Consider the following 60,948-nt stretch of genomic DNA (forward strand, 5'->3'; position numbering starts at 1 on the left):
GGCTGCCCGGGGAGAGGCTGAGCAGCGGACGCATCCTTGCTGCTTGTGCCTTCCCGTGGGGACTCTGGACAAGCCTCGGGGTCCCAAAGTTAACTGCCAGGCCACTGCTGACCCACCCCCAACACGCACACGCATGCATGTACACACATGTGCACAGATGCTCACGGGCACACGGACACATGTGTCTGTCACTGCTGCTACTCACCCACCTAAGGCCTTGGCTGCCACAAGAGGTCCTGCCCTGCCCAGTGCTGTGGCCCTCCCAACCCGATGGCCATCCGGCCGGCTACAGAGCTGCCCTCAGCAGGGGTCCCTGCCTGTGCTGAGCCCATCTCCAGCCTCCCCGCCAAGCGTCTTCCAACCCCTGCGCCCCCTCTTCCCTCTGCGCCCATCACTTCTCCCCACTTCTCCCTGGCCCTCACGGACTTAGAGCTCCCACCCTCACTCCTCCTGCTGCCCCGCCCCCACACGGCATCCCTGGAGACCTCCCATGGCACCCTCCCCAGCAGCCTGGGCTCTGTCCACACTGGCAAGGTGGAGATGCCTGGGAACTGTATTTCAGGAAGCCGCTGGGCCAGACACTGCCACCTGCTGTCCCCTAGCAGCTCATGCCACAAGCCCTGTCACTCTGCTCCACAACAGACTGCCCTCGGCACCCTCCCCTGTGTCTCCCCGCCCCCAACTCAGGCCTGCACCATGGGCAGCTCCTCCAGGGGACACCCTCTTCACCCTTGAATCTGACCTCAGGCCTGGCTGTCCCCTGTCCCTACATGACCACTTCCCTACCCCGTGGCTGCCCCATCCCCTGGATGGATGCCTCTGTGCCCCACCACCCCACTCCAGGCTCCCGTCCCCAGCCAGGCAGGGCGTCTCCCTAACAGCTCTGGATCAAATCATTTGGGAAGATGGCAGGAGCTGTTACTTCTTCCTTCCTTCCTCCCTCCCTCCCTCCCTCCCCGCCCCCACCAATGTTTAAAATAATTAATTAATTTTCGTTTATTTGAAAGGCACACACACACAGAGTGGTCTTCCACACACTGGCTCACGCCCCAAGTGCCTGCAACAGCCAGAGCTGGGCCAGGCGGAAGCCAGGAGCTCAGAGCTCAATCTGGGTGTCCCATATGGGTGGCATGGGTGGCAGGGACCCAGCCACTTGAGCCATCACTGCAGTCTCTCAGGGTGCGCGTTAGCAGAGCCCGGTTCCCGTCGAGGCACTCTGATACGGGACGTGGGCACCTCTGCTGCTGTGCCAGGGACCCGCCCCGAGTGCTGCTGTTTCCTCAAAGGGCTGAAGGCAGTCCCCACAGGGCTGTCCAAGTTGGCCGCACCGAGTGCCTGCCCTGGGCTCAGCACATGGTGCAGCAGCCCCTGCTCACACGAGCCCATGAGGTTGTGCCAGCAGTGCCCCTCTCCTCACAGGGCAGACACTGGAGGCCAGGAGGGTGCGGCCCCTCGCCTGGCCGCCCGGCCTGGCGGCCCCACTCCCTGCAGGCTGCGGGATGTCTCGGTCGCCTCTGATCCCCTTCCTGACCTGCCCCAGGCTCCCAAGCTCTGGGCTCTGCTCACCTGGGAAGGACCAGCCTTGTCAGCTTCAGATGAAAGCGCTCCCCCAGAACCGCAGTGACCCCCTGCAGCCTGCGTGCCCACGTCTCCTGCAGGACGGGAGGGGGCAGATGGACGCCCATTCTAGGAAGGGCACAGGCCCAGGGAGCTGCAGGCAAAGGAGAGGCTCTGTGGCCTTGGGGGAAGGCCTTGGGTTTTCTTGCTCTGCGTTGACAGGAGCCCGAGAACAGAACTGCTCTCCAAGAGGGGATGAAGGTGGCAACCGAGAGCTCACTCTGGTGCCCATCTATCCTTCCATCACCAGGACACCACCATGCCACGACCATGTCACACCATGCCAGCACCATGTCACTATCACATCACCACCATGCCACTATCACGTCACCACCATGCCACCATGTCCCCACACTGTCATGCCATCACCATGGGACCACTGTATCACCCTCATATCACCATGTCACCACATTTTACCACCGTGCCATAATGTCACCACACTGTCATGCATTACTACGGGACCGCTGCATCACCTTGTCACTATCTTATCATCACCACATCATTATCATGTCACCCTCATATCACCATGTCACCACATGTTACCACCATGCCACCACCAGGCCATCACGTCACCATCACCAGGACAACATGCCACCTGATCACTATGCCATCACCATGTCACATCACATCACCCTGCCATTGTCATGTCACCATATCACCAGCATGTCCTCATCATGCTCTAATTCTGTCACCATCATGTCCTCACCATGCCTGCACCATGTTACTGTCATGCCATCATCAGGCCACCCCTATAACATGTGGTCACCAAGTCATCTGGGCAGGATGACCCCCCACATTCCTGCCCACACCAGGGTTCACAGGGTGGGGTAGGCAGGGTTGAGGGTGATGGTGGGGCCAGCCCCTTAGGTGGCTCTGAGAGGAAGGGCAGCCATTTCTCTCCTGCCCTGCCTACCCCACCCTGCTCTCTGCTCCTGGGGCCTCAAGTCCTGGTCCAGGCAGAGCCTGAAGCAGGGGCCAGCAGAGCTCAGTGTGTCTGGTACATGGATGCAGGGGTGTCTCACCTCTCTGGGCTTTGCTTTCTCCATCTGCACCCCAGGTGATGTGGTGCCTGCCATGGCTCTTGGGACGGTTATCTCTGCCCTGGTGTTCCTGCCTGCCCAGGGCCCTTGTCCCCCAGGTCTCTGCAGGACTGATGTGAGGACAGTGTGCTGAGGACCAGGGTGGGGCGGGGAGCAGGGGTGCACTGGGGGCCGTGGCAGCCGGCAGGGAGCAGAGGAGTTGGCTGGGTGGTCCGGGGTCTCAGCTGGAGTCCTGTCAGCAGCCAGGTCCTCTGACTGATGCCACGCAGGGGACAGGGTCTCTTCTCTCCAGGAAGGTCCTAATGGTGGGAGAGCAGGAGCAGCAGCTGGTGTTCGGGCTGGGGCTGGGGGTCCGAGGTGCTGGCAGTCTCCTGGCCCGGAGCTCTCAGATTTCAGCCCAGAGCAGGGAAGGGACCGGAGTGGGAGGAACTTATGCCAGCAACACGTGACTCCTTTCAACTTCAGGGCCTGGAATGATCCAGAGGCCGGAGCTGGAAGTGGGGGAAAGGTTGCAGCGTCGCGCCAGCCGTGGGGCTGTGTGCCAGGGCCAGCAGGAACAAGGCTGCTGGCCAGCTGGGCCAGACATCCACAGGCTAGCCACCGCCTGGCCGCCAGCCCCTGGGAGGCGGCACATACCTGCGGCCAGGCCTGGCCAGCCATCTGGTCCCCGCAGGGGGGTGGGATGGCCTGGGGAGGGCCGTGGGAAGCAGGCCTGCTGCGGCGCCTCCCTCCTCCTGCCTGGATGGGGCTTCCCCAGGCCTGGCCCATGGCTCTCCTAACAGGGGAGCTTTCTGGCGCCACTGCTGGGCCACAGAGAGCCGGAAGGGAGGAGTAGGCTGGACAGAGGACCTGTTGGATGTGAGGCCTCTCCAAGGGCAGCAGTAAACTGCCCGGCCCTCCTCGCCTGGAAGCAGAGGACAGCAATGGAGGGAGAACAAGAGATGAAGCCGTGCCTGGGCCCCTCGGCAAGGCCTGTCCAGGTCAGGCTGCAGCCAGGGTGTCGGAGTGTCTGCAGAGAAAGGGGTCACTCATGAGACCGACACTGTGACTGCTTATGGCCACCTGCCCACCCCGGCTTCTGGCCACATCACACGCCCATGGCCAATGCTGCCAGGCCGTGCGGGGGCAGCTCCACAGTAACAGATCTCAGCGGGGAATGTTCAGTTGTTTCTAGGTTCCGGCTGTCTGCTGGAACCAGCAAGTAGTGGGCCAGGCCTCCCAGAGCCGCTCTGCACTGGCTGCCTGGATCCGGCCATCAGGTTTGGGGATTGGGGCCGGGGAGGCCCCTCAATGCCCACCTGGCCCCAGGGGAGCTGGAGCAGAAGCAGCGACCAGCCTGGCTGCCAGGCAGCAGCGAGGGCACACAGAGCGGTGGCCCCGCTGGCTTCTGCTGAGCCGATCCTGCTCTGTGGACACTGGACAGGGTCCCCCACAGCGTCCTCCACAGTGGACGCCAGGCAGGCTTCGGGGATGGTGAGGGGAGGGCAGCTCTGTCTGTGGCTGTGCGACAAATCTTCGAGCCCCCAGGTCCCAGGCTGCCTCTCTGTGAAGTGATTACTTCTGTCTCAGTCCCTGCCCCAGGGCTGTCCTGGAGAGGGGCTGGCTACTGGCCCTGGGTTCCACTGCCTCAGCGATGCCTGCCCCTCGGAGCACGAGCAGACGGGGTGGAGGGCTCCGGGCAGGCACCTGGTCGCAGGCCATCTGGGTGAGCTGCCAGGCTCGCCTTGCGCTCCATCTGCAGCCCAGGGCAGGTGTCGACTGCCGGCTCAGTCCCAACGGCGTTTGGACACGGAACAGGGGAGCAGGGGAGAGACTGCTGGGAGAGGCAGGACTGAGCCAGGCAGGGCCCTGGGCCCCGGGGGGCCGGATGCCCACCTGATCACCTTCCTACATGGCTGACAGCTGAGCCCAAGTCTGGGCAAACCAACCGCTCCCTGCGCCCATGCTGGGGACAGTCACCCTGGATACTACCCAGGGACAGAACGCTGGGAAGAGGACCCTGTTTTTTAAAGATTTATTTACTTATTTGAAAGTCAGAGTTACACAGAGAGAGGAGAGGCAGAGAGACAGCGAGAGCGAGAGAGAGAGAGAGAGAGAGGTCTGCCATCTGCTGGTTCACTCCCCCATTGGCTGCAACAGCCAGAGCTGTGCTGATCCAAAGCCAGGAGCCTGGAGCTTCTTCCAGGTCTCCCACACGGGTGCAGGGGCCCAAGGACTTGGCCATCTTCTACTGCTTTCCCAGGCCATAGGCAGAGAGCTGGACAGGAAGTGAAGCAGCCAAGCCTAGAACTGGCACTCATATGGGATGCCGGCGCTTCAGGCCAGGGCATTAACCCGCTGCGCCACAGCGCCGGCCCCAGAACACCCTTGACCTTGGCTATGTATCAGTCAAGGTTCTCCACAGAAACATAATAACAGCTGACAGATACACAGAGATGATAGACGAGCATAGACAGGACGATAACAGATGACAGACGTTAGAGACAGAAAATGACAGGACTCGGCTTGCACAACTGTGGAGGCAGAGGCCCATGGTCTCCCATCTGCATACCAGGAGAGCGAATTCAGCCTGAGCCTGAAGGCCTGGGGGCATCAGGGGGGACAGAGGACTGAATGGTGCGAGTCCTTGTCTGGGTCGAAGGTCGGAGGACCAGAAGCACTGGCGTCCACAGGCGGGAGAAGTGGATTTTCCAGTTCAAGAAGACACGGCGAACTGCCCATCCTCACTTCGCCATCTTCAGCTCCTGAAGGTCAGCGGCGCTCCAGCCCGCCTGGGTGGGGGGCTCTTCTTTCCCCAGTCTGCTCACTCGGGCGCTGTATCTTCCAGACACAGCCTCCCAGAAACACCCAGAAGCAATGCTTTATCAGCTCCCTGGACGCCCTGAGCCCTTGTCCACCCCTTCTCATCCACACCTATCTCCTAAAACCACACTGGACCTCCACACACAGACGGCAACAAGGGCATAATTCCACCCAGCAGAGCAGCCCTGTCCACATACGACCACTAACACACGAATGCCTTCCCCTGGAGAGGCCCTGAGTGGTGCTCCCTCCCCCTGATATCCTGTAACTTAAATACCAGGATGTAAAACTAACAGTACTTAATGCTGATGTGTCAATACCCCGTATGTCACATGGCAGGAATAAGAGCAAAGAGAACGAAGACATTTGCTCAATATACTAGATACACTTGTGCAGGCAATGCATGCGTAACAAAATGAGGGGAGATGCTCACGACAGCCGCGGCCCTTACCTCTGTAACTGGTCGCTAGGTCACCTACAAGTACCCTCTGTTACCATCTACACTGTGTTCTCTGCTTTCAGCGAGTACCCGAGCACATTGACCCAAACCTTCCTTCCCGAGGGTCTGGCTGTTGGTAATCCTGCCTGGACTAGGGCAAGGTAATGGCAAAGGGACAACCAAGGGATCCCTGCACCCCAGGGGTAGCCCCCCCCCCGCCGTAGAGTGGCCGGTGCCCCTCGGTCCAGTCCCGCACTCAGCTAGCACAGTAACTCTGCTTTCCCTGTTGATTGAGCTGCGTGAGACGCCCCAAGTGGCCAGGCGGCGTCAATGCGATCATGGTTGCCTCGTGGTGGAAACGTTTCTCCCTTGGGAACTAAGACCTCTAGGCCAGGGAGTCACAGGAACACACAGCAGAATTTTCCAGTGGGTCACTAGGGCACTGCTGAGTAGCCACACCCCCCGGTTCCATGAATGCTGATACTGGAGAAACAGCACCATTTCTCGGCCGCTGCAGAGCCTTCTGGAAAACCCTGTACTGCAAGTATTGCCACCCCAAAGGCACTCTCACCAAGCCTTCACAAACCTCAGCCCACCACGTGTCAAGCCAGCTGCTTTAAGCTCCTTTGTGTTACTATAGCTACATACTTGTGGCAAGACATGTTAGAGAGAAGACAGGTTTCTTTTGGTCCAAGTTCTGGAGGTCAAGGTGAAGGGGGCACATCTGGCCCTGGCTTTTTGCTGGCAGAGTCCTGAGGTGGTGCAAAGCATCACTTGGCAAGAGACTGGAGGTGTGCATATCCATCGTGCGGTTTCTCTCGCTCTCCTTGTACGGCCACCAGGACTCAGTCATGGGTCTCCACCCCAACCAATCACTTTCCAAACGCCTCACTTCTTTTTTTTTTTTTAAATTTTATTTTTATTTTTATTTTTTTGACAGGCAGAGTGGACAGTGAGAGAGAGAGACAGAGAGAAAGGTCTTCCTTTGCCGTTGGTTCACCCTCCAATGGCCGCCGTGGCCGGCGCACCGCGCTGATCCGAAGGCAGGAACCAGGTACTTCTCCTGGTCTCCCATGGGGTGCAGGGCCCAAGCACTTGGGCCATCCTCCACTGCACTCCCGGGCCACAGCAGAGAGCTGGCCTGGAAGAGGGGCAACCGGGACAGAATCCAGCGCCCCGACCCGGACTAGAACCCAGGATGCCAGCACCGCAGGCAGAGGATTAGCCTAGTGAGCCACGGCGCCGGCCCTAAATGCCTCACTTCTAAACACCACGGAGGGATTAAGTCCCCACACTCCTAACACCATTAACATAAGACTTTGGAGATAAAACCACTACATGAGTTGGGGCATCAGGGGACAAATCATATTCAAACCATAGCAGTGACGGATACGGCAAGACCAAGGAATCCCGCGAGCATGGGCCACTGTCAAACTTTGGCTGCGCACTGAGTTCCTTGATGGGGGAGATGCTGTGTGGAATACCATGGAGGCGGCTAAGGAACTGTTGCTAAGTCCAGGCTGCCAGTTTGGGCAGAAGAACTGCATGCAAGAGTGGCAAACATACACCCAGGGCAAGTGTCTACCCCAGCAAGAAGAAACCCTGCCCCTCGCATGATGGAAACCGTCGACACAATCAACTTTCGGGTAGCTGGCTGATCGCCCGGGAATGGTGCCATGACAGGAGCTCTGGTTGGTCTTTGTTGCTGACAGACTGGGTGGCCAGCCACGGCCATGGCCAGGTTGGCCTTGGTGAGTGGACGTCCATGTCGCAGAGCTCATGCACAGACCCCGTCCTTGCACGAGTGTCGTTTTATTCAAGAATAAAACCACCGCAGGTGGGAGGGTAATGCCGCGGGGTGGGGACAGCTCCTCCACGGGGGCTCCGTGTCCCCAGCTTTAGCAGGGTCTCCCGCACGTCCTCTTTCCACCTTCCAGGATCTCCTTTCTTTGCCAATCGATGCCCTCGAAGCCCTGAAGGTTGCGAATTCAACTCGCGTGGAGATTCAGCTACTTGCAGAGGGAGCTTCCGCGTCTGATCTGCAGCACCTCCAGCCTCGTGGCCACGGGCGAAAGGCTCTTCTTGAGGCACCTAGAGGCTCTCGGGTCACCCCTGCAGCGCTTGGGCTGGGCATGTCTACCCCCGGCTCATCTCTCTCCTTCACCGCACTGTCCAGCGACACGAGGACCAGCTGGGCAACAACAAGTCCTGGCTGTTGCAGGCTCTGGGGAGAGACGCAGGAAACTGAAGTCTCTCTCTTGACCTCTGCCTTAGGGGGCCCAGTGGAGGTGTTTAGAGTTGGTAATGGGAGCCGAGGTCAGCCCAGCTTCTCTTTCTGCTTCCTGGTTTAGCACCCTCCCTCTGCCGGCCTAACCTCTCCAGATGCCTACACTGCTGGGGCCGCCCAGTCTTGAACGGCGACCCTCCAACTTCCAAGCTGAAGTAGGGCTTCCTCCTTCCCCAGAAGCCCCCTCCGGCATTGTAGCTCGAACACTGAATGCTGACTCACACAGGCACACTCGAACTAGGATCCTCCGAGGAGGGGTTCCTTATGCAGGGGTGGCGCTGTCACTCCAGCAGGAAGCTGCCAACCCCTGAAGGGGCAGGAGTGGCCTCCCATCGCAGGGGGCAGGGGATTGTGTAGACCACCTGAGGCACACGGTGAGCTTCCGGAAGAGCTCCTGGAGCCCAGAATCCACCTCCCCCAGCCCCTACAGTTGGTGCAGCCCAGGCAGGTGAGCCTTGGGGGAAGGGAAGTGGAGCATGGGTGTGGGGTGGCCAACAGAAGATCTCTACAGGGGCCAGGTGTTTCCTGGAGGGCATCTGGGACTCCTCAGTGAACAAGTCAGACAAAACGCCTTGTTTCGGAGGATGGAATGTTCTGGAAAGCGAGGCGAGTGGTGGGCAGTGAGTATAACAATTATGTGAAATATACAGCACGTTAGAAGTGCGCACTGCCATGAACAACCCAGAGCAGGTTGAGGAGGTCAGTGGTATGGGGCGGGGGTGTGCAGTGGGGATGGGGGAGGGGCCAGCAGCACTTGCCCTTCACCCGGAAGGGATCTGTTTCCCGCCCCAGGTCTCGGCCCTCAGACATTTTCCCTGAATTTTTGTGGTTTTTTTTTCTGACCCTCTGGCCCCAGAGGTCATGTTCCCATGGGGTGGGCTGACGTGATGTCCCCTTACCCAGGGCAGGGGGCAGGCCAGCACAGCACAGGTGTGTGCTTGGCCTTGCGGGTGAGAGCCGACTGCAGCATGGCCCTTGGGTCACCGGCATGGAGGGAGAAGCGTTCGCCGGGAAGAGCAGGGTGACTGCCTGATTCATCTTGTTGCCAATGCCACGGACACCCGCCAGGCCGGACAAATGCCGGGACTGTGGCTACAATCAGGCGATCACCTCCAGCGTGACTGTTGGCAGAGGTGAAGCTTGGCGGCCAGGGAGGTCGGGTGACCGCACACCTGGTTAGGCAGCGTCCTCGGCTGCCGGTGTGATGAAACAGTTTCCGCCACGCTCCAAGAACACAAGAAGCCAGAATGGCCGGAGGAGGGTCAGAGGGTAGAGGGCACAGGTCCTGGGAGCAGCAGGCCCTCCTTATCTGCTACTGTACTTCCCACCCTACTTTTTTTTTTTTTTTTTTTTTTTTTTTTTTTTGACAGGCAGGGTGGACAGTGAGAGAGAGAGACAGAGAGAAAGGTCTTCCTTTTGCTGTTGGTTCACCCTCCAATGGCTGCCACGGCCAGCATGCTGTGGCTGGTGCATCGCGCTGATCCGAAGCCAGGAGCCAGGTGCTTCTCCTGGTCTCCCATGGGGTGCAGGGCCCAAGCACTTGGGCCATCCTCCACTGCACTCCCTGGCCACAGCAGAGAGCTGGCCTGGAAGAGGGGCAACCGAGACAGAATCCGGCTCCCTGACCGGGACTAGAACCCGGTGTGCCGGCGCCGCAGGGCAGAAGATTAGCCTATTGAGCCACGGCGCCAGCCTCCCACCCTACTTTTAGTTATTCTCTGTCGATTGGGGTCTGAGAATAGTACATAGAAAATTCTAGACTTAAACACTTCCCAAGGTGTACATTGTGAACCATTCTGATAGCTTGATGAAACCTCACAGCAGCCCACCCTGTCCTGCGCGGATGCCACTCACCCCCAGGTTCAGCGTGGTCATTCTACGTGTGCTCTCTGCCCACCCACGGCTCACTGGGCAGCGTCTCGGCTGTCCCATCAGGCTCTGGGTACCGTGGTGCTAATGTCCACATAACCCTTGTCTTACAGCCGTGACGCTGGCCCTGGGATGGGCGGAGGAGAAGCCGGGATGTGTTTCTAGAACATAGAGATCACACCACGTAACTTGTCCTACAGTGCAATGTTGTCTTGTTCTATTGTTACTCACTGTTACCAGTCTCTACCTGATTTCTGGTGAGGTTTGGTCATGGCCAGGTGTGTATGGGCACAGGCAGTTTCGTGAGGGTTCCTGCTGCCTGCAGCTCCAGGCATCCACCGGGGTCTCCGGATGAGAGCTGCTCCCATCGGATGGACTCTGCCTGTTCCTCTGGGCCGCACAGGAGTCAGGCAGGGTTTGGAGCAGGGTCCTGAGCCACGTTTTAGCAGGACCATGTGGCTGCGAGATCGGGGATAAAACGTGGGGCTGCACACGAGGAGTCCAGTTAGGTCACTGCAAGGGTCTAGGCCAAGATGAGGGTGGTGAGAAGCGGCTGAATTTTGGGCATTCTCTGAAGATGGGGACAACAGGATTTCCTGAGTGACGATGTGGACGGGGAAGGGAAAGCTGGTGACACTGGTTCCCGGGCGAGTGCGGGTGTGGAAGTGACAGCACTTTGCTGGTGCCCTCGGCGCCACGCAGCACGCTGGGTACGGGACTCTAGAGGTGGGTAAGGGGCACAGGCCAACGCTGGATCCCAGGGCCAGCCTGGAAGCCATTTAACCTGGGGAACATAGGAGCAGGAGGCGGGAGGAAGAGTCTCGTGTAGAGGGAGGTCCAGGGCCCGCAGGCTGCCCGGGGAGAGAATGTCCAGCTGGCGGCTGGTCTGGAGCCGAAGGGAAGCTCTGGGTGGAGAGCCAGGAGCTGTCAGTGTTGGAGCGGCTGGAATCAAGGAGCAGACTGCGGTCTGGCCCCTGGGGACAGGACAGCAACGCCCAGAGGCAGGAGATCCAGAAGCGCGTGTCCCCGTCGCGGCCATCACTCCCCTCCTCTGCCCCACCCCTGCAAAGCCCTGATCTGTGGGGGAAGCGGCCTGGCCGAGGGGAGGGGCCTCACCAGGGGTCACCGGGCCTTCCACCGGGATCCTGCTCTGCACGTGCCTTCTTCCCTTCCTTCTGGACTTGAACCAGGAGGCATGGCCTTTGGAGCTGTTGGCAATTCCTTCCAGGCTGCGTGGGGAGTGAGGCTGTGGCTGGACGCCCCAGGGGAGGAGGACAGGTTCCAGGATTTGGTGAGCCCAGGTGCAGGGAGGGCAGCCCTGCCTCCGTCCAGCGCGCTCGCCAGGCCCTGCCTGCATGGTTTACCGGCGTGACCACTCTGACTTCTGCAGTCTTCCAGTGATGCACCCGCCACACAAGCCAAAGGGACTCAGAAGTTGTCGAGGAGCTAAGCCAATGGCAAGCAGCTCGGCAGGCACGCGGGAGCATTTTCAGGCCGGACGGGAGGCTGTCCCGCCCTGGCCCTCTGCTCCTCAGGAGCTCCCTGAGCCTCAGCTGCGCGGTGGGCGACCCCACCACCCCATGTGACCCCTGTGAGGAGAGACAGGACTGTCACGGGCCCACTACAGAGCTCAGTAACCAGCAGGCCAGGGCAAGAAGCCGGGGGCCATGCAGAAGAAACAAAGTCCACCAACACACAGACGAGGAGTCCACGGGTGGAAACGCACAGGCCACAGAAAGCGGAGTCCCATGGCCCTGGGCATGCAGGGATGCGCGGCGTCGCTCAAATCGAGGCCAAATCAACAGTGAGATGCCGGGAACGCAGTCTCTCCCTCACACCGGCAGGAACAGAAACCACTTTGGTTTAGACGGCACCCTGGCAGCACCTACAAAATCTGAGCTGGCTATGTGCTCCGGCTGAGCGCTCGTCCCCTGAGAGTTCATCTCGCTGTCACACGTGTGCAAGGGCAGGCATCCCAGCATGCTCTGCAGCACTGTCTGTCATGGCACGGACTTGGCCCCGTCACGTGATGAGACCTAAGGCAGCGGCCATGTCCGAGGGCTGTCCGTACACGAAACCGCATGCAAGAAGGATTCCTGCACAGCCCCAGGAGGGCCTTCCCTCCTCAGGGGCTCTAACACCCAGTCTAAAGGCCTGTGGTTACGTTCATGACAGCGTGAGAGACAAAATCTGGCTCAAAGATTTGCAAGGGTGATGGTTGTGGGGGTTCAGGACCAGGCATATCGAAGACAGAAGAGAGGCCATGCGGGGGGCGGGGGTGCATCAGGAGGAGGCAGGGGCTCCCCGCCAGGCTGCGCAATGGACCGCAGATACAAATACGGGGCGTGCTGGATGGGGACAGGGACAGACGGCTGCCTTTAAGGGCACCCGGAGCACAGGGAAGGAGGGACGCGGGCACCCAGGCTCCAGGCGCACCGCGGGGCGGCCCCATGTGCCTCTTCCACACGCAGGACTCTGGGCGCCTCCCCAGCCAGGCCTGTGGTGTCCTTGAAGCTGCCTCCTCGGAGCCCCTCTCCGTCTCCGAGGGGCTTCTAAGGGACCACTGCACAGGACCATCCCGGCCGGCTCCTGAGTCTGTCGTTTCTGAAAAATCGCCCTGCTGCTCTGCAAGTGACTGGGATGGCAAGGCACCGCAGCCACTGCACCCTTAGGCACAAGCTACCCGCTCCTAGGGGCTGAGGACCTGTGCGCCGCAGCGAGCGCCGGGGCACAGGGAGGGGAGAGAGAGCTGTCAGGGCAAAGCCGCCTTAGGGGCAGAGGCCAGAGCTACGTTTCGACCGGCCAGACCCGGACCTTGCAGCCATCTGGGGAGTGAACCAGCATGTGAAGATATCTCTCTGTCTTTCAAAAGAATCGAAAACTTCCTTCAGGCCTCTCTCATGCTACCATGGCGTGGATCGCATCAGGAAAACCAAACACAAAGGAGGTACCCAGCAGGCGCCGTCAGAAACAACAGAGTGCTAGCTGGGAGAGGGTTCTGGGCCCTAGTATATATTTTTTGCCCTAATATTTTAAAATCTCAAATTTTGTTTGATCGAGTATTGGAAGGATAAAATAAAAGTGAGTAACAAAAAATAACATGTTACGAAATGGACATATAAAATTTAATCCCTTTAGCTTAAAGTACACATTCAATGATACAATCAAAAATGACAAGACAAAATCAATTTCACAAAACAATATAAAATATTGTTATATGACCCGTGTCCCACGAAATCTCATCTTAGAAAGCCAGCGATCCAGCTCCCATACTTCATTAGAGTATCTTAACCTAAGAACCCAACTACCAGGCTCCTCACACCAGCGACCTAAGCTAGCCCCCGGGACCCAGCGCTACCTGTGACTTGGTATAAAATCACGTTTTTCGCTATTCTGTATATTTAGACATGTGTACAGAATGTTCCCGCCACAGGACACCTTCTGGTGAACCCGAGGCGGCTTCCCAGATGCAGCGGCCCCGTGGGCGCCCGGCAGGTGCACAGCCCACGGCCTCTGTCCTCTGGGCTCCCCGCGGGGTGGGCGCGAGGGACCCCACCTCGGCCTCAGTGCGCAGGCGCCACGTTTATATATTATCTATTCATATAGACACGTATGTACACATTTACACGGACCTGCACACACATATTGCACTTATATACAAGGTGGCTTTCCCCGAACCGACTTCCTAGCGCGGCCCGCCCACGTTCTTCCGAGGGGCGGTCAGGTCCACCAAGTCGCCGGCCGGGCCTCGGGAGTGCGCCGCCCGCGGGCACGCGGCCACGTCAGGGCGGGCACGTGGACACCTCAGGGCGGGCACGTGGTCACCTCAGGGCGGGCACGCGGCCACGTCAGGGCGGGCACGTCAGGGTGGGAACGCGGCCATGTCAGGGCGGGCACGCGGTTACCTCAGGGAGGGCACGCAGACACGTCAGGGCGGGCACGCGGCCACATCAGCGCGGGCACGTGGACACCTCAGGGCGGGCACGCGGACACGTCAGGGCGGGCACGTGGACACCTCAGGGAGGGCACGTGGACACATCAGCGCGGGCACGCGGTCACCTCGGGGCGGGCACGAGGCCACGTCAGAGGGCACGCGGCCACGTCAGGGTGGGAATGCGGCCACCTCAGGGCGGGCACGCGGTCACCTCAGGAGCGAGCTCGCCCCGCCCCCGCCAGGCCCCGCCCCCGCCCCGACGCTGGAGCGACATGGTGGACGTCCCGGCATTTTGATAAGCAGTGTAGCAGATATGCTCAAGGTTCCCAGAGTGTCTGTGGAATCTTGGAAAAAGTTTTCATACTTTCAATCCTAGGTAAATGAGAAAATTCAAACGTAACGGCACGTGGATTCGTCACGTGGAAGACGCCGACGCCGTCTCCACGCACGCGCAGCTCCGCCTGCGGCTCGGCGGGTCCCTTCCCCGAGGCCGCCACGCGCCAGAGGGGGATCCGCGGCCCGGCCCTCAGATCTCCGTCAGGGTCAGCTTGTAGGAGCCCGCGGCTTCCTCGATCTGCAGCTGGAAGGTGTCCTCGTTGGAGTAGTGCTTCACGATGTTGTCGTCCATGTTCACCAGGATCCTGGGGGCAGAGGGGCGCGGTCAGCCCCGGCGGACCCCCGACCCGACTGAGGACGACGACGCAGGCCTCGAGGGCCGCGTGCTGCCGCCCGGCCCCTGCGTGAGCGGCACCTGCTCTGTCCGGAAGCTCAATGATCAAATGGATCCGGGGGCCTGCGGCCCGGCTTCCGGAGACCCGGCTTCCCCGAGGGCCCCTGAAGTTTAAACCGGGGATGGGAGACGTCGGGCCATGGGCCGCACACGCCAGTGCTATCAGCCGTCTGGCCCTGCCCGGGCAGCTGCAGGCAGAACTGAGATGCCATGGATCTGCAGCAGGCTAATTTTTAAGTTGACGATTTTGGATGGCTCTGGGCAGAAGAAAGGTTCCTCACGCCTGGTCTACACGAAAGACTACTCAGCTCCACCCTTGCACTGCACCCATCTAGAAAATCCCATTCCAGGTTCAGAATTCAGCCCCTGGGCCCGGCGCTGTGGCGCAGTGGGTTAAAGCTCTGGCCTGAAGTGCCGGCATCCCATGTGGGCACCGGTTCTAGTCCCGGCTGCTCCTCTTCGATCCAGCTCTCTGCTGTGGCCTGGGAAAGCAGTGGAGGATGGCCCAAGTCCTTGGGCCCTGCACCCGCATGGGAGACCTGGAGGAGGCTCCTGGTTCCGGATCAGCGCAGATCCGGCCATTGTGGCCATCTGGGGAGTGAACCAGCAGATGGAAGACCTCTCTGTCTCTACCTCTCTCTCTGTAACTCTTTCAAATAAATAAAATAAATCTTAAAAAAAAAAAAAAAGAATTCAGCCCCAAACTCTCAGGCCATGCCCCCTCTACCCAAATAGCCACACAGCACAGGCACTATGTAAAACTGCTCTAAAATATTATCTCCAGACAAAGCAGCAACGCTTTGTCACCTGAGAACACGACCTACAGGGGACAGGGCAGTAAAGGAGAAAAACGCAGGCTTCGGAGCCGCTTGGGGCCGATTCCGCACCAGGGTCCACCCGTCCACCACCAGGAAACTCCAGGGGGCTGGTGCTGCGGCGCAGCGGGTAACGCCACTGCTTGTGGTGCTGGCATCCCATATGGGTGCTGGTTTTGAGTCCTGGCTGCTCCACTTCCGATCCAGCTCCCTGTTGATGTGCCTGGGAAAGCAGGCACTGCACCCTCCTGGGAGACCTTGAAGAAACTCTTGGCTCCTGGCTTCAGCCTGGCCCAGCCCCGGCCGTTGTGGCCATTTGGGGAGTGAACCAGCGGATGGAAGCTCTCTCTCTGTCTCTCCTACTCTTTCTGTAATTCTAAAGAAGGGAAGGAGGGGAGGGGAGGGGGGGAGATGAAGCGAGGGAGGGAGGGAGGGAGGGAGGAGGGAAGAAACTTGGGGACCCTGGTCAAGTCTCAGCGTCCTGAGCCTGGCTGCCCCACCCACAGACAGCATGTGGTGATTCCCATCTGAGACCACATGGGGCCCGTGTCATGCCTGGCCCCAGGTCTGGCCATGCACCCTGGAATCTGGAGCCACAGTCCCCGTCACGCATGGGAAGGCAAACACGTGTTCACTTGAGGGAAAACCCCACCCGCATCTTCCGACCGTAATTCACTGAGACACAGCCCACTGTGGCGCTGCTGTTCCTGGGCGGGTACTGAAGAGCGCTCTGCACCTGCGCCACACACGGCACCGTCCCCACCACAGGCACCGAGGGGCCGGTCACTGCTCACCCCTTCTTGCACTTCTTGAATATTTTCCCGATCTTGTCATGAGGAACATCGTATTTGTCCGAGATCTGAAAGAACAAAGAGAAATAATTACAAAAAGCTGTTTTCACAGCCTAAATCGCAAGCAGCAGGTGGGCGCCCAGTGCTGTGCTCCTGCGGAATCGCACCCAGAGAGAAGCAGAGACCCAGCCTGTGCCGAGCAGGAGGCGAGGGGAGCACGCGTCCAGCTGCGAATACCCAACGACGGGAAAAAACCCCGGGCTGGGACATGGTGAGTCTATGTCAGGGCCACTGCTTTCTTTAAAAAAATGAGCAGACTTTTACAGAGCAGCTTTCGTTTGCAGAATCAGTGAGCAGAAAGCGCAGAGCTCCGTGCACCTCCCCATTATCCACGCCAGCGCCAGTGCTGGGCAGGTCACCCCTGGCGAGCGGACGCTGCGCAGTGCCATCAGCTCAAGTCCACAGTCACAGCACCCAGGGGTCACACGCCTCATGACGTATGTGAGCCGCGGGTGTGATACATGTGTGACAACGCGTTCATGGGGCCTCGGGCATTCTGATCAAATGGATACAACCCTCGCTTGGGAGGGAAACCCGTGCAATGGAGTCCATCTGCTGGAGCCCTTTCCGGCCCTGAGTCTTCCCTCACCTCATCTGTCACAGAACTGTCATGAGATCCATGTGTCTGCCACAGGCCAGCGCTAGCACTTTAGACACAGAATCACAGGAAGATACATTTAATACCCTGGCCCAGCAGTTCAGACGACAGCCGGGACACCTGCGGCACACACCAGAGGACCTGCGTCTGATTCCCGGCTATGCTTACGACTCCAGCATGCCGTTGACCCAAGCGTAGGAGGCAGCAGTAATGGCTCAGGGACTGGGTCCCTGCTGCTCACATGGCAGACCCAGACTGAGATCTGAGCTTCTAACTCCGGCCTGAATGAGCCCCTGGTCATAGCAGGCATCTGGGGAGAGCAAGTCAGTGGGTGGGAACTTCTCTGTTTCATTTAATTAATTTATTTTTAAAAGATTTATTTATTTATTTGAAAGGCAGAGTTACAGAGAGGCAGAGGCATAGAGAGAGATCTTCCACCCTCTGGTTCACTCCCCAGATGGCCACAACAGCCGGAGCTGAGCCAATCCAAAGCCAGCAGCTAGGAGCTTCTTCCAGGTCTCCCACGTGGGCACAGGAGCCCAAGGTCTTGGGCTGTCTTTTAGTGCTGGATCAGAAGTGGAGCAGCTGGGACTCGAACCAGCACCCATATGGGATGCTGGTACTGCAGGCAGCAACTTTACTTGCTATGCTACAGGGCTGGATCCTCTCTGTTTCATTTCATTTGAAATACAGAGCAAGACTGAGTGGGTGAGGAGAGAGAGAGGGCGAGCTCTTCTACCAATTGCTAGTTGGAATGCTACTAACAACCACATGCTCGTAACAACCAGAGCTGGGCTGCAGCGGAAGCCAGGAGCTGGAAACCCCTGGGCTCTCGGTCTCCCAAGCAACTTGGGCTTCCTGCCTCCCAGGGGCACATTAGCAGGAAGCCAGGGTAGGAAGTGGAGCCAGGACTTGAACCTAGGCACTCCAATATGGGATGCAGGAATCCCAAGCAGTGTCTTAACCACTGTGCCAAATGTCTACTCTCCAAATAAATACAATTAAAAAATTCTTTTAAATTAAAAATACATATCTTGTAGCCCGGAAGACACAGCAAAGTCCCGAATCACAGACTGAGAACTCTGACCCTGCTGGCTCTACCCAGAGCCTCTCCAGAAAACAGGGAAGAATCCGGCACAATCGCGAAGGCTCGGCACAGCTGCCGCCGCGGTGCTCAGCAGCCCCCAGCCCCCTCTGCAACGCGCGATGGGGGCCTGCCCGCCAGCGTTATCACTGCCACGTGCACTTCAGATGTCTTCCTTCCGGGGCACAGAGGTGCCTTCTACAAGGAAAGATGAACTGCTCCGAGGACACGCGGCGAATGCGGCCCTCATCACATGCGTGGTCTGGGACTGCTGTCCAGATCCCTCTCAACTGGGGTGCGCCCGGCCAAGGCACGTGGAGGAACAGGCCTCGCAGCCCGGCCTTCCGCTTGCTGTCAGCCTAACAGGAAACAGCTGTGCCTCGTTGTCCTCTGGGGACTGGTTCCGGGACCCCCAGGGATGTCGAAACCCGAGGATGCTCACGTCCCCCACATAAAATGGGGTGCTGCTTGCACGTAACTTGCACACTCAAACCACCTCCAGGTTACTCACAACCCCAGCACAACATAAGTGCGTGTGCACGGCTGCAAACTGCTGCTTTCAAATATTGTGGACAAGCAGCTGGCTGAGCCCCCTCGTGTGGAGGCTGCACACCGGGTGCCTTTCAGGGCAAACCCAAGCTCAGTGCTCTCCCCAGTCACGCGAGTCCACTTCTTTCCTGTACCACTGCGTGGTGACACCAGATTTGTTCATACGACCCCAGCTCAGAGGTGTGAGCACCCTCGGGCATTCCGTGTGAGCTGCGAATGGTTCTCGGTCCAGAGGTTTCCCGTCTTTCCCACGCTCTCCTCTCCCTATCAAGGGCTTCCACGGTTCTCACGAAATAATGAGGGGGCAGGGGCCGGCGCTGTGGCATAGCAGGTAAGGCCGCCGCCTGCAGTGCTGGCATCCCATATGGGCGCCAGTTTGAGTCCCAGCTTGTCCACTTCCGACCCTGTTGTGGCCTGGGACAGCAGTAGAAGATGGCCCAAGTCCTTGGTCCCCTGCACCTGCATGGGAGACCCAGAGGAAGCTCCTGGCTCCTGGCTTCAGATCAGCCCAGCTCTGGCTGTTGCAGCCATCTGGGGAGTGAACCAGTGGATGGAAGACCTCTTTCTCTCTCTGCCTCTGCCTCTCTGTAACTCTGCCTTTCAAATAAATACATCTTTAAATAAATAAATCTTTAAAAAATAAATAAAAATAAATAAATAAATAAATAAATAAATAATGAGCACAGAGAAACCAAGGAGGAACTGCAGGCAGCAGGAAGTGCCAGTGCGGAAGGTGGTGCTGGCGGAGGTGGAGGCGAGAGGGACACCCGAGTGAGGCCGTGGACTCCAGGAGACGGCACCGCTGCTCCCCAAACCCTGCCCCTAACCTGCTTTATCCTGCCTCACTGCTCGCACGCGCCCTGGGTGCGGCCATTCCGCTTCAGACCCAGCTCCTGCTAATGTGCCTGGAAGGCATCGGATGATGGCCCAAACGCTTGGGCCCCTACCCCCCCGCGGGAGACCTCTAGAGCTCTGGGATCTTGACTTTGGCTTGGCCCAGCCCCAGGCATGGCGGGCATTTGGGGAGTGAACCAATGGATGAACACATCCCTCTCTGTCTCTCCCTGTTACTCTGCCTTTCAAATAAGTAAGTAAATAAATCCTAAAAATAAGCTTTCATTAGCTCCTAAACACTTTGCTACATGGTAATCTCCCTTCTTCAAGACAACAGAACATTCCTGCCTGGGTGACTCCCACCTACCGACCCAAGCGCCAGGAGCGGCGGGGTAGGTTCTCTGGCGGAGAAGACAGACACACACACAAATCTGTGGCTGGGCTGCAGGCAGAGCAGCCCGGAGCCTGGGGTGTCCCGCTCGGCTCTCCCGAGGCACTTGGATCGTCTCAGTTTGTCTCAGTGGGCTTCTCAGCTGGCATCCGTGTTTTTAAAAAGGAGTCACTTATTGCCAAGGCAGTGACAGACAGAGTGGGAGACCTAGGTCTTCCACCTTCTGGTTCACTCCCCAGTGGCTCCAACAGCCAGGGAGGGGCCAGGCCAAAGTCAGGAGCCAGGAACTCCATTCTGGTCTCCCATGTGGGTGGCAGGGGCCCGAGCAATTTCCCAGGTGCGTGAGCAGGGAGCTGGACTGGAAGTGGAGCAGCCCAGGACTCGAGCCACTGCTCAGGTGGGATGCGGCGCCGCAGCGCTGGCCCCGGCACCCATCTTTCAGAAGCGATGACGGCGCGCGTCCACTCACAGCCTCCATCAGGCCCTTCAGAGATGGGGTCTTGAGCATGAGGGCGTCGAAGACTTCTTCAGACTCCTTTCGGACGTAGAGCAGCACTGGAGCCAGCCGGCAGCGAGGCGGCGGAGGAAGGAAGAAGGAGAGAAAGGCTGCCGTTAGTTCACACAGCCTACAGTGGACACACATCACGGGTGCGGGCCACAATCAAAGCACGCCTTCCCACCAAGGCACGGGTGCGAGCCGTCTAGCGGGAGCGGACACACGCACTTGGGCAGCGCTGCTGTGCAAACCCCGGGTGCGCTTCTCACTTCGAATGCCCACCACGCCACGGCCGCCAGCTCACCTCTCTTGGGTTCTTCCACCCGCACCAGTTTGCCAGGAGGCGGGACGACGAAGTCATCTTCCACGCCAAACGGCCCCCTCTTCAGGGCGGAGCTGCGGGCGACCCAAACACACCAAGGGCGATATTAGCCTAAGCCGACTGCTGAGCAAAGCCAGCTGTAGGGGCAGTCACGGAGTTCCACATTTTGTTTAGATTTTAATAATACATTTATTAAATTAGTGAAATCACTATATGTAAATCATTATCAAATGACAGAGACAGACTGGATAAAAACACATAATACACAATTATACTCCGTCTTCAAGCAAGCTAGGCCGCGTTAGGTTGCATTTTGTATTTTACATAGTGTTCACTTCTTATCCGGCCCACCAGCAGCCCTCAGAGAGACACCGCCTGCAGTGGGGGCCGTGGAGGCTCTGGGCAGGCCCGGGGCCGCGCTTGGGTGCCTGCACCCACACAGAGGGTGTGGTCCAGGCCGGGGGTGGGGTGGGGGGTGGGATCCTTTGCCTGCAGGACGAGCAGGGAGGGGACCCTGGCAGCTTCGGAGGGCTTCGCAGTCCACGCTGTCAGTGGCAACGCCCGGGGAGAATGCAGAGAATCTGGGCAAAGGAGCCACAGGAGGGCATGGCGCAGCCAAAGGCAGGCAAGGCGGGGCCCTGGGCAGAGGGGCGGCGCCGTGAGCCAGACAGTGGTTAAAGAACGGAAGGATGAGAGCAGAAGGCTCGCTTCTGGAGCAGCGACCAGGCCTCCCACCATCTCAGTTCCCCGCAGGGCACCAGTGCCATGAAGGCTCTCACGGGACCGGCATCTGACAACATGAAGGACAGGCAAGGGCACAGCCAGCACTGCACGCCGGCGCTGGTCTGGGGAGTGGATCAGCGAGGCTGCGAGAGGACTCGGGGCAGGGTCACCACCTGTCACCGAGGCTCCTCCTTCCTCTTCCTGAAAAGCTGAGGGGGAGGGGCCCCGTGGCACAGCTCCACTTCCGATGCAGCGGACGTCCTGGGAGCCGCAGCGAGCGCTCACTCGAGCCCCGGCCACCCACACAGGAGAGCAGAACGGAGCTCCAGGCTCCTGGCTTTGGCCTGGCCTGGCCCCAGCTGCTGTGGGGATTTGAGAAGCAGACCAGTGGGTGGATTTACTGCCTTTCAAGTAAATTAAAATGAATAAACTTCTAAAGCCCTTGGGAAGGCCAAACCACACTGGGGTTTGAATAGGCTGGGGGAGGGGGCTGTTCCGGGGACTCACAGAGGGGGTTCCCCGCACAGGGGCACAGCAGCAGCACCCAACAGCCGGGCCTGCCCAGGGCCCCAGGCCCCAGTCCTAAAGGCGATTCTGCACCAAGGGCAGCGGGGGCTTCTCGGAGAAGCTGCTGCCGGGGCTGCAGGAGGGCAAACCCTGGGGCCTGAGCACCGGCAGCGCCCGAGCACGGGGACAGGTGAGCGGAGCCAGAGCCGGCCAGCGCGCGCCCACTGGCCGAGGCCGCCGGGACAATCAGTGTCAACATCAATGGCAGGAATGGACTGCAGCTCACGGAGTCAACCAGGAAACTGAGTCCACACCTGCACACAGACGTTAACAAGTGGAGGGGCCTGCGCCGTGGCTCAGTTGGTTAATCCTCCGCCTGCGGCGCCAGCATCCCATGTGGGCGCCAGGTTCTAGTCCCGGCTGCTCCTCTTCCAGTCCAGCTCTCTGCTGTGGCCTGGGAAGGCAGTGGAGGATGGCCCAAGCGCTTGGGCCCCTGCACCCGCATGGGAGACCAGGAGGGAGCACCTGGTTCCTGGCTTTGGATCGGCGCAGCGCCGGCCGTAGCAGCCATTTGGGGAGTGAATCAATGGAAGGAAGACCTTTTGCTCTGTCTTTCTCATGGTCTATAGCTCTACCTTTCAAATAAATTAAAAAAAAGAAAAATGACAAGTGGAGAGCTTGATGAGGCAGGACATTTTACGAAGCAGAAGTTCCTCCCCCAAACACTAAACCGAAAGAGGAGAAAGAAAAACAGCTGAGAAGCCCGGCAGAGACCACCTTAACCAAGAAAGCAAGCAAACCCCACAGTCAGGGCTGGCGTGAACTGGGCTTCCGTCGGCACGTGTGAGCAGGGGGAAACGTCATCAGATGCAGCAGCCGAACGCAAGCTAAGGGATACTCTGCGAAACAGCTGGTGCCAGGAGAGCCAGGGGAGCTGGAGAATGTTCCAGAATGAAGGTGGTTCAAGAGGACAGTGTGGCACTAACGCACGGGGGAGTACCCGTGGTGACGTGGCGAGCGGCCTCGTCTGCAGGGCACCTGGGACGACGGGTCACCATCGGCAGAAGCGAGTGCTGTGCGCCGTGCTGCAATTCTTGGAGTCGGAATCATCCCAAACAGACTGACTTGAACAAAGCAAAACGAAACACAAATCTTACCCTTCGCCCTCCAGCTCCTCCGAGGTCATGGGTAGGACCTAAGACCAAAAGACAGGGTGCGTTTCAAACATGCGCTCAGAACGTCTCAGACCACAAAGCCCCACTCGGCACAACGCGGGAGCAGCTTCCGACGTGGCAGACCGGGGACGAGACCCCTGGCCGCCTTGCTAAGCCAGCTCTGACAGGCACCGTGGACTGCTCTCACACAGAGGCTGGCGGGCACAGCCCGGGCCCAGCTCCGGGCCAGGCCGCGCCCGTCCCTCACTTCCCTCACCGGGAAGTTTCTCGGCAGAAACCGACCACTGCCCACGGCCTGCAGCCCCCGGCAGGAGGCCTTTGCCAGCGAGCAGGCTGCCGCGACCGTCAGGACTTGGCATGGGCCGCGTGACAGGGCTGTGCCAGGGACGGGCCAGGAGCTCGGACTAGGAGCCGGCCTTCCCCTGTCCTTTGTGCTGCCACGGCCGCCTTAAGTTGCTGACATTGGAGACGCACACTGCGAATGACATCACTACTCTAGAATCTTCTCAGTGAGCGACGCAGGAGTGAGTGGACGGCGAATACAGGACTGAGCCCACAGGCCTGTACTGCACCTCCACGTCCACGTCTTACACAGAGCTCAGTGAATGAACCGAGTATTCCAGCTGGTCAGAGGTCACGGGCGCTGGGCCTCCGTGAACGGTGAACCAGGCCAGAGTTCCTCTGGGCAGGGGCCGTGCCGGGGCCGGGTACCCACGTGAGCGCCCCGCTGCAGGCTGGCGAAGTGCACGTCGGGGATGAAGAGCACGGGCTGCGTGTCGAGGTCCAGGAAGGGCTTGAACACCGTGCTGTCGGTCCGCTTGTGGGAGGGCAGCAGCGGCGCCTTCACGTCCGAGACTGCAAACGACCGACAGACGCCCGGTCAGACACACAGAACAGAGGGACGGGCGCCGGCGCAGTGTGGGCTCCTGCCCGCGACGCTTACAGCACAGGGCCCCCAAGCTACAGGCCGGGGCACTAAGGAAGGGAATCACAGGGCCTGCGAGGGAACATGCTGTGTGCACACGCACGGGGCCCCGGGAGGGAAAGGCGTCAGGCGTCCCTGAACACACGGGAGGCAAAGCCTTTGGCTTTTTTCATCGGAACAGCTGCACGTATGAGCACAACTTGGAAGTAATCCCTCCCCCCCCGCCCCCCCCGGTGTCTCCATTCTAACAGCAATGTACCTTTGACTTTAGAATTGATCAAGAAACTCAACATTCAGCTAGAGTTCGTGAACACCATTGTCTAAAACTTAATTTTGTCGAATTTTTACTTATTTTTATTTTTGAAAAGTGGAGAGATGGAGACACAGAGAGAGATCTTCCATCTGCTGACCCACTGCCCCCCACCCCCACCCCCACCCCAAATGCCTGCAACAGCTGGGGCTGGGCAGGCCGAAGCCAGGAGCCTGGAGCTCCAGCCAGGTCTCCCACGTGGGTGGCAGGGACCCGAGGACTTGACCGTCGCCTGCTGCCTCCCGGGGTACGCACTGCACAAGCTGCACTGGGAGCAGAGGAGCCGGGGCTCACACTGAGCCCCTGGTGTGTGCGCCCCGAGTCCGAGTGGCCTGACTCCCACACCAGACGCCGCCCGTCCAGTTCTCCAGCTGTTGGATAGAAGCACAGCCTGTCCGCCGTCAGCCTGGCCCTGAGGGACACGGGCCGACTCCTGACCAACGCCGCGGGACTGCAGGAGAACACGCCCCAGGCCCCGCCCCCACACCGCAGACGGGCCTCTGTCCTGGTGACCTTCTCACACGGGACTTGTGGACAGGATGGGGAGCACCTCAGAAAACGCAGGAAGCCTCCCCGGGGACCCGTCCGAGCGCCCTAGAGCCTGCCAGCTGGGACAGTCAAGAACGAGGACACCCTACATTCCCCAGGGCACCCCTCTAGCCCGTAAACCCACACAAGTCTCATTTCCACAGCTCCTCTGGGACCGACGCCCGCCACAAGGAGCCCGGAGCAGCCCCCGCACTGCCGGGGCTGCTGGCGGCAGAGCCGGGACCCAGCCCCCCCCCCCCCCCGTCTGCGGTTGCCTGGCTGAGGGAAGCCTCCCCCCCCCCGCCGTAGCCAGGCCCGCACCGCGCCCGGCCGCCACCCTCGAGGACGGAACGGTCCACTCACAGGCGCTGCCCTGGCCGGGGCCGGGACACTTGCCTTTCCTCTTGCTCTGCTTCCGCTCTTCGTCCCTGATTTTCCGCTCGGCTCCCTGCGGGGCGAGAAGAGGAGGGCACTCAGCGGAGCCAGCCTCCGAGAGATGGACTCGCACCCCACCCCGACGGCCGTGGGGAACGGACCCTGCACCTGCTACCTCGCGGGCCTCCCCGGAGCCCTCGGGGACGCGGAACGGACTGGATCGCAGGGAACGACCACGTGTACGGACAAACCCACAGAGCGGAGGCCCTCCGGTGCCGGACGAAAGCCGGGCACACCTGCCCGTGCAGCTCGCGGCCTGCAAGGACGCGCGTGCCTCGCTTGGTCCAGCAGGAAAAGACAATGAGGCAGGATCACCAGGGGACCCACCCCCACGCGCACTCGCTCCCCCGGGCCACCTCGTCTCCGAGAGCGGGGTTCTGCCCAAGGAGCTGGCATCAGCGGAGTGACAGACACCACCAACTGCAGCTCACCGAAGCCAAGAAGCGACAAGGCACCTGCAGTGTCACTGAGCAGAGAACACGCGTGCTCCGAGTCCCACGACACGGGAGCCCGCATGGGGGACTTGCTGCAGTGCCACGCGACGGAGCCCACCCCACCTGCCAGAGATGGCGCGCGGCGACAGTCACACACTGCATCAGCTCGTCCGCCCACTGCAGTAAGTGCACGGCACGCGTGTCCTCACCAAGGTGTCCAGTCGCACAGCGGTCACTTCTCTTACAGATTCCCCGACAGCAGAGATGTGCAATGAAAATTCACCCCACTCGTCTTGGCTAGTGAGTCAACAAGGGCTACATTTTACAGCCGGAGTAGAGAGGCAGAGGGTTAAGCTGCCACTCGGGACACCAGCCCTGGCTGCTCCCCTGCTGACCCACCTGGAAAGGCCGTGGAGGAGGACCCAGGCGCTCGGGCCCCTGGCACACATGTGGGAGACCCAGATGGGTCCTGGCTTCAGCCGGGCCCAGACCTGGTTGTTGTGGCCATTTAGGGAGTGAAACAGTGAATCTCTCTATTGCTCTGCCTTTCATCTGAGTAGATAAATCATTAAACAGCAACAGCAAAAAATAATAATAATAATAATAATAATATAGAGACGGGCACCTGGTGCGGTGTTAAAATGCTGTTTAGAACCCCGCGCCCCGCCTGGGGATGCCTGCCTGGGGCAGAGTTCTGGCTCCACCTCCAATTCCAGCTTCCAGCTCCTGCGCACTGAGGGAGGCAGCGGGAGACGACTCAAGTGCCTGGGCCCCGGCCTCGCATGCGGGAGACCTGGACGGAGTTCTGGGCCCCAGGCTTCGGCCTGGCCCAGCCCTGGCTGTTAGGGCATCTGGGAAGTTGGTTAGAAGGGCTCTGTCTCTGCCTTTCAAATAAAATGAAAATACACGAAAAGTCATTTTACAAAGTTATTGCAACTACATTCAAAAAGCTACGCTGGTGGGAAGGACCGGGCGAGAGAGATCACGGTGAGCCTCCGGGGATGGAGCCACAGCTGTGCGGCAAACACGGGTGGCGGCTACGGAGACACCGTGCGCATCAGCACCCGACCGCAGCGACGGAGGGGAGGGTTCCGCGGGGCGGGCGCGACCCCACGCACCTCACATAGGCGCTCCTGGGGTCTCCCAGAGGGGAGGGGGAGATACTGGTGCAGACACCGCAGCTGGCCAAGCTCCAGACAGCATGGAAACCAGGAGCCTGCAGGTGCTCGGTGGGTCCAGCTCCAGGAACTCCACGCACAACACGATGAGGAGGCCCGGCGTGACCACCCTGGTCAAACCAGCCGCACGGAGCACGTGGCCCAGGCCGGGCTGTGCGGAGGGGCAGGGCTGAGGGTGGCCGCAGGCAGCCCATCCCAGACAGCGCCAGCCGGCACGGTGGCGGCACCCCAGACAGGCAGGGAGCGAGATGTTCAGGCCCTCGCGAGCCCACGAGAAACGTTGCACACCCGGGGCTCCGACACTGGCTGTCCCGCCAGGCGTCCTCTATGCAGAGGTGCCAAGGACAGGCCCTGGCCACCAGGGGGCGCAATTTCCACCGGCGTTTTCTCTGACAGAGCATTGGGCTGCCTCCCGTGCAGGATCAAGTCCATGCAGCTCTTAAGATGCCGAGACGCGTTCTTGGGAGGACGTGGGAAGATGTGCTATTTCCAGTTCCCCACTGCCAGTGTAGACCAGATGCACAGCACAGGAGCGTAGTAAACGCAGCAGAGGAAGAGGCGAATCTGAGAATCCAGGGGTGGGTGGGTTTTCCAGGGAAGGGGGGTGCAGGGCAAACCTAGGCTGGCAGCAGCACCGGCAGCTCTCAGGGGTGACGGGAAAGCCACAGCCAGACCCGGGCGTGGGCGCGAGGTCGCGCAGGGCTTCCCGTGCTTGCAAGGCCAAGGGCTTTGAAAATTAATGACACACGCATCTCCTCACAGAGGATCTGCACCGCCCCGTAATGGCCCGAGATTAGAAGCTGGGGCTGGGAACCAGCGTGTGATTGCCCTAAGTACCCTGCTATTAGCACACGTCACCCCTCCGAGTGCCGCGAGGGCAGAAGGCGGGTCCAGGGCTGTTTCATCTCGCGCGTCTCCAGATCACAGGCTCCAGCGGGCCGGGGACGTCATCATGGTCTCCAGATCACAGGCTCCAGCGGGCCGGGGACGTCATCGTGAGTGTGTGGCAGGGCTTCACCACGCTCGCCGGGAACATCTGGTGCCCGGCTCCCCAGAGCGCCGCTGCGTGCTGCCCTATTCCCACCGCCCGTCTCCGCCGAGCAAGGCAGAGCCGGCAACGACACGGGCCTGCACTGGGCACGCTCCACACACCCGGGCGACGCGCGTGAGCCAACGCACAGAGGCGCGGGCAGCACGGAGCTCGGGAGCGCACGCCTTCCACACCACATTCTCTGCACACAACACCAACGGGCAGGCTTTCGCTCTCCCGCCGCAGAGACCGGGGGTCGGGCCTGCACTTCGGACAAGGCACACGACCTCTCGGGCGCCCCGGTTCACAGGAGGAGCCCTCGCAAGGCCGCACCTCTAACTCTGAACGTGTCTCGGGCTCCTTCTCAACCTGCATTTATGATTCTCGCCCCGAGGTGTGGAGAAGCCCAGCTCCCGCCTGCTCCCACGCACGCCCTGGGAGACGCCACCACCTGGAGGATGGCGCGTGATCGGGGGCCGGGATCCAGCCACAGCTGCGGGGCCCAGGAAAGACCTCGGAAACCCAGGAAGGGTTTATTTCTGCTGACGCAAATAACACAAAGTGATTCAAAATAAGAACAGAACCCCCGGCCTGTGGCTCGTGTGGCTGCTGGCTGCGCCATGCCCTGTCCTAGCAGTGCCCTGGAGGAAGTGGCTCCGCCCCACAGGAAACCACGGGCAGCTCCGGGCTCACGGGGCCCCCTCCAGGCACTTGTGGACAGGGCCACCGGGACAAACCACTGCCTGGCGCCGACAACTGAACGCTCCGCTCGCAAACCGCCCCTGCGGCCCGTGAACGTCAGACACGAAAGTGGTGCTCTCAGCTGAACCGGCGCAGCTGTGGCCCCTCGGCTTTATCCCCTGCCCGCCGCGGTGACGGCGCGTGCCACGTCAGCACGAGGGAGCACCTGCACCCGCAGAGGGTGGGGCTCCATGGGGGGCGGGGCAGGTGCTGACCGGAGCCTGAGGTGGCCGCAGGTCCCCAGAGCAGGTCAGGGAGGATGCGAGGACACGGGGTCTGAGCCCTGACGGCCACGTGGACTGAAGATGGCAGACGGAGCCAGGCCAAGCAGGTGGGGCCTCTCGAGGGGACGAGGAGAGGACACGGACCGTCCCTGTCCCACCCAGGGAGGCCGGCATCAGGCTGCCGACCTGCGGCCGGGAGGACCGAGAATCGGGGCTGCCCTGAGCGGCTGAGTTTGCGGCACGCTACCAGCGGCCTGGGACGTGCTCAGCACACACGCAGCTGGCATCTCAGCCGCCCTCCCCGGTCACCACCGCGCTCCTGTACCCCAAAGCCCGGACAGTAAAGACGCTCCCGTCACCCAGCCCCTTCCAGTGGCCTCCCCAGGATGAAGAGGGGCAGTGCCCACGTCGGTCTTCCTCACTGTGGGTCCACTCCCCGTCCTCAAGGACACCGCGTGTCCTCTCATCCCGGCCGCTTCCCCGCCCCGGGGAAGAGAAGGTGCGGAGCCCACGCGGCCCTCGCAGCCGCCTCCCAGTGGCACCGCCGCGGCTTCACCACGCGGCCCCGCGTTCTCAGTGAAGATGCGTTTCCCTCCCCTGCAGCACCGAGACCGGACCCCTGCAGACTCTCTGCGCCGCGGGGGGGCCAGCATCGGCACACAGCCCCGCCCCGAGAGCCCGCGCCCCGCTGACCTTGTCACAGAAGACCTTTATCTGGCAGCAGGCGCGGTGCACCGGCTTGTTGCTGCGGCTGCTGTAGCTGTAGGTGTCGATCTGGATGTTGAGCGGCAGCCCCTTCACGCCCTTCTGGGAGGAGAAGTCGGTGCTCAGGCAGTTCACGGAGATGAAGACCTGCCGGGAGACGGGGCGCCGTCAGGACAGCCGCCGCAGCCCGCCCCGCACAGCCCCGGGGCCGGCGGCACGCCAAGCGCCCCAAGAGGATTTACATGAAAGCTCAGAAGTCACACAGGCATTGCTTTAAACCCATGTCTGGTCCCAGGATGGCAGATTTCAAGATTTATTTAGTTATTTGAAAAGGCACAGTTGGAGAGGGAGGGGGAGGGGGAGGGGAAAGGGGAGGGGGAGAGGGAGATCTTCCATCCACTGCTTCACTCCCCAGATGGCCAAAGCCAAAGCCTGGAACTCTATCCAGGTCTCCCATGTGGGTGCAGGGACCCACACACTTGGACATTCTTCTGCAGCTTTCCCAGGTGTGTTAGCAGGGAGCTGGATCAGAAGTGGAGCAACTGGGACTCGAACCCACACTCCCATGGGAGGCAGGTCACCGGCCGCGCCACAACGCCAGCCCCAGGACGCGGACACTCAGAGGGCAGGTGGACGGCAGTGCCCCGCGGTCCCTGCTGCGGTCACTCCAGTGTCACCAGAGCGTGGCTCGTGCAGCTGCTTAGGGCTTAGGCCGCTCTCTCTGGGGTCTGCCTCTACCTGCTGGCCCAGTCCCGACACCACGTGCGAGGCTCTGGAACTTACAAGCCCCAAGCTCCCTGAGACGCCAGCACCGCCCGTCAAGGCCCGCGCTGCTTCCCGTTTGCTCTTGCTGGACCCCTGGTCAGGAGTCCCTGGGGGCCGAGGGCTCAGGGCAGCGCTCACCCTTCCCAGTGCCCCCCACACCTCCTCTCGGGGCAGTGTCCCCGCCCAAGGCTCAGGCGCGCCAGATAAATGTAATCTGGACTCCTATCTGCTGAGCCTTCAGGTTCGCCAAACACTGCCGCAGTCCTTGTTCGAGGAAGCTCCACGGAGGCGGCCCAGGCGCCGGCTGCTGGACACTGCGGTCCGCGAGCTGGGGCGTAGGCTCCCCACTGCCCCACAGATGGCCGTGGGGGAACGGTGGCGCCGAGCCAGCCTTCGTGTCTCACGGCTCAGCTTCCCAAGCGCTCACGCTGCAGCCGGCGAGGGGCGGTGGGCCAGCGCCCTTCCCTGTCAAAGAGGAAGTGGGGGCACCGCGCCCACCAGGCCACCGCGCCCACCAGGCCACCATCTCCCGCGAGTTGCCTCACGAGTCACGGTGAAGCCAGACACGCACCGAGGTGCTGCTAAATGGCGTCACCTCTTTTTTGAAGATTTCACTTACTTGAAAGGGAGAGAGAGAGAGAGAGAGAGAGAGAGAGAGAGAGAGATCTTCCATCTGCTGGCTCACTCCCCAAATGGCCACAATAGCCAGGACTGGGCCAGGCAAAGCCAGGAGCCAGGTGCACTAGCAGGAAGCTGGATTGGAAGTGGGGGCAGCAGGGGTGTGTAGGATGCCAGCGTCCCACATGGCACTGCTTCGGTTCCTGGCTGCTCCATGTCTGGTCCAGCTCCCTGATAATGTGCCTGGGAAAGCGACAGAAGATGGCCAAGTACTCGAGCCCCTGTCCCCCACGTGGGAGACCTGGATGGAGTTCCAGGCTCCTGGCTTTGGCCATTTGGGGAATGAATCAGTGGATGGAAGATCTCTCTCTCCCTCTCTCTCTGCAAGTCTGCCTCTCAAACAAACACACAAATAAATAAATGTTGAAAGAAAGAAAACAAACAGGTACGGCCCCTCCACCACTTCTGCGATCCGGTTACACTGCTCAGGGCTCCCTGTCTTCCGGCTTTAGAACTCACTTCCGGTGCGTGAGCACCACTTAGTGGACAGTATTGGGTCTGCAGCCTGTAGGGTGAACCTGGGCGCATTTCAGACCGGCAGATCCTAGGGCCGGAGACGATGCCTCGCAGTCCACCAACGGCCCTAAGCAGCAACAAGTCAGCTGGCAGCATGGAGTCCCTGGTCACACTAAGACACAGAGAGGGACGGGGAAGGCTGTGAGGACACGAAGCTGACAGAAGAAAGGGGTGTGGGGGGAGCCGTGCAGGACCAGCACGACTCTGCTCCAGACACAGGATGTGGAGCCGGGACTTCACCCTCGTCCTAGCCTGCAGACTGGTGCTGAGAACATGTCCAAGTTCAAAGCCGTCTTTCATCCTGTGCCCTCACAGCCTGCCCCCAGGCTGGTGTTACCGTCCCTGGAACCTCTCCGAACTCTTGTCCTGCCTCACCTCCGGTCCCACTGCTCCTGGCTGCCCCTGCCTCGTCCGGCCTGAGGTCCAGCGTCCCCACCCCATCCAGACTCCTGCCCGGGCACTGCTCAGGACGTGCCAGGCCCCGTGCTGGGCCTCCAACACTTGACACTCATCTTGCGAGGACAGTGGCAAATGACCAGGGGCTCCCAGGAGGCCGTCCCTCCAGCCCGGTCACTTCTCACCGCAAGCCTCACCGCGAGCCCCACCACTGTTTGGCTAGCCCGGGCTGTCTGCTCCCTGGGACAACTCCTCTCGGGACTGCATGGCGCTTTACTTCCCTGGCTCCTCCCCACGCTCAGGGGGAGGAGCTGTGGCCAGACCCCACCCTTTCCCCAGGGCAGCCCATCCTGCCTGGGACACTGCCTGTGCCTTCCCACTGAATTCCTCTCCAATAAATAACTTTTAAAGTACCTAGACGTTGACACACAGGCAAAAAGCGGCAAATCGGAAGTCCAACCACACCACAGAGAACCTGTGTTGGGGTGTCTTTTCTTACATATTTTTAAAAAAGATTTATGTATTTATTGAAATGTAGAATTAGAAGGGGAGAGAGAGAGAATCTTCCATCCGTTGGTTCCCTCCCCAGATGGCCGCAACACCTGGGCTGTGTGGGCCAGGCTGAAGCCAGGAGCCAGGAGCTTCCTCCAGGTCTCCCATGTGGGTGCAGGGGCCCACATGCTTGAGCCATCCTCTACTGCTTTCCCAGGCCATTTGCAGGGAGTTAGGTCAGAAATGGAGCAGCCGGGACTTGAACTGGCGCCCATACAGGATGCCGGTGCTGCAGGCTGGGCTTTAACCCGCTGTGCTACCGTGGCATAGCTCCGGCCCCATCTTAGGTATTTTTATGAAAGGATCCAGGACAATCCACGACCCCCCCACACACACACACACGGCGAGCGGACGGTCTGCAGCACACAGCGGGCATGGGAAGCAGGTGGCAGGCAGCTCGGCGAGCGATCGGACTCCTGCCAGTTATTCCAGGCCGTGGGGCTCCATCCCCAGCCCCCAGCAAGTCGCACTCCACGCTTCGTCCCAGCAACGTGCCCTTCACAAGAGGACTTCATGCTAATCCAACCCTGACCCGGAACCCCCTCCCTCCCCAGGTTCAGGATCCCACGCAGGGCAGAGAAGCAGGAGCCAAGCCCCAGGCCCGGACCGCGTGGCGTCTCTCAGAACCGCTCACTTCAGTGCACTTTTCTCCTGTTCTTAAAAAATCCAGTCTTTGGCGGCTGACGCTGTGGCACAGCACATTGGGCTTCCGTCTGTGGCTCTGGCGTCCCATATGGGCGCCAGTTCTAGTCCTGGCTGCTCCTCTTCCGATCCAGCTCTCTGCTATGGCCTGGGAAAGCAGCAGCAGATGGCCCAAGTGCTTGGGCCCCTGCACCCACGTGGGAGACCTGGAGCTCCAGCCGTTGCAGCCATTTGGGGAATAAACCAGCGGATGGAAGACCTCTCTCTCTGTCTCTCCCTTTCTGTAACTCTGCCTCTCAAATAATACATAATATTTCATTTCAATTAAAAAAAACCCAATCTTCCCAAAGTGTACAGTTTTCTAAATCCATCACGGGCATCTCCTGGAGCCAGAAGGGCCCCAGACGACCCGAGTGGAGCCGTCAGACGCAGACGGCAGCCTCTCTGTCGTCATGCTGCCTGGCTGCTTACCGCAAGGACGGGGCACTGCTGTTCACACAGTCAGACCGCGTGAATGAACCGCAGAAGATGGCACCAATGCTCCCACTGAGGTGACCAGGAAAGAAACAGACCCAGCCACAGGGAGAGTGCCGGCTGCCCGGGTCCACGACAGCACCTCGGTCTCCAGGAACCCGAGGGGAAGGCAGCAGAGCCATGGGCCTTGGCTGTGGGCCGTTCACCCCCAGCGCCCGCCGGCACAGGAGCAGAAACCGCACGTCCTGAGCTTCCCAGGGAGCGGCACGGGGGCCGCACCGCACCAGCCACGCGGTCAGCAAGGGGAAGAGACACAGGGGACGATGCTCATGGCAGAGCCCCCACCCAGGGAGCCCTCCCTGCGGCCGACGTGGGAGTGACCCCCGTGGCCCCACGACCCGGGGCGCAGGTCTGGCAGAACCCGCCGAAGGGGGCCGTCAGACGCAGATTCAACAAGCAGATTTCATCTGGGGAGGCACAGAAACATCTCCTCCCGCCGTCTAACCCACAGGAGTGACAGTTCACCCCGAACCCTGGAAGAAATTAAACAAACAGCGTAGTCCCAGAGGTCAGAGAGCCCACGGCCCCGGTGCTTCCACCAACCACACAGGAGGCTGCTCCTGGGCGCCGGGTGTGTGATGCCGCGGGGTCAGTCCCCACTGCTGCCCCACTTGCAATCCCGCTTCCCGCTCACGCAGCTGGGAAGCCACAGATCAGGATCCGGGTGCTTGGCCCCTGCCACCTACGTGGGCAAGGCGGATGCGTTCCTGGCTCCTGACTTCCGCCTGGCCAGCACTGGCTGTCGCAGCCATCTGGGAAGTGAACCAGCGCACAGGTCTCTCACTCCTCACCCCCCAACTCTGCCCTCCCCCGTCACTCTCCCTTTCAAACATCTTTATTTGGGGGGGGGGGGTGGAAGAATGGGAGAAAGAGAGAGATGAGAGAGATCCTGCATCTGCTTCCTCTCGACAGCAGGGGCTCAAGCACTTGGCCGTCACCTGCTGCTTTCCCAGGTGCACTGCGGGGAGCTGGATTACAAGTGGAGCAGCCGGGACTCGAACCGGTGCTCATACGGGCTGCCGGCATCACAAGCAGCCGCTTAACCACGCCGCTGGCCCAGGCTCTTTTTTAAATACAGTTTTCTTTTAAAGGGATCTGAGTTTGAAATGGAAACTGAGTGACAAGGCGTTCTGCCCGTAAGAGGCAGCGTGAGGTCGTGGGGGCTTGGCCATCTGGCCTGTGTGGCACCATCGCAATGCCTGGGCCAACCACAGAGGAAAACAAGAGCTACTGGCGGCCCACGTGGCCTTGCCAGCTGAAGGAAGAGCCCTGTCCGTCCTGGGTGGACGCCCTTCCTGCCTGGGCACACGGCCCACGGCCTCTCCCGCCACCGTCAACCCCGCAAGGCCAGACGCGAGGGTCAACAGCCACTTCCCCGTACTCTCAGGACGGAGGTCGAGGGCGACTCCTGGGTCGAGGACAGGGACGAGGGAGCAGCTGATGCGTGGCCACCTCTGCTGTCACTGTCACAGCACAGTGAGCACCCTGAGTCTTTGGGGGCAGGGACTACGCTGTTTGTTTAATTTCTTCCAGGGTTCGGGGTGAACTGTCACTCCTGCGGGAACTGCGTTATGTGCTGGCCACAAGACAGAAAAACCACGGGTATGCAAAGCCTACGTGCTACATCCAAGTCGTGTCTTCCTACGTCTCAAATCCTCAGAAAACTCTGAGCAGTAAACAAAAGCAGGGGCTAGCGCTGGGTCACGGCGATGGGGCCGCGGCCTGGGTGCTGGATTCAGGCCCGGCGGGTCCTGGCTCCCGGCTCCCACCTGGCCCGGTCCCAGGTGTAGCAGCCACCTGGGCAGTGCACCAGCGTTAGGAGGAGCGCTCCACCTTCCACTCACTCTGCCTTCCAAATAAATCTTAGAAAAACAACTCTTGATTTAAAAAAGCAAACACACAGCTGAAAGAGTCACACAAGTTGACCCCTCCTCTTCCCAGGCTCCAGCAGAGGACCCTCAACAACCGAACAGCTCGGATCAGGCGGCGAACTGGAGCGAGCGCACTAGCAGGCCACGGACAAAGGCCGACGTCATACAGAATCTAAGTGCTTCGCGCTCACTGGGGAACTGTCAACAGCTGAGCTGTCTGTGCCTGGGACGAGGAGGGAACCTCCCAGCTTCCAAGACGCTGCCCGGGGACTCCAATCTCCCTTTCTGGCTGCATTCCTACCACGAGAGCAGCCACACGTCTCACGCAGCCCCTGACCCTTGGCGGAGTCGTCCTGAGACCCTGGGGAGTACCGAAGGCTCCAGAGGGTCCCTGCTTGCACACCTGGGGTAAAGTTTCCGCATCAGGCACAGCAAGACGTCAACAGGCAGTAAGCACGTGGACCGACGACACGCTGTGACAGAAGCCACCTCTGCATGGGGCTGACTGAGGGTGGCCAGGGCTGCCCCTAACCATGTGTCCAGACCTCAGCCTGAGAAACATCTCTGCCCCACGTGCCCTGGCCTGCCCCGACCTGACACCTGACCACAAACACTGGCGCCGAAGCCGCCTGGGACTCCGCAGCACCCAGGTGCCTCTGATTTCAAAGTCTGATCACCGACTGAAAACACGACACCAAAAGTCCGCAAAGGGCCCCTAACCCCACAGACGCCCGGGGGGGCACGGAGGGTCCTTCCTGTTCAGCCGCTCAGCTCTGTGTGCACACAGGCCCGCCCTGGGGCACCTGACTGGTTCCTCCACCCGCAGGTCCCCCGACCCTCTGTGCCGGGGCTGCCTTGCCCAGGGGCCTATGTGTACTGCTGTGGGGAGCAGCGTGGTGACGCCCGCCCCACCGAGAACTGTGTCACCTCTCACCTTTGTGTCCCCAGACCGCGTGGCTGTGCCCCTCACTGAGTGCTGACCCCAGACTCCCACACCCAGTCCGACAAAGCTGGATATCACTGTGACACGGGAGCCACACGCATCCCCTCTTACAACAGACCCAACTCCCGTTTATTAAAGACTGATTTATTTACTTGAAAGGCAGAGTTACAGAGGGAGAGCGAGGGAGAGACAGAGAAGTTGACCGTCCACTGGTTCACTCACCAAATGCCCACAACGGCCAAGGCTGGGCCAGGCTGAAGTCAGGAGCCAGGAGCTTCTTCCAGGTCTCCCAGGAGGCTGGCAGGGGCCCAGAACTTTTGAGCCACCTTCTGCTGCCTTCCCAGACACATTAGCAGGAAGCTGGACAGGAAGTGGAGCAGCCGGGACTTGAACTGGTGCCCATGTGGAATGCTGGAGTCTCAAGTGGTGACTTTACCCGCTGTACCACAGCGCTGGCCCCGAACCTAACCTTTAACTCTCAAGAACAATCTACAAAATTGGTACTGGGGCCGGCACTGTGGCGCAGTCGGTAAAGCCACCACTTGAGCCTCCCACATGGGTACCTGTTTGTGTCTCAGCTGCTCCACCTCCAGTCCAGCTCCCTGCCAATGGCCTGGGAAAAGCAGCAGAAGACGGCTCAAGTGCTTGGGCCCTGCACCCACGTGGGAGACCTGGAAGAAGCTCCTGGCTTGCACCGGCCCAGTGCTGGCCACTGTTGCCATCTGCAGAGTGAACCAGTGGACAGAAGATCTCCCTGAGTGACCTTCAAATAAATAAATAAATGAAAGACAAGAAAAAAAGTGGGGCTGGCGCTGTGGCATAGTAGGCGAAGCCTCTACCTATGGAGCTGGCATCTCATTTGGCTGCTGGTTCGAGTCCTGGCTGCTCCACTTCCCATCCAGCTCCCTGTGGAAGATGGCCCAAGTGCTTCGGCCCTGCACCCACGTGGGAGATCCAGAATAGGTTTCTGGCTCCTGGCTTTGGCCTAGCCCAGCTCTGGCCATTGCAGCCATCTGGGGAGTGAACCAGCAGATGGAGTCGGGAAGAATGACGAAGAGGCACTGTGCCGCCCACGGCTCGGCGGTCAGGCGACCTATTGCCCAGATTCACGTTACCGTGTTCCTGTCTCCTCCAAGCCGGCCTAACCTCCTGCAGCGCCCAGCGGCCAAGCAGGTTTTTACATCCTGGACGTTCAAGCTCCGCTGAGTGGACAGCTAACCTGCCTCTGTGGGGCAGACAGGGGCGCCCGGAGGCTCCCCGAAACCCACCGGGATACGCGGGGCCACCACATGTTTCCTGTGTGTTCACTTCCACGCGCCACCAACAGAGACCTCCTTTCTGTTACGAAACTCGGGTACCTAAGAAGCCTTCCTCGACTCCGTAACTAAATGCGCAGGCAGCTTCGGCTGCCTCTGCAGACGCGGGGACAGCGGCGCCGAGAGCGGTGGCACCGGCTCAGGTCCCGGCCTTCCACGCGGGCTGCTCCCACCGCCTCAGGTCCACTGGAACTCGCCACGGCTCCTGTGCATGTGTGGAGGGGCGAGGGGAGCGTAGGGAAAGGTCCAGAACAGTCTGCCGAAGCTGCCGCCGGCACAGCACTGCCTTCCGGAACGCCTCGGCCGGGAGTGCTTTCCCTGGAAATCCCTCACCTGGCCGTGGGCTCTAAGAGGGACCTGAGTGAGCGGACGGACGGTCAGGGAACCGGACTCTCCGGAACAGGACTCCCTGAGCCAGTTCGTCCACGGAGTAGTCGCAGCATGCTAATTACCCTCCCAGAATTTCCTAGAAGGACGTTAGAAATGAGTCAAGTTGGGCCATGAAGAGAGAAGGAAAAGGCCAAGTGTCAGAGCCGACAGCGCCTGCTCGCCTGGGCCGGGTTACACTCTGTCACCTGCACCCTGACCCACAGCTAGGAAGCTCAGGCGAGGTCTAACTGCCTGGGGACACAGATCTGTCAGCGGGCAGAAAAGAACGAGGGAGTGGGGGTGAGTTAGCTACAGAAGCTGCTTCAGAAAGTCAGAGCAGCAAAGCCCGACGTCCGAGGACGCACTCGTCCCGGCCACGTGGCTCTCGCAGTCCTCAGCCCTGGCTGTCTGTGTCTTTTCATTCAAGGCGGCTGGCATCAGGCGGTGGCTGGGCTCAGACTTCAAGACACAGGCAGCACACGGCACAGTGCCTGGGGCAGGGCCCCGGCCCCGCCTCCGCCCTGAAGCTCCTTTGTAGAAACCACACCGGCACATGGAAGACCTGCTGGGTCACTTAGCGGGAAAGTGGCCCTGATGGGGGCCGAGCAGGTTTTACACAAGTAAAGGCCCCTACCGCACACCACAGCCCGGGCTCGCACACCTCCACTTGCTTCACCGGAGTCACGGCACAGCGCCGGAGGGGCGGCTCCAGGAGGGCAGCCACAGCCACCCAGGACGTGGGCCCAGCTGCTGCAGGACTCGCCGGCCTGAAACCCCTTCTCTGTTAAAATCCAGCCAGGCCAAACAAGGGCACAACACCCGTAACGCCCAGCTAGGATGCCGCGTGTCTACTGGGCTGCAGGCAGAAACCCTGGAGTACTGAGCGAGTTCTCTAACTCAGTCAAAAACACGGCACTAAGACAGCTCCAAGCAGCTCTCGCTGGAAGCTGCTGACGACCAAACGAAACCTGAGGTCAACAGCGTAGTTTATTTCCGTCCCAGGTCCAGTCGCGCTCATTAAAGAGAAGAAAATCGCTTGTTTTTCTAACATGTTTACATGGAGTTTAAAACGTCAGCGGGTGTGGGAGGTGGTGTTGTGGTGTAGCTGGCTAAGCCACTGCCTACAACGCCGGCTCCCACACGAGCGCCGGTGCCAGTCCCGCCTGCTCCACTTCTGATGCAGCTCGCTGACAGTGCACCTGGGAAAGCTGTGCAAAGTGACCGGGCACTGGAACCCCTGCCACCCACGTGGAGCCCCGGACGGTGTCCTGGGCTCCCGGCTTCGGCAGGGCCCAGCCTCAGCTACTGTGGCCACTTGGGGAAGGAGCCGGCAGACGGAAAATCATCCTCTCTCTCTCTCTCTAACTCTTTCAAATACATAAGTTAAAAACAACAACTATAAAAGTCACCAGAAGCCAGTGGAGTGGAGGCTAAGCAGCAGCTGTGGTTCGTGGCTGGAGCCTGGCCGGCCGAGGGTCACACAGCAGGTCCCTCATCCAGACCAGCCGGCCCCGCCCGCCTCCCAGCTCCACAAGACCTTGCGGCTCTCCTGCCCTGATTGCGTGTGCGGGCCCAGCTTGTCCACACCGCCCAGGAGGGAGGCCCGGGCTGAGTCACGTGCTCCACGCAGGACCCAGTTCCAGAAGATTCTCGGGGTCACCCGGGAGGCGGGGCGTCTGGCAGGGGGTGGGGTGGGGGAGGTAGGGACCGTGTCCCACTGCTGGGAGCTGCGGACTTCCAAGGAGCAGCCAGCGGCTGCACAACTTCTCAGATGAAGAAAAGGGGAGGGGCGGGGCGAGGGAGGAAGAGCCGTGGGGGGAGAGAGGCACCAACTTGCCATCTTCCCACGGCTGGCAGGGCGTCTCCCGGGAGAGAAAACAGGCCTGGTGAGCAGCTGGGCTGCGGCCACAGCGCCACCCGCCCACGCCACCCACGTGGCCTCCAAGTTTCCGCAGGGTGCAGACAGCCAGGGAGGAGGGCACTAGCATGAACGGAGAGCAGGGACGGGAACGCCAGGAGACACCTGTGAATCGCTGCTCCCGGTGACGTCCAGAGCCGGCACCCGGTGAACTTCGGGTCACTTGGCAGACCCGGCGATTTGGCACCTGCTGCCCCAAATACGCAGCTTTGTTCTGAAGCATGAGGAGCTGGTGCAGGGCTGACCCACAGCAAACACGGAGCACATTCCGGCTCCGCCGGAACGGCGCGGGTCCCCGGAGTGCTCGGCCAGCAAGCTTACAACTGGAAGCTCTAATGACAAAGTGCCTCCCACTTAAAAAGATTCCAGATCAACGCGAGAGGCCTCTGTGTCTGCCAAGGGACAGGAGCTGCTGGGGCAGGGCTGCCACGGAGGAGGAACCCAGACTCCAGGCCCAAACCACTTTGCCATCTCTGTTCTCGGCCCTTCAGTTCACCCAAAACCTCAGCCAGAGAGGCCTGATTTAAAAAACAACCACAGGGGCCGGCGCGGAGGCGTTGTGGGCAAAGCCGCCGTCCGCAGTGCCGCCATCCCATATGGAAGCCGGTTCAAGTCCCAGCTGCTCCACTTCCGATCCAGCTCTCTGCTATGGCCTGGGAAAGCAGTAGAAGATGGCCCAAGTGCTTGGGCCCCTGCACCTGCAAGGGAGACCCGGAAGAAGCTCCTGGCTCTTGGCCTCAGATCAGAACAGCTCTGAACGGTGCAGTCAACTGGGGAGTGAATCAGCGGATGGAAGACCTCCCTCTCCCTCTGTGCCTCTCCCTCTCCAACTCTGCCTTTCAAATAAATAAATACATCTTTTTAAAAAATCTTTAAAAAAATAAATAAACTAGAAAGCCGCCATGGAGGAGATCTCCCGGAGGGCCTGGGGGAAGAGGGTCAGCGTGACGAAGCTGTCAGACAGGAGCTCCACAGAGAACTTACTGTTTCCTGCAGCGGCAGGATAAAGAAAAAAAGAGCGAGAGGAGAGAATGGAAAACTAACTCGAGTGACAGCGTAAATGACAGCTGGGCAGACCCGGTGCTGGGAACCCGTTTCACAACCTCCAGGTTTCACCGCAAACCCCGGCTTTCTTCTGCGGCCAAGTCTCCCTGGCCAATCAGACACAGCTTGTGCCGGGCGCCTCCGGCCATGCTCTCACAAACGTGTGCCATTGTCACCCAAGGACCCCAAAGCTGCCGGGATTCAGGGCATTTGACCTCTGGACAGAGCCTGTGGCTGACAGCGCAGGGCGCACGCCTCCAGTGCTTCCAAGCGGGTCCAGCAGGCTCAGCTCAGAAAAAGAAAAAATCACACAGCCCCTCTGCCCCACCCCCGCCCCAGGGTCATGCCCAGAGTGGTCTCCCCCAAAGAGTGCGCGCTTTGTGTCTGCTAACGAAAGCCCTCCCCACAACTGCCAATCGAGAAGATGTTATTGCCAACACCGATCAAACTCAGCAATGAAGAGAACTCACTTCCCCGGAAGCAAACAGGACTCGCTCTGGGACTAAAGCCTGACTCTTACAGCTGTGCACTGTCAGACGCATGAAGTCCCTGGGGCCGAAAGAACCTCAGCTCAGGAGCCTGCAGGGCCACCCGTGGACACCGCCGTCCAGGGGGTCAGCTCTGGGCCTGATGGATGCTGGGAGTCCTGCGTGGGAACAGTGCTCTCCGGCTTCTCTCGGTTCAGGCCAGGGAGCGTGCCTTCATTCAAGCGCAATCCCAAGTCAGATTCCTGACTCAACCCCTCCTGCCTCCTCCCTCCATTCACACTGGAAACTTACGTTGTGAAACCAACCCAACCTGTCCCTGCTCACTGCAACCAAACACGGCCACACCTGGTCTTAATGCACTGTGAGGGTGCTTCAGCAGAATGGAATCCCTGTAAATGCAGGCCTAAGTGCAGGCCAAACAAATTAAAAATTACTCTCACAATGAATCCCAAATATTATGCTGAGCCAAAACAACAACTGGGATTAAACTCATAAACCTGCATCCCACAAGCACACACAGAGTCTTCAGTTCACGGTGCCAAGCGGCTACGCCCCTCTGTGACAGACTGAGCTCGGCGAGCCCCATAATCCCCAGCACAAGCTCCGTGGCCCTGCTGGGACGAGGGGTGCAGGGGAGGCCAGAGGCCCAGCCAGGCACCCAGGTCGGCTCCCCCGCCCCCACCTAGGCACCCAGGTCGGCTCCCCTGCCCCCCACTCAGCACCCAGGTCGGCTCCCCCTGCCCCCCACTCAGCACCCAGGTCGGCTCCCCCCGCCCCCCACCTCGGCACCCAGGTCGGCTCCCCCTGCCCCCCACCTCGGCACCCAGGTCAGCTCCCCTGGCCCCCACCTCGGCACCCAGGTCGGCCCCCCCGGTCTATTTGGTCCTCTTTCCTCAGCGACAGGGGCTTTGGCTTAATCGCAGCCGACAACAATGGAGTCTTCCCTCCCCACGGGGCAGGAGGCTGGGGCTTGCTCTGCTCCCTGACTGCCCTCTCCCCTCCACCAGCCTCCCAGCTGGAGGTAGGAGATGGGCAGGACTGAACTGGCAGGAGAAGAGAAGTGGGTGGCACTTGCTCTGTCACACATCACACCCTGAGAGGGGATCGCGCTACCAGGAGAGAGCCGCAGCCCCCAGGGCCGCTGCAGCTGGTGGGCAGAGGCCCACGGCCTCAGGGTGTCTTGGGCCGCGGGACCCAACACCGCGAACGAGGCCAGCCTGGCGTCTCCCCACTGCTGTGGCAGGGGCGTGGCACGCATCTGACTTCGGTTCTTTGCTGGTGCTAGCTTTTAAACACATGAATGGTGGTGACCGCACAGCCCACCTTCTAGCTGAAGGTTGAGGCATCACCAACAGAAAGCACCCCGTTGCTACGCTGTTTCCCTGCAGCTCATTAATCTGCTAACACTCAGGAAGACCCCTCCTCCCTGGGAGAAGTCCTGGGCCTGGCTTCGCACCACAGCCTCATACCACGATCCAAGACGCCCTGCGTCAGGGTGCCCTGGGCTCCGGGCGTGCTGGGTGTTGGTTGACAGTGTCCAGGCCTCGGCAGTTAGGCAGCACTCACCCAACAAGCAGAGAAATCCTGCCTTGGGCACAGGGTTCACGCCAGAGTCCACACGGCCGCTCCTCCTGTCTGGGCCGGGGTCTGCCCCGTGGGCCTCGGAGGCCTCCTCCCGCGGACACGGTGAAGGCGGCCAGGTGCCCACCGAGTGCCTGGCACACAAGCACTCACAGCTGCGCTCTCCCAAGCCCCCTTCCCCACTACTGATTTTAGATCCTCAGGCTGAGAGGCACTAATGCAGTCAACACAGTGGCACAGCCTGGGCAAGACAGCAGGCCCAGGCCACGCAGGGGAGGAGGAGGGGCGGCCCCAGCGCCCGGTCACCTGCGTCCCGAGCACACGTGCTCTTCCCTGGAAATCGCGAGGTCATATCGAGAATCCCAGTTGCCCCACAAAAGCCCTCCAAGGCCCCAGCCCACCTCGGACTACAGTGCTGGTGTCGGGGGCTGGGTTCCCGCAGCGGGGAGGAGATGCTGGGGAGCACTGAGCGCCGAGTTCCCATCTCTCTGCCTCCGCCCCCCTGAGTGCCCCCTCCTCACTGCTCTGCTCCCCTCCCGGTGACCTGCACTCACAGCCGCCCGTCATGTGAACTTCAGCCCTTGCCGGGCTGCCACCTCCTCGGGCTTCAAAGGTTAACGGCTTCTGCTCCTGCCCGGGTGACCTCCACTGCACACCAGGAGGGAAGCAACCTCCCTAAGTCAGGACGCAAGGATGCCAGGTGACCTTGAACCTGCCCAGGGACGTCTAGCTCTTTAACAATGACACAGAGCCCCGGTGCTATGCGAGGGCGATGCAATGGACGGCACAGGCGCGGGGGGCTGTGGCACTTCTCCCCCCCTCACTTTGAAAACCAGCGATGTCTACGGGCATCACACCAGCTGAGCGCTTCCCGGTAGTGAACGCGGGTCTGTGCTCGGCTGCTGGCTGAGGCACGGACGGCACAGGGCGAGTCCCGGCGTGGGCAGTTGTGCCCCAAGTGGGACATGAGCCCGGACATTCAAGGTGCAACCTGCTACGTCCTCCAAGCAGCTGCCTCGGAAGTGAGAGGATGCGGCAGTCAGAGCCCGGGGTGGAATCCAGCCACAGGGGCGCTGAGACCTCCGGAGCGGAGCTGGGGCAGACAGCCTCAGGGCAGTGGGAGAGGGGCTATAGCTCTCAGCAAGGGTCTCTCCACAGAGCAGCCACGTGGGCAAGGGAACGCCGTGAGAGCAAGACGGGCCACGCAGCACTCGCGTGTCTCCAGGCCATGCCAGCTGCCCGGGGCACTCGCGTGTCTGTCTCCAGTCCACGCCAGCTGCCCGGGGCACTCGCGTGTCTGTCTCCAGTCCACGCCAGCTGCCCGGGGACTCCCACCATCTCAGGTTTAAAACCAGCGGCCTCTGCCTGGCAGCAGCGCCAGGAGCGGCGGGGCCCGGGCTGGGGCCGGGAAGGGAAGGGAAGGGAAACCAGCCTCACCTCCAGCAATTAGTGGTGATTACAGCGACTTAAGACATCCCTCCAGCAGCCCCTCCCTCTAGCACACACACACTGCAGGCCTCAGAACGAAGCCGCCATCACCCCACCTCCCACCCGCAGTGACACATCCCACAAAGCAACACCCACCCGACGCGGGCCTCGCGGCCGCGGACACCTGCCTGTCAGCCCGGACCGCTCCCCAGCCAAGGAGAGCCGGCCACCAGGGCCTCTTCACTCTTCCAGGGGGATAAACGGCGGGCCTGCGTCAGAGCAGGAAGGCAGGGCACGCTCCTGCACCGGCTCCACCACACTCCCAGCGCCTCTCCCGCCTGCCCGGCAGGGCACCGGCCAGCCCTTCCTGCAGGTGCTCCTAGGGCCAGGCAGTACGTGATGCGCAGAGTCTACCTGCCCCCGGCTCACCCTGGATGCAGCAGCCTGCCGGGCGCCCTGCAGACTGGCGGACCCGACTGCCGCTGCCCTGCACCTCAGAGACACCGCTGTGCCCTGGGCACAAGGAGCGCAGTAGCCAAGCAAGCGCAACACCAGCCGCGCAGCTGCCAGGAACCCGGCCGCGCTGCCCTGCACAGACCTCGGGCAGGCAGCTTTGTAAAAGGAGCCCCGGCGTTCAGCACTAACGCGGCCCTTCCCTCACCGATGAACTCAATACAGGAAAAAGGAGGAAGGAGGCGACGGCACTCTGCACCGTGCCGCCGGGAAACAGAGCTCCTAACACCACACCAGAGCTGAGGGCCCATCTATCTCAGCGGGCAGAAATCACATGTACTTTTCAGTTTCTTGTGTAGAAATATACTGCAGCCCTAGGCACTAACGACTCTCATTCCACGTGTGCAAACCGCCTTGTGGATGGGAGGCAATTTTCTGACCACAAACGCCAGGACCGGGCAGGGCTGCGCCGAGCAGCGGCACCGGCACGGCACGGCACGGCTGCACTGGCTGGGACCGCACAGCCTTGCTCCGAGAGCCTCCCGCAGCTCGGCAGGCGCTGCTCCGCTGACCCTGACACCACCCACGACGAGAGAGGCGCAGCCACTCCCCTGCAAACCAGGAAAGGGAGCCCAGGGCGCCAGGGACAGGACGGGGTCAGCCAGTGAGCCCTGGCCAGCGCGCAGCCATCCCGACGCTCCACACGCGGGACTCTGCCTGAAGGCGTCAACAGAACTGCCTCCTCCTGGGGGGGGGGGGGGACATGGCGGGGGCGGGGGTGGGGTGGGGGGACGGGTCCAGGGCGCCTGGGAGCAGAAACCCCTACAACTGCAAGAACCCATCAGTTCGGCCGGCGCTGGGGTGCAGTAGGTTAAGTCTCCCACATGGCGCCGGTTTGTGTCCCGGCTGCTCCTCTTCCGATCCAGCTCTCTGCTATGGCCTGGGACAGCAGTAGAAGATGCCCAAGTGCTTGGGCCCTGCACCCACGTGGGAGACCAGGAGGAAGCTCCTGGCTCCTGGCTTCGGATTGGCCCAGCTCTGGCGGTTGTGGCCGCTTGGGGAGGGAACCAGCGGATGGAGGACCTCTCTGTCCCTCTAACTCGGCCTCTCAGCGTCAGGCCAGCACATCTCCTGCTCTCCGTCGGCGGGAAGTGCAGCAGCCCGGCCCGGTGAACCCACCTTGGCCTCGTCGTTGATGTCCCAGGTGAAGGAGATGGCGTTGTACGCGATCTCCTCTATGTTGCTGATGGTGTTGAAGCTTTCTTTGTAGTCAGCTAAGCCAAGAGACGGAAAAAAGAGAAATCACGGTTCTCAGCTTCAGCCTGAGACCACAGCTCACCGCTCGCGCAGGGTTGGAAGCTCAAAGTCTAAGGAAATCACTGAGTTTAACAGAGACAAACTCTGCTACATTTAAACCTCACTGGGTCAACACTGGGAAACGTGAGGTCTACATAACAGTCCCCAGGGCGCAGACCAGTCCCACAGACCCGAACCAGAGCTCTGCTGTCTCCCGACTCCGCCAGAGGACGTGCGCCATCCCACCGGAACAGCCGTTGGCGGTGGTGTCGAGCGTCTGGCACAGTCACACTACAGGTGACGCACACCCCACGAGCAGAGGCCTGTGGGAACCCTTCACGCCCAGGGAGGCCTGGGACAGGCGCAGCACGCTCCCGCAGGTGCCGGCACCTGCCTGGCAACGGCGCTTTCTTCTGCCGCCTGCTTTTCCCTCTGCCTTCCCACCACCTCCACACCCAATCAGAGCTCTTAGGGAAGTCGCTACCCCTCAAACACCTCGGTAGTCTCAAAGTGGGCGCCGCTCTTCCAGCTGCCAGGCAGAGCCGCCGCCCGGGCCCAGGTCCTTGTGAGGGGAGCAGTGGAGAGCGCGGCTTCCAGGAGGCCCAGGCGGCGTCTGGCAGGGCTCCGGAGCTGGCAGAGGGACTCAGACGCTCTCGGCAGGAAGCTGCCCTCTGCCAAAGACAACTGGACCAGCAAACCGGACGCTGGCACCATGGGAACGGAGCGGCCCTCGCGCCATACCTATGTCAATGCACCTCTGTTTTGCCGTGTGCTGCCGGGAGTGCCAGTACTTCCAGTGCCGCAGCTGGTCGTCCCTGCTCTTGTCCTCAGCGAACACCACCATGATCACGCTCTGTGGACGAGAAGGAATCAGCACCACACGCGGTGGTGGGCGAGCCTCCGGGAGAACTCCCTCCGCGCCCGGTTTTCCAGCTCCGGCTGCACGGTGCAGCCACACACCCTCCTCCGCCCGGCTGCAGCCCCGACCCGCTTCCCCGGAGGATGGAAGGAGGGCGGAACTCACGCGGACTTTGCTGATGGGGTGGTGGATGCCTTCGCTGCTGCTCACCTCCTTCAAGGTGATGGGATAGAACTGGCCTTTGTTCAGGTAGGTCATCGTGCTGTCCCCCGGCTTCTGTCGCAGAGACTTGGACGCCTCCAGGGTATACTCGAAGTTGTTCCTGAGACAGAGCACGGCTCTCAGCCTCAGCCCCAGCCTGGCCGCGCGGCGAGGGAGACGGCCGGCGAGCACCTGCTGACCACAGCGCCTGCTCCCTTGCTCACCGCACACAAGACCTTCCACAAAAGCACCCAGCAGCCAGAAATCTTCCCATCTCGCAGCTCTGGGACTAAACACGCCTGCTGGGAAGCCTACAATGTGATGTCCACAAGGAGACCCCTGGAAGACCTGCCGAGTGCAGCCTGCCGGGAAACCACACCGGCACGCCGCCAGCCGGGCCTGTATCCAGCGGGGGCTGTGAGCAGCTGGCTGGCAGGCCTCTGACTTGGGTGGTCTGTTTCCACTTACAAACGCCTCTCGGGGGCCCGCATGATTCTCTACCTGTCCCGACCTCACGCGCCCTAGGCCACTGCAGAACCGTCCCAGCCAGAGGTCAGCAAACCACACCTACTTGTGTGTGTAGAGTGTGTGAGAACACGGCCACGCCACACATGCGCGTGTCACGCGTGTCACCTGTGGCTGCTTCTGCACCACAGTCGCAGGGCTGGGCAAACATTCTCTGACCTTTTCCGGGAAGACTGAGCCAACTCCCACCCAAATCCTAGGGCGTCCAAGTCTGTGACTCCCACACCTTGCGGCAGGCCTGTAAGGGAGTTCACTCAAGTCCATAAAACCCTAGACTTCAAACAAAAAAACCACAACTTTTTCACTGTAAAATACAACACATAAAACAGGATTACAGAGTGAAAGCCTGGACGCCCTTTTAGAAGATGTGAGGGGCTTCTATGTTCCTTATTAATGAGGACAATATGCCTGTCCCCAGAGCTGCCAACACTACGACGAGGTTAAAACAGAAGCTGCAGGTCAGAAAAGCAGCCGACTTCACGTGCGCTGGCTTTGATGAAGCCCATCAAACCCCAAACCACGGGCCTCGGGTCGATGGTGCCGCAGCGGGTTAAGCCACTGCCTGCACCCCAAGCGCGCGGCTTCCAGTCCCAGCTGCTCCGCTTCCCATCCGGCTCCCTGCTAATGCACCCGGGAAAGCAGTGGAGGACGGCCCAGGTGCTCGGGCCCCTGCACCCACGTGGGAGACCTGGAGGAAGCTCCTGGCGTTGGCCCGGCCCAGCCCTGGGCAGACCACTGTGGCCATTTGGGAGTGAATCTGTCTCCCCCCACCTCTGTAAATCTCCCCTTCAAATAAATACATAAATAAATGAATGAATGAATGAATCTTTTCAAAAATCAAATAAAAGCCTCCCCGTACTTGCTCGTCCCCTGAGCCCTCACTGACTATTGGCTTTCGGGAGCAGAAGGAGCTCAGGGTTCGAGCCCTCGTTTGTCCCCATCTACCGCCACCACGCAGGCAACCCGAGAGAAAGCACCAACACCAGGAACCAGGGGAAACCGAGGCGCAGTCCCAAGAGCCCGAGACTCGGCGAGCTGAAGCCAGGGCCTCCACCAGCGAGAGGGAGCAGAGCCGCGGGAGCCGCCGCAGACGCACCCACAGCCGCGCCAGCGAGAAAGGCCCCAGGGCCGGAGGTAAAAATCAAACTGAAGGGCGACTGTTACCCAGCGACACTGTCAAACACATAGTCGTCTGAGGTCATGCCGGGCATCCGCAGGCTGAGGTCCGAGGGGAAGAACACCTGCAACACCAGGCCACACCGCTTAGCCGGCCCCGACACCGGGCTCGGCCCCGGCGTCCGGGTGCGGCTCCGCAGGACGCCGCCCAGACAGCCCAGAACACGGAGGACAAGATACCACTTTCACATGACACTGGATTCAAGGGAGACCGTCTCCGTGGCTCCCCCAAGACACCCAGGATCCAGGGCCCCCCCGTCTGCCTTTCCCACAAACCCCAGGGCTGTGAGCAAACGTGCCGGCTTCCAGGAGCCGCCGCGGCGCGGGGCCGGGCTAGGACGCGGGCCGGGGGGGGGGGGGTGGCGCGGCGGGCGGGCGGCTGCTACTGCTCCCCTAGCTCCACAGCTCCACAGAGGCCACGCCAGCTGCCCGCCCCCCCCCGCCCCACGTGTCACAGCAGGGTTTCCGGCCCCTTGGGTCTCTAACCGTGACCTACGCGTGCAGCTCATCGTCCTAACGCCCTCAGAACTGTCACAAGCTACCATGGACACTTCGCACACAGCACTCGGGACCTGTGTCCCCTGACCACTGAGCCACCACGCGAGACGTCACTTCCCAGGAAGCCCCCGCGGGGAGCTGGGCCCGAGCGAGGGGCAGAGCGCCTGGGCTCTCTCCCCGCAGCGGCCCCAGCGCGGAAATCATGATCGCTAACTCAGCTGCTAGAAACGTGAGCCACGGCCCCTGATAACAATTCCTGGCTTTATAGGGTCAGTTTACAAATTACAACCGTGGGCCTTTTCTCTTAAAAAAAATAAAATAAAAAACATCCTTTCTTCCTAATCCGCTCCTCTGAGGCCCGGTTTCAGGCTCACGTAACCGGGGCGGGCTCGGCCGCGTACCTCCTGCACGCCCTCCTTGAAGGTCTCGGAGAAGGTGGAGTCCGGGGTGCGCCGCTGGGCGTTCGGCGGCTGAGCGGCGGCGGCCGAGCCGAACTGGTCGGAGCTCAGGCTGCGGTCAAACACCACCACGCGCTCGGCGGGCTCGGGGTGGTACACGGCCGGCGGGACGCCCACGGCAAAACCATGGGGCTGGATCTCCGTCTTGATGGGGTGGCTGGGCATGGTCGCTATGGAGACGGTGACGGTGGTGTCGGGCGTCGGCAGGTGGCTCCTCTTGTCGCCGCCCAGCTGGCTGCCGTGGGGGAGGACGATGTTGAAGGGCACGTTCTTCAGCACCTGCACCCGGCTCTCCCCCGCGGGGACGAGGGGCTGCTCGGCCACGCTCGGCACGCTGCTCCTTTAAGAAGACAAGACAACACTGTCCCCACTCCCAGACGACAAGGGCTCTTGGACAAGCTTGCTTTTCCTTCTGGCCCTGGGCGGTGGGTTCCGTGCAGTAACCAGGCCTCGGGCCACGGGTCAAGGCCAGACCCACAGGACACGTGGCTGCAGCAGGGCCGACGCCGCCCCCCCGGCCACGCAGACCCCAAAGCACTGCAGACAGCTCCACTGCAGAGGCTGCGGGCCCACAGCTCCCCAAGCAGCTAAGTGGTCAGTAGTCCTCACAGAGCGCTCGGCTACAGAGGGAACCAGGTCAGCGGGGTGCAGTGCAGGCCTGGGAGCTGGCTGCCCCGGCCACGCTGCTCTCGGAGCGACTCGGGCGGATGCACAGCCTCGTCCCCCCGCGAAGGCGCCAACAGGCACAGATCAAGGGCGGGCACACCAGTGCTCAGTGCCAGCTCTTACCATTCAGTCACCTAAGCCTTTAGCTTTCTCTCTCCTCCCTTTTTAAAATGTGTTAAGTTAAATCACATATTTTTTTAAATTAAGCATTCTTCCTGGAGGCACAGAGAGAAAGGGGGGGAGAGAGACAGAGTTCCCATCTGCTGGTTCACTTCCCAAGGCGGGGAGCCAGGGGCCCAGTCCAGGTCTCCCATGTGGGCGGCAGGGGCCGAGCACCTGAGCCATCAGGTGCTGCCTCTAAGGCCGTGGGTCAGCAGGGAGCTGGAATCAGGTCAGGGCTGGGACTGGGCATCCCAGGCAGCGTATTAACTGCTGCACCAGACGCACAGTCCTCCCGCCAGCGTGGCTTTCTCCATTATCACCCCGTACCAGCACACGCACAAGATCAATTTCATTTAATAAGTATCCTGAGCAACATACGGTGATTGCTAGCGGGGAAGATGAATGAATTTTCAAAGCCCCCTGAAGTCACAGAGGCAGAAAACTTGAAGAAAAAAAGCAAACTGGGGGCCGGCGCTGTGGCGCAGTGGGCTAATCCTCCCCGTGCAGCACCGGCATCTCATATGGGCGGCGGTTCGAGTCCCGGCTGCTCCATTCCGATCCAGCTCTCTGCTGTGGCCTGGGAAAGCAGGGGAAGATGGACCAAGTGCTTGGGCCCCTGCACCCACGTGGGAGACCCAGGAGAGGCTTCTGGCTCCTGGCTGCGGCCATTTGGGGGGTGAACCAACGGACAGAAGACCTCTCTCTCTGTCTCTCCCTCTGTCTGTAACTCTACCTCTCAAATAAATAAATAAAATATTTTAAAAAAAGAAAAAAAGCAAATTGGCATACTCTATTTTTTGAGATTAATACAACTGTTTGAACACTGAACCATAAATTTGCTCCCAGGAATTTATACTGAAGACAGGGAAAAGACGGAAAGCCTACCTAGAAAGCTGTTCATTAAAAAGATTTTGTATTAGTGCAACACTAGACACAGCCACCATGAGGTGGTTTAGTTTGCCTCAAAAGAGAAAATTAATTTCCAAACAGAAGGAGAGAGAACAACGCCCCCCCGCACCCCCCCCCCCCCCCCCCGCGCTGGTGTCCGCAGCTCGGGGATCCCCCGGGCCTCTACCAGCTCTCTGTTCTGTTAGGTTTGAAAACCCCCAGGACAGAAAGTGAAGACGGAAACCCCACAGCTCTCTCCAGAGGATGATGCTCAAGATGAGAACAGCAGCACAGGGAGGTCCTGGGAATCAAACCAAGTAGAGCCAAGTGCACGGACAAGCCCCGTGTGAACACACGCCGCACTGGCCACGCGGGCCACGGGGGCCGCGCGCACCCACAGCAGTCAGCCGGTCCTCAGGGGAGGGCTGCGCGGCCCCACGCTGTCTTTCCGCAGGCTTCGCGCCGTCCGTCACAGGAAACTGGGGAACCTCAAGGGTCACTTTAAAGAAGCCTCCCAAGGCTTCACACCTTAATTTTCTGTCTCTCAAATCCGTCGACAGACGGGGACCACAGTGTGGTTCATTATGCCTTGCGCAGGCAGTTACCCGGCACCTGTTTCTCTTCCAGGGACGCCCGTCCCACGGCAGCGGCCTCCTTGGAGACCTCGGACATGAACACAGCCTCCGTGGGAGCCACCATTCCAGCGTCCCTTCAGGGAGCAGGCAAGCGCGGCCTGCAGGAGCCCACGACACTCAGAGCGTCAGGAGCACCGCAGGAGAGCGGGGCGATGGGGCGATGGGGCGATGGGGCGATGGGGCGATGCGGAAACGCGGAAACAAGACCTGGGTTCAGAGGAGTCGGGCTCCCGGCCTCCCCCACACCCACCCGGGGCAGCCCCATGGCCCGCGGTGTCTGCCGGCCTCACCTCTTGCTGGGATCCGGCTCCGCGTGCTCGGCCTCTGGCTTCGCGGCAGAAGACCTCCTCTCTCTGGGAACCTGAATGTCAACGCAGACAAAAAGGACTCAGCCCCTCGCCAGGGAGCTCAGTTCACCAAACACACGGCCTTCCCTGTTCTCCCTCAGGACACGCGGCGCCCGGCTCCGGGCCACACCAAGAACCAGACGGTGCCTGCCCCCAGGGGGCTCGCCGCGTGCTCACCAGCTTGATAGGTAGAAAGCAACCAACTCTGGCCAGCACCGCAGCTCACTAGGCTAATCCTCCACCTGCGGCACCGGCACATCGGGTTCTAGTCCCGGTTGGGGCACCAGATTCTGTCCCGGTTGCTCCTCTTCCGGTCCAGCTCTCTGCTGTGGCCCGGGAAGGCAGTGGAGGATGGCCCAGGTCCTTGGGCCCTGCACCCGCATGGGAGACCAGGACGAAGCACCTGGCTCCTGGCTTCGGATCGGCGCAGCGCCGGCCGTAGTGGCCATGTGGGGAGTGAACCAAGGGAAGGAAGACCTTTCTCTGTCTCTCTCTCACTGTCTAAACTCTGCCTGTCAAAAAAAAAAAAAAAAAAAAAAAAAAAGGCAAGTAAGCAACCAATTCAACCTGTCATTGCTGGAGTTGGATTTCATCTCTTAAAAAGCAATACCTCTGGGGCTGGCGCTGCGGCCGTGGCGGTTAGCCCACCACCTGTAGCGGCAGCATCCCATAGGTCCACTTCCAATCCAGCTCTCCCCTGATGCGCCTGGGAAAGCAGCAGGGAATGGCCCAAACACTTGGGCCCCTGCACCCATGTGGGAGACCTGAAAAAGCTCCTGGCTCCTGGCTGCGGCCTGCCCAGCCCCGGCCGTTGTGTCCGCTGGGGGAATGACCCAGCGGAGGGAAGTCCTCTCTATTTCTAACTCTGCCTTTCAAATAAACAAATCTTGAAAAGAGAGACAGAGACACCTCTCACTTGGTGTCACCTACTTGTCTCCACGATTTTTTTCCCCCAAAGAAAACATCATCTAACGTTTGTCAATATTTAAATGAAATGAGGTTCAGAATTAAAAGCCTGGGGGCTTATTTATCCTAAAGAGATGAAGGAAACAGCATTTGGGATGGCCGAAGACACGGGAGGCCCTCGCTGACCACAGCGATCGGATTAAAAAAAAAGTCAGTTTCCCTAAAACACAGGAGAGTGACATGTTCCAGTCTGAAGGGGCGGGGTCCGCGTAACCCTGTGTGGACCCGTAAGAGAATCGGCTTTGAAACGAGTCCAGGAAGTCAGAGCTTCAGAGAAGGGGGCTGCGGGAGGAGGGGCGCGAGCGGCCAGCACCAGCTCCCCTCTCCTGCAGCTCCTACCTGCCTGGAGAACCCCGCCCGCCCCCAGCTCCCAGTCCCTGTGTTCTAAGGTGGCTACGGTGGGCTCCCTCCCATCAAAGCTCAAGGGTCGGGGGACGCTGAGCCCTGAGCCAACGGCCACGCTCAGAAGACACTGCCTGGGGCGGGCAGCGGACTCTGCCCATCTGCCTTCCCCAGGCAGGACCCGACGCTGCTGACACATCGACAGCCCGTCTCCTCCCAGAGCCAGAGCTGGCGTGGGATATACAACGCCTGCGTGTCCTGGGGCTCACAGGACGGGGGTGACCCAGGCAGCTCTGTTCCCGTCTGGACTCTCCATTTCCTTGCCAAGGAGGCACACGTCACTCCAGCATCACTCAGACTTTCAGAAAGGTCTCCAAGGTGAGACTTCGACTCTACATTCCTGCGCCAGCCCTGGAGCTGGGAGAATGCATGTTGTCCGCGGCCGCGCGGAGAAGCACGCCACGGTGAGCACAGACGCGGGGCGGGGCCACGGCCACGGCCACGGCCCCGGCCCACCTGCAGGGTCCGAGCAAATGTGACACCGGGGCTGGTGGGAGTGTCAGTGACAGACAGCCAGGGTCACCAGGACGGCGGCCGTGCTGTCGCCTCCAGCTCGTGAAAACCGCATCGCCTTGCAGGCAACAGGGGCTGTTTTGTGCGGACTAATCCAAGCCAAATCCCTAGAGACAGCAAACCACAGGCCGAGGGCAGAGAACCTCGACCGGAAGACGCGGTGCCCAGGGCTCTGAGTCCCACCGAGGAGAGGAACGCGGGCCGCTCGGGGACACAGGTGAGCAGGTGAGCGCACAGGCAGACGGCCCCCGCAGCGTCCGACCCAGAGCCCATGGCGCCGCCTCACGCCTGTAACGCAGGCCTTTGATTCCTGGGACCGAGGCTTTTGGCTTTGAGCCTCGGCCAGGCAAGGTGCTCGTTAAGCTATTTATAGTCACTACAGAGGCGGCCGCACTGCGTTCTAGAGCGAGCCACTGCTTCCCGGGAGCTGAATGAGCGCCTCCCAGACCGTCGACGCGGGAGAACCCAGGCGCAGCTGCCGTACCCCACCCTCAGCAGCCGCAGCGGCCCTACTCCACCCCCACAGTGGCCGTACCCCACCCGCATCAGCTGTACCCCACCCGCAGCACCCGTACTCCACCCCGGAGCACTCCGCAGCACCCACACCCCACCCTGCAGTGGCCGTACCCCACCCCGCAGTGGCCGTATCCCACCCCACGGCGGCCGTACCCCACCCGCAGCACCCGTACCCCACCCGCAGCACCCGTACCCCACCCCGGAGCACTCCGCAGCACCCACACCCCACCCCGCAGTGGCCGTACCCCACCCCTCAGTGGCTGTACCCCACCCCGCGGCGGCCATACCCCACCCCGCAGTGACCGTACCCCACCCCGCAGTGGCCGTACCCCACCCCACGGCGGCTGCACCACACCCCGGTGGCCGCGCCCACCTTGTAGTAGTCGTAGAGCAGCCCGAGTGCCGCGGCGCTGTCCTCGTCCCCATTGATGCTCATCATGGCTTTGGTGGCCGCAGTGAGGGGGTTTTCCAGGAAGGACTTCCAGGCTTCGTCCTCGCTGGTGTAGGGCCGCCGCTGGGGATAGAGGGCTTCATTCTGAAGAACTAACACTGGTCGTTTGCTTCAAAGAAATAAAAACAAAAAAAAACTTACCGTCGTTTTCTACTGTGAGGCATCACAAGCTAATGAGCTAATTTGAACAAAAAGATTAATTCCCCAGACGGCCACGACGGCCGGGGCTGGGCCAGGCTGAGGCCAGGAGCCAGGAGCCTCTTCCAGGTCTCCCACGGGGTGCAGGGCCCAAGCACTTGGGCCATCCTCTGCTGCTTTCCCAGGCCATAGCAGGGAGCTGGATCGGAGTGGAGCAGCCGGGACTCAGACTGGCGCCCTACAGGATGCTGGCGCTGCAGGTGGCAGCTTAACCTGTTGTGCCGCAACGCCCACAACGGAGTGTAAAGAACCCAACCAGGAATCCCTTTACATTCCCATAAAAGGTGTCCCCAGTGCTGGGGCACTTCAAAGGAGGGCACCCCACTTAAATGCAGACCCGTGGGTCCTCCAGCGAGAGCGGACGTATTCAGGCCCAGGGGCAGCTGGAGTTAACCTACACAGGGATCCCAGGATATGCTCTTTGGCCAAAGAGAGAGAGAAAGGGAAAAAAACACCCCAAGAAAATGCCAGGCTATTCAAACACTCAGCATAAACAAACACGAGGACAAAGGCAGGCAAACCAGAAGGTTCCTCCTCTTGGAACCCACATCCAGCACCCTGCACCCCATCTTACTCCCCTGTGTCTCGCTGACGCTGGCACTGGCAGCAGAAATTGCCCTACTACTGCCGGAGGGGGGCAGGCAGCAAAGGGACGGGGGAATGGAGAAAGCCGGAGAGTCGCAGGTCGCCAGCAGGCTGAGCGCGGAATGTGGCCAGGGGACTGTAAATCAATAAAGAGGCATAATTTTCTGGCCTGGGCGTTAACTGTTTATCTTAAAGATAAACACTGAAAAAAATCTTCAACAATAAGTGAAACCACTGGACAAAAAGAGATTTAAAAATATTTTTTAAAATATTTAAATATTTAAAAAATAGTAAGTGGGGGGAAATCTGGTTTTTAAAATCTTTACTGCTTAGTATCTGCAGTGCTTCGTCTTAACACCGAGTCGGTGGGAAAAACTCAGACACTGGTGGCAGTGCCCGGTCTTACAGACTTCACTCAAGATTCAGGCACACGCAGGGGATCCCAAAACCTGATGAGTAACCGCCCAGCGGGGCTGCTCGCAAGTCCACCCCGAGAAAAGGGAAACACTCTAGCGACTTGAAGCCAGATGTCTGCAACAACGCGAGTCCTTGCTATTGTAGCAGGCAATGTAAGCTCGGTTCGCATTGCGACACACAAATGAAATATGTAAATGGCCCGGAGGCGACCTACCTACTCTCAGCCGAATGGGGAAAGATCGATTATCTTTTCCAGTGATCAACAAAGCTTAGGGGTTGGCAGTCACCCAGGCCCTTTAAAAACACCCCGATTTCTTAAAAGGAGAGCATCTCTGGGACAGGGGGGGCGCAGAACCCAACCACTCCGTCGGCACAGTTTAAACGCACGGTTCCCTCCTGCCAGGGCGCACAGTCCCGGGAGCCCACGCTTTAACACGGCACAGACACAAAGGCTGCTCGGGGCGCGCAGGGCGCCCGCAAAGTGCGGAAGACGGCTCACACAGGTCTTCGCCTTTAGGACGGCAAGGCCGGGCACGGCGTGGTCCCTGAGCCCCGAGGAGACCCTCTGTCCCCACTCAGCCCCGGGCGCGCAGGCCCCCTCCCTCTCCCATCCCCACCCCCAGTTCCCGCGAACAACAGAAAATAAATATTTCCCAAATGGCTTTAAGTGTGTGATCACCCTGAAGGTGTTTCGTATTTCCACAGCGTGCCTCGGGCCAGAATGTCCGCTTTGGAAATTCGGCCTTATCTCAGCTGTTAGTCAAGACGCAAACGCGCAGCCGGCGGCCCCCCTGGGGCTCCGAGGGGCTCTGCCCTGCGCGGCCGCACGACCTGCGCCCAGGTGGGCCAGCGCGCACTCCCCTCCGGCGCCGGGCCCGTCTCCCCACCGGGGACACCTGCCCCGCTCCGAACCGCGCCGGCCGCCCGCACAGCCGCCTTTTACTTCCCGAGGAGGAGCCCTGTAGGAACAGCCGGGCACACCCCGGCCGGGCTCCCCGACACCTGTCAGCGCCGCCGCGGCCCCGCAGGTGCGACCCCCGCACCTGGCTGCCCCGTGCTGTGCGCGCCGAGCGCACCCCCGCACCCGCACCCGCGCGGCCAGCCGGGCGCCGGGCGCTCCGACCTGCCCCCAGCCCCGGCCGGAGGTCCGGGCCGGCCGCGCCGCGTTACCTGGGCCGCGGTGGCAGCGTCCGGCGGGCGCGCGCGGGGTCTGCGGCCCGGGCCGGCCGGCTCCCCGGGCCAGGGGTGTCCGCGGCGGGCTCCGAGCGAACAAAGCCGCGGGAAGGGCCGAGGGCCCGCGAGGAGTGCGGGGACCGCCCGGCCCGGGCCCCGCAGCCGCGGCCCTGGCCGGGCCCCGCGGCGCCCGCTCCTCACTCACTTGTCGTAGTCCTGTGTCATCGCGCTCGCTCGCCGCTGCGGGCCGCAGAACTGGACTTTCGGGTTGGGACAGTACACCCGATCCGGGGGGAGGCGGCGGGTCCGGAGCGGCGGCCCCGACGGGTTGGGTTCGCTTTTCTCGCTCTGAGCCGGCTCCGCGCGGGCTGCGCGCACTGGGCGCCGGGCTCGGCGGCTCATTGGCTGGCGGCGCGCCGGCTCGGGGCGGGGCCTCGGGGGCCGCAGGCCGGCTGCGCCGTGCGATTGGCCGCCGCGCGGGGCGGCGGGGCGGGGCCGACGGGCGGGCGGCGGGGCGGGGCCTGCGCGCTCCGCGTGGCGCGGCCGCTGCTGCCCCCGCTGCCCGCCGCCGGCGCCCGGCGCCCCCACGTCCCTCGCCGCCCGCTGCCCGCTGCCCGCCGCCGGCGCCCCGCGCCCCCGGCCGCCCGCTGCCCACGGCCGCCCGCTGCCTGCCGCTTGCGCCCCGCGTCCCCCGCCGCCCGCTGCTGCCCCCGCTGCCCGCCGCCGGCGCCCCCGCGTCCCCCGCCGCCCGCCCCCGCGCCCCCAGCTGCCTGCCACTGCCGGCGTCCCGCGTCCCCCCCTCTCGCTGCTGCCCCCGTGTCTCCGCCACCGGCGCCCCCGCTGCTCGCCCCCGCGCCCCTGGCTCGGGCGGCCCGCGGCGCCGCTGCGTTCCCTTTGCGGTTAGGGACCGCCGCAGACAGGTCCTGCGGTAGGTTGGGGAGTGGCGCGGTCCGCGCAGGACTCAAAACAGGTGGGAGATGGGGTACGTGGCGGGGCTGGGGGGTCCGGGAACCTGGGAGCGGTCTGGGGCGACAGGTGTGCCCCCGGGGGGCGCGGGGCCGCGAGGACCGCAGCCTTGGTCCCGAGGCGGGAAGCTGGGGCCGTGGCCGAGCGCACGCGTGGTTTGGAGGCTGCCGGGAAGCCGGCGACGGCGGGCGGAATGGACCCGGGGTCGGCTGCGGACGCAGAGCCGACGGGGTGTCCTGGGAACGGGCTGCGGGCTGCGGCAGAGCCGGAGGCCCCCCGGGAACAGTGGGTGTAGACAGCGCGGGGAGCCCCGTGTGGACGGTCCCACTGCACACACATCAGGTGCACCTACTTCCAGCAGCGCTGTGGCCCCGGGTTCCACAGCCGCCGGGGACAGGGGACAGCGCCGGCTCCCCCTGCGAGTCCGGCTGTGCTGAGTGCTTGGGCTCCTGCACCCACCGGGAGACCAGGATGGAGCTCCGAGCTCCTGGCTTCAGCCCTGCCCAGCCCTGCCTGTTGCAACCATTTGGGGAGTGAACCAGTGGGTGGAAGACTCTCTGTCTCTCTCTCTCTTTCTTTTCTTTCTTCTTCCTTCTCGTTCTATACTTCTGCCTTCCAAATAATGTTTTTGAAAAAAGAATACAGGCTCATTTTAAAAGATCTTTCTGTATTTGTTTCAGAGACAGACCCAGAGTTCCCGTCTGCCGTTTCATTCCCCACGTGTCTGCAATGACTGGAACTGGGCTGAGGTCAAAGCCAGAAACCAGGGGTTCAGCCGGGCCCCCATGTGGGTGGCAGGAACCCAAGCACTTGAGCCATGGCTGCTCCTCCCAGAGTCAGGGAGCCAGGGCCAGCTACTGGGTGGGCACTGCGGTGTGGCCCACAGCAGTCTTCCCCAGCATTGTGACCCCCGGCCAAATGCCACGCCCATCGGTGGTGGCCTTGGGAGCCTTGGCGAGGGCCTCCTCTGTGGGGCCAGGCTCGATCCGATGTGCTGGGACGGAGGGGACCAGTGGGGAATGCAAGCGTGGAGGTTGAGGCAGCGGCAGTCCACTGGCCACGCGCTCCTGCAGCCCCTCATTTTGTCCAGGGCCAGTGGACGCTGAGCCCCCAGGGACTGAGACCGGCGGCCCGTTTCGTACTGCCCTGTCCTGCTCCGGTCTCCGAGCCCTGACTCCCGTGTCTGCTGTTTAAACAAATGATGTTTTAAAAGTGAGCTCATTTGAGAGAGTTAAGTAAAAGTGTGGGCGGTGCATAGACTCAGCGCAGATCCTTAGAGCTGCCGAGGTGACGGCGTGGGCCCCTGGCCCCAGCTCCTTGCCCCGGCCACGGCTGCGACCTTCCCACCGCCCGCCCACCCGTCTGCACCTCACTCCTTTCCTCTCGCATCCCAGGCGCCTCACGCAGCCTCCTCTTCCGGATCCCGCGTGCTCCCACCAGGCTCGCTCCTGACACAGCCCCGCTCCCGGCCCCTGCAGGAGCCGGCCTGGCCTGGGCTGGTGCCACGCGCCACAGGTTGTGTGCCCGTCCCTGGGTGTCTGTCCCCCACGGCATGCACTTTCCCAGCGAGAGCAGGGATCGTGCCGTGTGTGTGGTTTGGTGTCCCCGGAGCCACAGCCCCGCTGCTCTGCTGGCCACCCTGTGTTTCGCTGCTGGGGCTGACCTCCATGGCCCTCCCGGAGGGCCTTTTTTTTTTTTTTTTTTGACAGGCAGAGTGGACAGTGAGTGAGAGAGACAGAGAGAAAGGTCTTCCTTTGCCGTTGGTTCACCCTCCAATGGCCGCCGCACCGCGCTGATCCGATGGCAGGAGCCAGGAGCCAGGTGCTTTTCCTGGTCTCCCATGGGGTGCAGGGCCCAAGCACTTGGGCCATCCTCCACTGCACTCCCGGGCCACAGCAGAGAGCTGGCCTGGAAGAGGGGCAACCGGGACAGAATCCGGTGCCCCGACCGGGACTAGAACCCGGTGTGCCGGCGCCGCTAGGC

The 60,948-nt window shown here is 61.1% G+C and overlaps 1 protein-coding gene across 3 annotated transcripts; it reads right to left on the reverse strand.

Moving 5' to 3' along the window:
- Positions 1 to 14,185: 14,185 nt before the first annotated feature.
- On the reverse strand, positions 14,186 to 58,364 carry GRHL1 (grainyhead like transcription factor 1). 3 transcript variants are annotated; one of them, XM_051833272.2, is made up of 16 exons: positions 58,205 to 58,364; positions 55,549 to 55,735; positions 52,722 to 52,792; positions 50,024 to 50,315; positions 49,113 to 49,189; positions 47,388 to 47,544; positions 47,105 to 47,216; positions 46,247 to 46,341; positions 29,562 to 29,720; positions 25,190 to 25,274; positions 23,779 to 23,918; positions 23,046 to 23,083; positions 20,641 to 20,732; positions 20,310 to 20,395; positions 16,328 to 16,392; positions 14,186 to 14,629 (listed from the first exon to the last, which is right to left on the reverse strand). In XM_051833272.2, exons 1-16 carry the CDS (start codon positions 58,222 to 58,224, stop codon positions 14,515 to 14,517), a joined length of 1,791 nt encoding a protein of 596 aa, XP_051689232.1. In that variant the 5' UTR covers positions 58,225 to 58,364; the 3' UTR covers positions 14,186 to 14,514. The 3 variants fall into 3 exon arrangements, with proteins under 3 accessions (XP_051689232.1, XP_051689229.1, XP_051689231.1); XM_051833269.2 differs by having other exon boundaries at positions 14,187 to 14,629; positions 50,024 to 50,420; positions 58,205 to 58,363; XM_051833271.2 differs by having other exon boundaries at positions 14,188 to 14,629; positions 25,223 to 25,274; positions 50,024 to 50,420; positions 58,205 to 58,363.
- Positions 58,365 to 60,948: the final 2,584 nt, after the last annotated feature.

Source organism: Oryctolagus cuniculus, chromosome 2, assembly GCF_964237555.1.
Source record: "Oryctolagus cuniculus chromosome 2, mOryCun1.1, whole genome shotgun sequence".
In the NCBI taxonomy this organism is placed as follows: Eukaryota; Metazoa; Chordata; class Mammalia; order Lagomorpha; family Leporidae; genus Oryctolagus; species Oryctolagus cuniculus.

Excerpts from the sequence above, each read along its gene's own strand:
- GRHL1 (XM_051833269.2), bottom strand. The coding sequence starts at position 58,224 with ATGACACAGGACTACGACAA. Across the intron at positions 47,217-47,387 it reads ACCCCATCAGCAAAGTCCGC|AGCGTGATCATGGTGGTGTT; the intron begins GTGAGTTCCGCC and ends TCTCGTCCACAG. Across the intron at positions 20,733-23,045 it reads GAGGAGCTGGAGGGCGAAGG|CTCCGCCCTGAAGAGGGGGC; the intron begins GTAAGATTTGTG and ends GGTCGCCCGCAG.